At 43.9% G+C, this 72,089-nt stretch overlaps 1 protein-coding gene and 1 pseudogene across 4 annotated transcripts; one reads left to right on the top strand and one right to left on the bottom strand.

The window, feature by feature from the left end:
- Positions 1-15,096: 15,096 nt before the first annotated feature.
- Positions 15,097-54,470, bottom strand: LOC147440826 (protein CLP1 homolog). 4 transcript variants are annotated; one of them, XM_086482646.1, is made up of 10 exons: positions 54,261-54,470; positions 53,555-53,623; positions 17,519-17,599; positions 17,201-17,442; positions 16,985-17,123; positions 16,847-16,903; positions 16,387-16,521; positions 16,120-16,316; positions 15,896-15,940; positions 15,097-15,756 (listed from the first exon to the last, which is right to left on the bottom strand). In XM_086482646.1, exons 1-10 carry the CDS (start codon positions 54,420-54,422, stop codon positions 15,669-15,671), a joined length of 1,215 nt encoding a protein of 404 aa, XP_086338772.1. In that variant the 5' UTR covers positions 54,423-54,470; the 3' UTR covers positions 15,097-15,668. The 4 variants fall into 4 exon arrangements, 3 of the variants coding, with proteins under 3 accessions (XP_086338772.1, XP_086338774.1, XP_086338773.1); XM_086482648.1 differs by having other exon boundaries at positions 16,235-16,316; XM_086482647.1 differs by lacking the exon at positions 16,387-16,521.
- A 10,015-nt stretch (positions 54,471-64,485) lies between these two features.
- Positions 64,486-65,528, top strand: LOC147440825 (uncharacterized; annotated as a pseudogene).
- The last annotated feature ends 6,561 nt before the right edge of the window (positions 65,529-72,089 follow it).

Raw genomic sequence — 72,089 nt, 5'->3', positions numbered from 1 at the left:
TTAAGATCTCATCAATTACGCAACATATCTTGTCTGCCTATACTGCATTGACAACCCTTATCATACTCCTACAAAATAACTCCCTTTCTCGACTTTTGTGGAAGTTTATTTTGGTTGTGCATATATTTAAGGACACAAAGTCAAGCAGTTTGTAATAGGGACAATACCATTGGACAATTTGAAAGCAAAAGGATCTTTTACTTCTTTGTATTTTTTTAATGGCATATGAAATCAAGAATCCCTAAAGTTCTGGCTAGCTTGTGCTTGCACTGCATGTAATTTCTATTGAGAGGATTTGACACTAAGCTATACAGCTACTCATATGAGCTGTGGTGCTTTGAGTTAGTGAACAAAAGAACTTTTGTAAGTACTCTGCTACTCAACTATACTCCAACGTGGTGTCACACAGGTAGTAAATGTTTTGTCTTTTTATGTCTTGTCTAGTCTATTGGTCACATGCACACAGATCCACCGATTTAGGCAGTGTGTAAATGCTCACCTTGGTGTAGATTCGCCAATTTAGGCAACACCAGTTATCTATGCAGATTTGCCGATTGAGGCAGCCCACTGACAAATTGCAAATTCACAATGGTAAATGCAGATCCGCCGATATAGGCAGCATTAGTGCATATTTGCCGATCTAGGCAGCACGTCTTATTGGTGTAGATTCGCCGGTTGAGGTAGCACCAATCACAAAATCATGCTGCAGTGGCTGGTCACCACTGTAACTGGTATGATTTTGTTACCCGGGTACATAACAAAAGTATTTGGATTTGGACTTATATTGTGGAATTGGAATTGGATTGGGATTTGGTATTTGGTGATTATTATAGCAGTGTTTATGAGACTTGACATTATGAGATTGATGATGAGTGTGACCAATGATATCTTGATTCATCAGGGTATGACATATACTGCTTATTCTAGTGGTATGGGACACTAGAATAGGTAGAATGTGGATGACGGTAGGCATAAGCAACGTTGTCTAGTTTTATGGATTTTTTGCTATTTGATACAAATTTCTAGTCATTGTTTTTGACAAGTATTGTTTACAGATTTTTATCTTTGGAACTGAGGACAGTTCTTTCCAACGGAGAGGTATGTTATGGAATTGATATTTATCCATTTATTGCAGTTGACAGGTGGCAAAAGCATTAGCAGATAATGGATTATGCAGAAGGATATTATATTTTATGTATATTTGATTATTCAAGTGCTCTTTATGAGCTTTGGCCATTTATGACCGGCCGGCCAGTTTGTACTCACTTTGACCATTCAAGAATCTATAAATTACATACGTGCAAGAGGGAAATGGTCACTCTTGCACGGGGGGGGATTACACCCAGTGTCTGTGTATTCTTCTCTTCTCTCCTCTCTTCTCTCTCGCCGTGCCGGTGTAGCACTCCATTCTAGGAGGTGCGTCTGCAGGTGTCCTATTACTCTCTCTTGCACTCTGTCTTTCTTTGTTCGTGTATCTCACGATTATGCGTCTATGTGGTTGCCACGATGTCGATTAGTCTGTTTTATGGTTTGTAGTATGCTATTTCGGGTATTTTGCAGGGAACTCCATGCCTCCGGCTGTAGCACCCAAGGGATCCAATGATAATTTAGTTAGTTTAATCAATTTTTTATGCATTTATCAAGTGCTCTCTCTAAAAGGGGAAAGGGGGACACTTGTCCCAAGGCTACCATTGTTGCTTGATATGCACTAAGAATGTGATTGGCCAGGCTTGAGGAGTCCAATCAAATTCTAGCTAGTGCTAGAAGAGGGGGTCCACCAAAGCAAGGAGGGGGCTAGCTTGAGATATACTCTTTCTCTATCTCTCTCTCTCTCTCTCTCTCTCTCTCTCTCTCTCTCTCTCTCTCTCTCTCTCTCTCTCACACACACACTCATTGTCATTGTGTAAGTTGCAAGTGCAAGAGCTCCATCTCCTTCTCCAAGCTAGTAGAGAAGTTGAGAGCCTACACCAACACTCTTGGCTATGGAATGCAAATCCAACCAAGAGCTATGCTTCAATGCTTAAGATTGAAATCTTCTCCATCTTCATTAATGTGCTATTATGTATGCTAACAAGAAGAGTGATGATAAGTGAGGAACTAGTTCTTTCTCCTATGAATGTTTCTTCTTCATCTTCCCTACCCTCATTCCCCGCTATCCCTCTCCACCTTTGAAGGTGTTTGAGGCCTTGGGACTGAGGCTGGGGATGTTTAATTCTTTTTACAAATTTAATGTTATGCTCATGATGCATGAAGCTTTCCATCTTCATTGCATCACCTAGGTCACAAGGAATACAAAGATTGTATTGTACCAAGTCTCTCTTGATGGGAGAATCTATAATACAAGAGCCTATTGGAGGGAGAACCGGTTCCACATAAATCCGGTCCTCAACTGTTGTCAAGTTCTCTAAACTCTCTCTCTTGCAAAATTATTATTCATGCCAAGTTAATTAGGTATTATGATTAAGTTGCTACTACCGCTAGATATGTTCACCCTGTATGTTCTCAAAGTAGTCTCACAAAAATGCTCTCTTTAATTCTCCTAATTCCGCTATTCTCAAAATTCATAGGCCATTTCCATTACATTGATATCAGAGCTATTGGTTTCTCTTTTCTTGCTTAAGAAGAGAGGTCCTAATTCCTCTATTCTTAAAATTCATAGGCCATTTCCATTACATTGGTATCAGAGCTATTGGTTTCTCTTTTCTTTGTGCTTGCTTGCTAAACCTATCAACTATTGTCCATATTCGCGTATTCCCATGGATAGACTAGGGTAATCCAAAAAAAAAACCATGGATATACTCTCCCATGGTGAATTAGGAATTGGCAGTGGGCTGGAGTAATCCAGGTTGCTTCCCTCCATCATACTTAGTCTTTTGGCATACAACACATTTTGAAACATACTCTTGTATGTCCACTTTCATGGTAGGCCAATAAAAGTATGTCTCTACTCCTCGAAGAGTAGGTTGAATGCCTCTATGCCCCGCATAGGGAGGAGCATGGGATTTATACATGACTTTGTCACACGAAGGGAGTGGGTAACACATAGCATATTTCCATGGAGAAGATAATCATCTTGCAAGGTGAATGGTTCCTCTTTCTTTCCCAAAGCAAAGGCTGACATTATGTCTTTAAAGTCAGGGTTAATAGCATACTCATGTATGAAGATAGCTCATTGTGAGTAACTTTTGGTCGTCAAGAAAGTGCATCGGCCACTTGATTGTGCTGACCAGAAATGTGAGCAATATGAAAATAAAATTGCGAAAGAAAATTTTTCCACCTCATTTGTTTGTCGGAAAGCTTGGTTTGCATCATGAAGTACTTGAGACTTTGTTGGTCGGTTTACAAAATAAATGGATTCTCCAATAGATAGTGCTTTCATGTGTTTAGGGCAAGTAGAACAACTAAAAGATCTTTCTCATAAATGCCCAAGACCCGTTCATCCATATTGAGTCTTCGGCTCTCATATGCTATGGCATGTCCTTCTTGAAGTAAGACTGCTACATTTACCACAAGCATCACATTGGACCTCAAATGGCTTGAGAGATCTGGAAGCATAAGGAATGGTTGGGAGGTAAGCTTATCTTTGAGTTTGTCAAAAGCATTTTTCTCCTTAGTAGTCCATGATTACTTAACGTTCTTCTTTGTTAAGTCATGTAATGGTCCTGCTATTTGATATGAAGCATCTATAGTATGCACACATAGCAATAAAACTTCTTAGCTCATGTAGATTCCTTGGACTAGGCCATGCTTTTGTTACCTCCAACTTAGATAGATCCATACGAATACCATCTTGAGAGATAATATGACCTAAGTATTGAATCTCTTGAAGGAAAAAATCACTTTTCTTTTGATTTGATAAAAAGCTTGTTCTGGCTCAATGCTTGAAAAATACCTTGGAGATGTTGTTTGTGTTCCTCCAAGGTCTTGGAGTAGATGATGATATCATCAAAGAACACTACAGTGAATTTGCGATAGGGTCTAAATATTTTCTCCATTAAACGATTGAATGTGGCTGGTGCATTAGTCAAGAAAAAATGCATGACTAGATAATCATAAAGACCAAACGTTGTACGAAACACGGTCTTTAGGATATCTTCATCCACTATCCTTATTTGATGATTAGCCACTTTTAAGGTCAATCCTACTAAAGTATCTAGAGCCTTGTATCTTATCAAGAATAGATCTTTGACGAGAGGCACGTGAAATTTGTTTTTGATAGTGATATGGTTTAGTGCTTGATAGTCCACACACATGCAGTATGTACCATCTTTCTTTTTCACAAAAAGGACTAGAAAACAAAAGGGAGAGGAGCTAGGCCTCACTGTTCCTTTGTCTACCAATTCTTGTACTTGACTCGTGATCTCCTCTTGTTGAGCTTGGGAAACTCAATAAGGAGGTTTTTTAGGTGGTGAGCTTCCTGATAGGAGCTCAATTCAATGGTCATCATCCCCTCGTTTTGGAGGTAAGTCCATAGACATATCATCGATGACCACATTTTGGAGTACTTTTAAAAAATTAGACAAGTCTAACTCTTCTTGATTCCTATCATATACATTTGATGAAACATTAGGATCTTTTAGGGACTCTTTGACAAAAAACATGTACGCAAAAATTGTGCTTTTCATTGATTTATCAAAAGCAGGAGGATGTACAAGTGGTATAGTACGACCAGACTCACTCGCATCTATATACATGCTCTTTTTCCTGTAGGTGAAGTAGATTCTCCTTTCAGGGAACTTCTATTGGCAGCCATGTGGTTGAACCATGATGCCCCTAGGATAGCATCCTAGAGTTAGAGAGGAGAGATGAAAAATTCTTCTTTGTCGACATAGCTTTGGAACATGAAGCCTCAACTTCTCAATCAAGGGAGTAATGGAGGCTTGCTATCCCTTGAGAGTAGTATCGGCGGTTACAGTATCTCCCATATCTTGAAATCTTGAATGCTCAACTTGGTGGCCAACTCTATTGATATGAAGTTGTGAGTAGAGCCAGGGTCAAACAAGATGAAGGCATCATGCTCCCTTACCTTTCCCCAAGCATAGGAGAGAGGTGATTCTTTGCAATGAGCATCCTCTTTTGGAGCTTCAATAGTGGAAGCTCTAGGAGTCTCATTGCGGGCATTTCTCTTGGGGCAAGAATGATAGCCATGTCCTTGCTCCCCACACTTAAAACATTTGTGGTCCTTGTGAAAAGCTTCAAGCTCTTCAGGAGAGAGTTTATTTTTACCTTCGTAAACTCCCTTCTCCTTTTTACCTTTGTAAACTCCCTTCTCCTTGGACCGATTGTTGTTGGGTGGAATTGCCTTGGGAAGAAATTTGGGCATTGGTTTTCCCCTTTGCATCACTTTTGTCTTTGCTTTCCATGGGCTTGACATTCCTTCTAGCCCCTTTTTGGAAATTAATGCACGAAGCAACCATAGTGTGGTGTATTACTTCGATGATAGAACCAGGCCATTGGGAGTTGACATACTTGACAATCTCTTCAGGTAATCCCGCACATAATTGTTGCTTTTGCTTGGCAAAGTCTATCTTTTGAAAGACAGTAGCCTTGAAATATAAATCCCAAAACTTTTCCACGTATTTGTGGATAGATTCATGGGAGAGAAGCTTCAAAATCCGCCATTTGGTAAGCACCTTGTCCTTATCATTTCTTGCAAGGACTTCATGATGGAAACTCTTAGAGTTTTCCATGTCTTTGGGGCTTAGACATTGCCACAAAGGCTAGCCCACCATTCATGAGCCGATTTTTTACAGTGCATAGCTACATGGCATAGCTTGGAGGACTCCGTGAAGCCCTTGTCTCCAAAGGCCGCATCAAATTGCTGGATGAAGGCCAATACTTTGTTGGTAGCACCAAAGGTGCCATCATAGGTGATAAAAGAGATACTCTTTCCTCCCTCTTTAATTTTCTTGAGCTTTTGGGACCTTCACCATGCAGAGTAAATTTGCAATGTCCTCCCCTTTTGTATTCTCTAGGAGAATAACCATAGCTTTTGTAAGAAGAGGAGGAAGGTGAAGAACAAGGAGAAAAGGGTGACCTCTTTCTTGCCCTTTTCTTCCTTTGTCTCCTCTCTTCCCTTTTGGAGTGACAAGGAGGACTGTGGGTTGGCCGTTTCCTCTTGGGAGGAGTTGGAGACCGTCTAGACCGCCATCTTCATAGAGCCACATCTTCAAAGGAACTTAGGGATTCAATACTTTCTTGTTCTTTGGATTCCTCCTCTTGTATGGAAGAGAGTCTTCTTTTGGGGGTCTTATCAAGAGGCCTCCTAAGCTCTCTCTCCTCTTGGAGAGGAAGGGAAATCCCATAAGCACGAAGTTGTTGAGTAACTTCGGCAGCAGGGTTGCCCATAGCTTGCTGCAACCTAGTAACAAGATAATTGACAAACATGGGGGCATCATCATTAGCATAGATTACTTTGTGCTTTGGTACCCTCAAAAACCGTATTCGCTACTCTTCTTGACCTTTGAAAATTAGTTCTCAAGCAGCCACACCCATGGTTTAGACACTTGATTGCAAAGACTATTGGAGAGGTCCAAAATTGCTCGGTTGATTATGGTTCCTGTTGAGAGTGCTCGTAACTCAATAATGGTTAAGACAAAGGCAAGCCCCTAGAGGCTCCATTAGTTCCCAACGGTGTACCTCGAACTAAGTCCTTCTCAAAAAAGATAATAGATCCCTCTCCCACGTACCCTATTGCAATAAATAGGCCCAACCTTTCATGGAAAACCTAAGGACCTTTCTTCTTCCTATCAAAAAGACTATAAAGGCACACCAAATGGAAACCCTCTTCATATCCATATTTTCAAACATTATGGATTGCCAACATCGATGTCATAAAATCTAACATCTAACCAACCCAAATAATTTTCTCATATTAAGCTGATCATTTAATGTCGGAAAATAAATGGTAACAAGGGTTAGAATATAGACATGTGCTTACGGGTCTATCTCAACATGGGGCCAATAGTAAAGGGGTCCAAAGGAGAGATGTTATGTCAAAGAGCAAGGCTAGCTAATGGATCTTAAAGACCTTAGGGTTAGCTTCATTAAAGACCTCCACATGTTAGTTTAAACGTTCTTTGACCTTAGGCAAGCTAGGACTGTCCTTGAGGTGGGAACCCGATCCAAGCTTGAGGTGCATGTCATGCGTGCTAACTAAGATGCTTGTCATGCTTGCTGACTAAGGTGCTTGAGGTGCTTGTTGTGCTTGCTGACTAAGGTTCTTGAGGTGCTTGTCGTGCTTGTTGACTAAGGTGCTTGAGGTTCTTGAGGTGCTTAATGACTAAGGTACTAAGGTGCTCCATGACTAAGGTGCTTGAGGGACTAAGGCGTTCAAAAAGTCAACATGATTCCTAATCATGAGGGGGCGAGCCCTCTTTATAGAACATAGAGAGAAAACACACACACCCTCACACAAGGCAAGCTTGGTACAAAGAAAGCATCTAGGACACTTGTCAAGATCCTCCTCATGCTACCCTCATAGTGTGCCTAAAGCCTATTGGTTGGCCTCCCAAGGGGTCCAATGATAATTTAGTTAATTTAATTAATTGTTTATGTATTATCAAGTCCTCTCTCTCAAAGGGGAAAGGGGGACACTTGTCCCAAGGCTACCCTTGTTGCTTGATATGCACTAAGCATGTGATTGGCAAAGCTTGAGGAGGTTTAATCAAATGCCAGCTATTGCTAGAAGAGGGGGTCAACCAAAGAGCTAGCTTGAGATATACTCTCTCTCTCTCTCTCTCTCTCTCTCTCTCTCTCTCTCTCAATTTGTAAGTTGCAAGTGCAAGAGCTCCATCTCCTTCTCCAAGCTAGTAGAAAAGTTGAGAGCCTACACCAACACTCTTGGCTATGGAATGCAAATCCAACCAAGAGCTATGCTTCAATCCTTAAGCTTAGCATCTTCTCCATCTTCATTACTATGCTATTATATGTATGTTAACAAGAAGAGTGATGATAAGTGAGGAGTTCTTTCTTCTATGAATGTTTCTTCTTCCTCTTCACTACCCTCATTCCCCGTTATCTCTCCACATATAAAGGTGTTTGAGGCCTTGGGATTGAGGCTGGGGATGGTTAATGCTTTTCACAATTCTATGTATGCTTGTGATGCATGAAGCTTTCCATATTCATTGCATCACCTAGGTCACAAGGAGCACAAAGATTTTATTGTACCAAGTCTCTCTTGATGGGACAATCTATAATACAAGAGCCTATTGGAGAGGGGACTAGCTCCATATAAATCCGGTCCTCAACTATTGTCAAGTTCTCTAAACTCTCTCTCTTGAAAAAGTATTGTTCATGCCAAGTTAATTAAGTATTATGGTTAAGTTGCTACCGCTAAATAAGTTCACCCTCTATGTTCTCAAAGTAGCCTCACAAAATGCTCTCTTTAATTCTCTTAATTCCGCTATTCTCAAAATCCATAGGCCATTTACATTACACCACTAAAAGAAGGAGAGTAATGTTGTGTGCTAGTCTCCACTCAACCATGTTATCTTATAGCCTCTCCCTAGCGTGTACACACTCTCCGGTCGTGTGGGTGACCTTGGGGTCGTAGGGCCCGTGTCCTTACAATTATCCTGTTAGTATCCCTAAAATCTCAATCAAAAATTAGTGACTTTATTCAATCTAGGAAATTTGTGACAAAGGAGTGAAGTGGCTCCCCTCTTGTGCAGGCCGCCTTGCACGAGATTCAACCTACTGACTCATCAGTAACTTTTGGCATAGACACTACTAATAGCCCAAAAGCTTCAAGGTACAGCTCTTTCAAGGAGAATTTGCGAGGTTCTCCTCCTCCATCTACTTTGCATCGAGGGCCAAAGTGTACCCTTGACCAAATTATTTGGTGAACCTAACCTATCTTTCTGTTCTTTTCTTGTGTCATGTGACCTTTTGGTAGCCATGTTGGCCTCCCTGTCCTTGGCACCTCAATCTGAATCTGTGGAATTCTCTAATATATCGATTGATTCCCTTTACTTTCTTTTCTTGTATCATGGGACCTGTGGGTAGCCTCGCTGGCCTCCCCTATCCGCTGACACATCATTCTCTAGTGTGGGAACCCTAAGACGCACTATCCTCTGATTCTCTTTCTTCTTCAAAATAGTTTGATGGACTTGCATCCGATTCCCTTAGTTCTTTGGAAGCCTCGGATGTGCTATCATCTGATTTCCTTACTGCTACGGAATCCTGTGATGAGTTGGTATCTGGTTCCCTTGATTCATTCTCTAGACTAGAAGACTCATGCCTAGTTGAGTTGGATATTGTCTTGTCCATAGGATAAGTCAATGATCCGGCATGCATTCGAGATCTTTTCTTAGCATGTTCAATAAGTCTCTGAATAGAGTCAAACTTTTGTTTCTGTTCGCTCAATCTAGCCCTTCAAAGTGATCTTTTGAAATGAGGACACTAGCAAATAAGTATCCCAAAACCTTTAGTAGTAGTCATCTAACGTGTCTTTCTTAGTCATCCTCAGAGGATACCAAGCTATGATGACATCTTCTTCCTATTCTTCTGATATCCAAGTTGACGTGAAAAATCTTTTAAAGTTCTATCCACGTTGTAGGGGCTTCTCTTCACAACAACAAAGTAGACCACCATGTCTATGCATTTCCTTTCAAGTAAGATGTTGCCGGTCGCACCTTAAAACGTTCTTAAAACCGACCTCCTGAGAAGGTAACATCAACATGTTGTATAAACTCAAGGGCTCAATGGGTGTCACAGTAGCCTAATGGTATTCTGCTCATATGTTCAAGAGGCAATGAAAGTGAAGAGCTATTGCAGGCATAGTTTTAGGGTTATGCAATAGAGCCGGTCTCATATGACAGAGGCAAGGAAGGCTTCTCTCTCTCTCTCTCTCTCTCTCTCTCTCGGAGCCATTGATGGCACATGACCTGCTCTTCCTCGGCTTGCTATTGCAGAGGTTGCTCCGGTCTATCTCTCCCTTCTCTCTGGGCTTGCTATCACAAAGAATTCTCAGCTCTCTCTTGTGTGGGACCTGTGCAAGGGCTGCTTGTTGCGTGCTCCCAGACAAGATGGGGTAGCATGAGGTAGCGCAAGAAAACGAGGACGCATAGCTAGAGTGGGCAGGGTGTAGAGTAGGGTGTCCGAACATGCTAGGTGCATGCTATGAGTGAAGTACAGACCTGAGAGGAGGGCGGCTTGGTGTTCGATGTGCATGGCATAATAGAAGAGACAGAAAAGCGAGGGCAAAGGCATTGCATAGGAGGGGAGAATGTCCCGACGGGTTGTAGGTGGAGAAAGGAATATTCTGTAATGAATAAGAAAAATTCAAAAAAGCAAACAAGCAAGGTTTGTGAGTGGCAGGGGAGGCAGAGGTGCAGCCTGAAGGCTACTAGGGAAGGGTTGCACGCCAGTCGCGTGAAGAGGGAAGGGCTGCGAGCAGCACGTAGTTACAAAAAGGGTTGAGGGGGGAGGCTCGAGGGAGAATCGGGGATTTTTAAATTAATTATGATTTTCACGTAGTAGTTTTTGTACGAGTATGTTATTGTATATCATATATGTTTATGTCGTCCTTGTTTGTACAAATGTCATTTGCTTTTCTTGTCAAAGGTGCAGCGAAAAAGGGTGAATCAAGTGATGATCTTGTCTGCAACCGCAAGCAAACCTCCTCTTGGGACATGGTAGCCAATGGATCTCGGATCTATTGCGAAATAGATCTAGGGAATCATCCTCCTATCATGTACCCCCTACCAAAGGAGCATGGGTAGCCGATTTGCAAGTAGTGGAGAAGTGGAGCGCTAGAGAGAGTGATCGTAGGCAAAACATAGAGGAGTGAGAAAACGTTAGAGAGAGGTGGTTAGGCAATCACAACGCTAGTGAGAGAGTGTGACCCAAAACACTGGCAAGCTCTGCTACTCACTGATATGCATAAAAATACAAGGGGGGTCTCCCAAATGTAGAGAAAACCTGAAAATGCCCTACTCAGCCTAAAGACCCCAAGTCACTTAAGTGACATACTATTCACATTTTTTAAAGGAAAAGTAAGAACACTAGAGACTCTGACCCCGGGTAACCCTAGGTTCAGGGGTCTCACGCCATGTTAGCCTATCAAATGGGCACAACAATACTTGTGGTGGAGGTTTGGTGAAGATATCAGTAGGCTTGTCGGACGTAGGAACATATATCGGAGTTTCACTTGGTGGTGGCTCTAGTATCTCCTAGGAGCAAAGTAGGGAGTGTTGATGTGCCCACTGGTACTTGTGATAGATGTACTTTCTCGATGATGGTACATTCCATGGTGTTGCCAACTTGGCAGGTTGGTATGATTGGGGACCCCTGCTCCTAGGGTTTCCCAAAGTCAAGAGTCTCAAGTGTCTTGCATCTTTCTCTTACAAAATGTGGGCAATATGTCACTTCAGTGACACTCCTCGATGTACTAAGTGTTTGATTTGTGAGTTGTATGTTGTCACAAGTTTGTGACGTGGCATGCGTAACTAGAAGGATGGCTGAGGGGATAAGAGTTTAAAAACTCTAACCAAGAAAAACTAGGAAGATATGGCTGAGGGGTTCTTGGCACTAAGTAACACCTATATTTAATGCAGGGGAGAGTAATGGGATCGACGGTCGGGATTGGGAGGCAGGATCTCAAGGCGCACTAAACATGGAGCGAGAAAAATGAGGCACACCAGGCGTACCACCGCGATTGGAACCCGTGATCTCGGGGTCCATGTTTAGGGTCACATGGGCTAACCACCTCACCCACGCTCACATTGTGTATCCCAAACCGTTTTTACGATGTACTATTGTGAGTTGATATGCATTGCCCACGTTGTCCAGGTTTAGTGCGTGTCTAGGTTTAGTTTTTGAGCAGGCCAGGTTTAGTGCGTGTCCAGGTTTACTTTTTAAGCAGACATCTGCGGCTGTAATCTTTTCGATCTTTGTGCGTGAACTTCCCCTTCGTCGATCCCATTACTCTCCCCCGCATTGAATATACGTGTTACTTAGTGTTGAGGAGCTCCTGCTTGAGTTCACTGTGAATGGTTGGATGACCAAAACACATATGGGAATGTGGAATGGAGACCTAGAAATGGCGATTCCTTGTAACTATGATAGAAACAAGGTAAGTCGATGCATGTTGTAACTAAAAAACCTCTCGATTACGTTCTTCCCATCTAATGCTTCAACAGACAACTTTACGACGATTGGTTTGGAGAAACCAACGATCCCTTCAAAAAAGTGGACATATCACCAGGTCACATGCCCATCTTATTATTCAGATACTCTTCTTCATAAGATTGTAGAATATGACCATTCATTTGTTCCCCAACACAAAATACAAATTCTTTTCACTGTTGATAATTAAAACAGGGACCCTGACCAAATGTTGTTGTAAAGCAGTAGCAATAGACCAAGCATTATAAACAATGAAAAGGTAGAGGATGGTGAAGCAAGTACAAAGACAAACCCCTTCACTACCGGCAAGGCCACCCACCACCTAGTTTTTGTTCCTGACATGTCCTCTCACAAAAATGGGGGGCAAGGTTTTGCAATGGAATAACATGTTTCACTCTCCATGTCATTTGAGATTCATGTGGGCTCTCAAGCAGGAGCTCCTCTCATTTCTATAAATTGAATGGAGATTGAAAATGTCACTAAATATGCAAGCATGATTGTGATTGTGATCCATATAGCTATTTTGCATTGAAATTGTTCTTCTACTTGTACAAACTCTAAGTTCGTTCATTTTCTCCTTAAAATTAATCGTAGTGACTATATATATTTCATGAGCTAGTCATAAGAGTCCCTCATCACCATACCTAGCTATCAATGCCTCTCCTTTAGGCTTCAAATAGTGTTGTTATGCACATATGATTACAAGCACTCTATGAAGGATCCCGGCTATGGAGTGTGTAGGCGTGCAGAGATTGAACGAGAGAGAGAGAGAGAGAGAGAGAGAGAGAGAGAGAGAGAGAGAGAGAGGTCGACACTCAGAGAAAAACACACTATCTATTTGATTAAAAAGGAGTTACAATATAGAGTAAGAACCTTCCATGCAAACTAATTGTGCTAATTGCATGCCATAAAAGATGCTCCCAAGGGTTGCCACTTTCTAAAACAGACGTGGGATTGGAACCCAACAACCCCCCCCCCCCCCCCCCCCCCCCCCCCCCCCCCCTCTCCTTTGACAACAATATAGATGTGTGTGTGTACACTTCCCTCAAACAACTATCAGAGTGAGACAACAAGAACTCGACCAAACATAAATGGGCGATCTTACCACTGATGTGTGGCAATGTGTATAACCCGTACAATTTATTAATAATAACTGACATAAAAGGCAACATAGAAATAAACTGAAAACTACATGACATCGCTATCTACAATAAGCATCAGTGCTTCATCATCATCACCATCAACCATGCTGAGCTTTCGTTTGTTCTTAAAACACTTATCCAAAGGATGATTGATCTTTCCACAGTGGATGCAAGGATTTTTGTTGAAACAATCCTTAGTTTGATGATTACTACGGCCACAGATCGCACAAGGTCTAGTGCTGGTAGTAGGTTTGGTTGAAGTTGTAGTCAAAGTGCAACCACATGCTACATATGCAGTGGGAACTACGTCAGAACGGACACGTGATACTCGCGTCTCTTCTTGCAATGAATTAACAATACTGTCCAAAGAAGGCAGGTAGGCTATTAAGGAAAACAACTATAAGATCTTCATCTAGCACAAGGACTTCAACATAAATTAACCGAGTGCGGATGCTTTTCAATCTGCTAGCTAAAGCTGCCATGTTTTGTCATCACACATGGAAAGAGAATATAGTTCCATTTTAAGGCTCATTTTGGAATATTTGGCTTTGGGACCAAACACTTTCTCTAATTTCATCCATGCAACATTTAAAGATTGCACGTCATTCAAATAACAAATAAAGTCATCTTCGAAAGATGTCAAAATAATACCTAATGCTTGCTCGTCCTTATGTTGTTGCTCGACAAATGACGCTCTCGTACATGCAATGGATGTACCAGCTTCGTCAATTGATAGGGGCTTGACCACACTCCAAAGATTCTTTCGCATCAGGTATGAAAGGCGGGTCCATTAAATTTGTCCCATGCTCAATATACTTTGCAGATTGAAGAGGAGTGCTTTGATCGTCGTAGACAAAAGCTTGTAGTAGCTTTCTTTTGATATGCTAGCAAGAATTTACCCATTGGTAGCATATTTTCGGGCTTTGTGATATACCACCAAAAATCGTCAACCTTTTGAGATGTTTGGCAACCTTGCTGACCAACTTTGCTTTGTTGCACCTTTAACAAGCTTTGACAACGTTTTGGAACGTAGGAGAAGCATCACCTTGGACGTTTGAAGTAGGCGTTTTGATATACGTTTTAACACGCAGCGTATATCTTGCTCCTGCTTGTAGCGATTGCCGACAACGTCAAGCTCTTGGTCTCTGCATTGGGCAGTGTTCCAGAACGCTATGGTTGCACACGAGGGTCTGGCTACTCTGTCTTTGCCTACATTTTGTAGGCGTTTCAATATGTTGCCTAGGGAAATGACTTTTACTACGCCTGGGCTATTGCAACGCCTGGCTTTGATACCAATTGAAGGATCCCGACTATGGAGGGTGTATGCGAGTAGGAGCCATGGCAACGAGAAGCGTGGAGAGAGAGAGAGAGAGAGAGAGAGAGAGAGAGAGGGGAGTCGACACAGGAAGAAAACACGTTATCCACTTGATTAAAAAAGAGCTACATATATAGAGTAAGAACCTTCCATGCAAACTAACTGTGCTAACTGCATGCCATAAAAGCTGTTCCTACAGGTTGCCACTTTCTGAACCAGAGTGGGGCTTGGAACCCAACACTCTATTGGGCTGTGCTAGAAGAAAGAACTTTTGCATCTTTATCCTAGCACAGTGAACAAAAAGTTTCAATTGTGCCACATAAGAACCAAATTTTATTTCTCGTTGAGCATGTCATGCCACATCAAATTCGACTTAGCTACAACATTGTCTATTTCTAGGGTCCAATTGACCATATACAGTCTTGAAATCTATGACACCGAAGAAACATATGGCACCAAGAAAATACATTTTTTGTATCTTCCCTCATCAGCTCGTATTACTCCACTATGTCCGACTCAATAAGTTATTGACAAGAAACATGACAACCATCGGCGGTCCATTCCTTGTCTAATACATGACCACCCAAACAATAAGTCTTTTCACCCGTTACTCATAGAATGTTAAGAGCCCAATGAATAGCATATGTTACATATTACCCCTCCAATAACACACAATACAAAACGTACAAGTGCTGGCTGCTTGTTTTGGAAGAGTGATAAGAGGTCAGTGTCTCTCACCAAGTTGAATCTCACCATGGGAATGACTACCTACCATCCGATTATCAAAACTACTAACCATCAAATTAGGGCTTTGGCTACTTCAGAGTAGTTTGAGCTCTGAATGACAAGTGCTTGTAGGTGAGTAGGTGCAATGGGAAGCAAGATTTCAGCAATTGCAATGGAAATTTGAGTTATGGGCACGTGATAGATTTACGCTGACAACTGGAATGTTAAACCTCAAGCGCCCCTCAATTCTGTTAACAGATCTTCCTGGTAAGCTATATGGTATGCTCGTCTTTGGCTATTGAGTGATAAATGCAACACTCATGATTCGATCGTTCGTGTGAAGAGCATAGCAAACCTCATTGGTCCGACCAGAGAAGTGAGCCTTTTAACAGAAGGTTGTTTGGAAGGCGACCGGGGCAAGGTGCCACATACCACAGCCTTTTACTGCAACCAAAAACATTACTTTTAGTGTGCATATGCGTGAGCGGGATGAGTCGAGCATAATTATGTCACTTAAGCCGAATGAGCGCACATAAGAGTCAAACAAATGATCATATGAAGAATGGGCCTCGTATTTGCATACCTTGTGAAATCTACTTCAATTATGTAGATGAACCCTGCAAGAATGCTGCACAGCCAACAAACAAGAAAGGGTCAGAATACAACATAAAGCATGTATGTCAAGGTTTTCTAGGCACATTTAAAACAGGCATGCATAACTGATTCAAGAATTTTTGTAATCTCTCTTTGTGATATAACTCGACAGTACAACAACAACAATGCACGCATGCATCGTCAAAAGCCTGCCTTGATAATAATTGCCGAGGCTCTTTCGCATATGAGACTGCAAGTACAGAATAAACGAGATCCTGACTAATCTTAACAGGACTTAGATGCATGGGATCCACACCGACACACGAACCAAATTGAAATATATGTATGTCACTGAATCGAATGGAATTCTGTTGAGGCAGCAACGTGCTGGACACACCATAGAAATATTCCTGCAAAGGAATCAAAGAGGAGCAGTGAAACGTTAATCACAACTTGACAACAGAAACAAAAAGACATTACTTTCATTTTGGAGTTCCTCGTCCACTGCCTCAACTTCTGATCACGAGTAACAACTCCTTCAGATTTACAGATGTATATTATATCCATACTGAGCCTGCCTTCAAACTCGCTCAGTAAGTTCTTGTGAAGCTCCTTCTGAACAAAGCATTCCCAATGAGTGATGCTAAAAACGGGAGTCTATAACATAACAAATCTCAAGCATCGCTTTTGTAGAGCCAAAGCATCTTCCCCTCTTTGTGCCAGTTCCAGGTGGAGTGTATCCTAAAGCCTCAAAGAACGAACAATCACTCGAAGGGGCACACCTTGAACTAACCGTGCAGCCAGAATGGATCATACAGCTAGACACCCTAAACAGGTTTTGACATGATGTCTGAAATACACCTGGAACTGGCAAGCGGAAAACGTTTAATCTCCTACTACAAGCACTGCATACACTGATGCTTATCGATAGAGGCAATACCTGTCCCAAAACAAGAATAACATCTGCATTGAAACTATCAATTGCATCTAATAGCAGCTGAAAAGAAGCAACAGAACCACGTGAGAATTATGTTAGCAAAACATGAAGTTAATGGTGTGGTGAAGGACTTCATCTTACCTTGTAGCCAAGATCGTTGACCCAGCCCATCGTATTTATTATCATTCCTGCACTTTGTTTCTCTGGATGCCTTTTCAGTTGTGAGACTGATGAATGGGCAAGCTCTGTCATTAGAGATTTGTAAAGATCTGGATTCCCTCTGCAGGAACCCATTTTGCATTTAGTCAATTATTAGTGTCAACAACAAGTGATTGCCTATGATACTTAAGGCCTTACTTCGGACTGGTATGACCGTAAAAATAGACAAGGGGAGCTTCTAAAGGGAAGCCATTCACAGGATCGACAGGCTCATCAACAAATATTGCAGATATTGTGCCTGGAATGGTGAGTGCATTTTGTCCAAGATCCAAATCAACAAACAAGGGCTTCCGTCCTTGCTTTGAAGTCCATCCTAGGAGCATTTTTGAGAGACTGCTCTTTCCAGAATCTGTAGGGCCTACCACAATCACTCTTGGTCCCTGCATTTAAACCAATCAAGCACTCTCAATATTGGCAAAAATAAAACAACACACGATCTTTGAAGAAAATACTGACAAATGAAGATGCCCCTTTTGCAGCTTGGTCCCGCTTGTTCTCCAGAAGATGATGTACATCCAGATAGCTTTGCATTGGTGTCTACAAACCATAATAATCTCTCTCTCTCTCTCTCTCTCTCTCTCTCTCTCTCTCTCATTGACAGGATGAGGACCAGGAGAGCAGGCATTTATGATTTTATACATGCCAAAGATCTGCTTGCAGAGCTTCTAGCAGTGATGTTCAACCGTGCATGTGCGAGGGCCTACCTAATACTTGGAGTTTGTCTACTATCGTACCTATCTTCAAGTCAGGGGACCCTATGGAGCCTGGGAACTACCGCACTATCATGATTGGACACACATTGGCACGGTTGTACGCATCCATCCTTGAGCAGCAGTTGAGTAGACGGGCAGAGAGAGGGTGTACGGGCAGCAGGGCAAGCGGGTTTTAGGAGAGGTTTCTCTACTCGATCATATTTTGACACTCAAAGCCATTATTGAGGGGAGATCACATGGAAGACGGCTCTATTATTGCTTTGTGGATTTCCGCAAAGCCTTCGATACAGTGCCCAGAGCTAGATTGATGCGCAAACTACAAGAGATGGGAGTACCCACCACAGAGTTGCTTTGGGGAATCATGGCTCTATACATGTCAGTAGTAGGGCATGTACGCACTTCAGAGGGGATTTCTAATTCGGTTCACTCCACTATCGGGGTGAAACAGGGCTGCCCACTATCTCCTACACTATTTGGTATGTATGTGGATAAGGTTTCTAACTACTTTGAGAATGATGGTGATAAGAGGAGCACAATTGGCAGGGACATGGATCCCACGATTGTTATATGCTGATGATATTGTGTTGACTTCTGACTCCCCAGAGGGGATGCAGTGTCACTTCGATGCTTTGTAAACATTTGCTCATGATAGTGGATTGTCTGTTAACCTGGGGAAAACCAAGATTATGGTGTTTAACACCACACCACAGTGGGTCAGGAGGTCAGCACCCACATTTACATATGGCCAGGAGACGGTGGAGTATACACATCTATAGATCTATCTTGGGATAGTCTTCAGTGGACCGGTGTTTTCATTGAGGAGAGCAGCAGAGACTAGACTGATGAGAGCTTATGCAGCCTTGGGAGGATTGGAGAGGATGTGTTCGCAAGTTTAGTTTCAGGAACCTCAAACAAAGCTCTAGCTTTTTGGCTTCAACTGTGCTTTACCATGGCAGATCTGGTAACACTGATGGATGAAGATGTATGGAGAGGCCTTTAGTCTCTACGATCTCTCGCATGATTCCGGCTAAGGCGTCAATGCCACATGTGATTATTCAAGCCAAGCTAGCTGCCTATCCTCTCGTAGTCAAAGCACTTACTAGATCAATATCCTTCATGCATAGTTTATGGACCTCCCTAGAGACAGATATGTTCGCCTAGCCCTTTTTGATGGCAATTCTATAAGCCCATAATGCACAAAGCAACTCTGAATCCCAAGTCTTCTCATGTGTTTAGGTCATCTTTGTCAAGATTTTCACCAACTCTCCATTGAACCTTTCATTGGGACCATTGCATTGTGGATAATAAGGAGAATTGTACCTGTGTTGTATATTGAGCTTTTCGCATAGGAAATCAAACAGCTCTCCTCTAAATCCTGGTCCTCTATCTGAAAGTAGTTCTAGTGACACACCAAATTTGCAGAATATATGCTCATATACAAACTTTCCCATTTCTTTACTAGTAATTTGTTTGACAGCTTTGGCTTCTGCCCAACGTGACAAATAATCCACAGGTGTCAAAATGTAAGCATTTCTTTTGCTAGTCATGGGCAAGGGTCCAACAACATCAAGACCCCATTTTTCAAACACATCAAAAGCTAGAATTGTCTTTCGTAATTCAGGCTTCAAAATTCTCTTCCCCATTTTTTGGCAAGACAAACAAAACTTGTACCAATGGTTAACATCTCGCTGAATACTCGGCCATACATAACCTTCTTGCAAAATCGTATGCAACATGATTTTCATGGCAAAATGACCTCCACAAGATCCCTCATGATTTTCTTCCAGAATCTTGTAGATTTCCTCTTTCCAGGGCACACGACGCAATACTAAATCACTTTCTTTCATGTAAAGCACATCATCAAGCATTTTGTACTTTCTAGCTTTTCTTATAAAAGCATACTTTTTGGAGAAATATAGACCTTCAGATAAAACACCTGTCATTCAACAGAAAATCCACCTCCTTTCATAACACTTCCCTTTCATGATCTAAAGAGGCATTAGCTCTCAACACAAACACACAAGTGATCATTTCTTGGGCAGCGTCATGAGCTTCCTCATTTTGAGACCTTTCAATATGCGGCAAACTCCATGCTTCCACCTTTTTGAGTAATAATTTCACCTTGAGGCATAAATTTTTCAATTTAGGATTCTTATTCTTCCATACTCCCAATACTTGCTTCTGAAGCAACAAGACATCTCCTTTGATTTGTAGGCGTCTAATTCCCAACTGTAAACAGATGTGCAAGCCATCTTCAAGAGCCATGTACTCTGCTTCATTGTTACTTTTTGCATCAAGTTTCAGCCCTTGTTTCCTTACAAGTTTTCCTTGTGCATCATAGATGACAATGCCTCCCAAAGCAGCATCATGACTTCTTCTATAAGAGCCATCAAAATATAACAGTGAAGCATCAGATATGGCATGAGTCTCGAATTCCTTCTTTTGCACCACCTCTTCCTTAACCAAAACAAGAGTTTCTTTATAAGAGAGTAAATCCGCCAAGGTAGCCCGAGTACTCTCTTCTACCAAAAAAGTGAACTGAAACTCTTGAAGTTCAATAACCCATTTCATCATTGTTTTTGATATATTCGAATTATTAAACAATTAAGGAAGCAATGTATAACTGGTGAGAAAAGTGACCGACTTTTGCAACAAGTAATGTCTGAATCATCTGGAAGCATAAACCATATTGATCATCACCAATTCAATTTCTAATAATCTCTTTCATGAGGAATCTTCACTCTCCTAGCATAATGAACAAGCTTCATATATTGAGATTCCTTCCCCTTTTGCAATAACATGGCCCCAATGGCATCATCTCCCACTGATGGGTTAACATACAAACTCCATTTCCCTGTTAGGAGCTTGCATAATAGGTAGTGTACTCAAAACTTCTTTGACTCCGTCAAAAACATCTTCACAATCACGTGTCACAAAGTGATGGCATGGCTACCGACAGCAAAAACCCTAATTTCTGCAAGAAACCCTAAAAATCCTACAAACCCTAATTTCTGTAAGAAATCCTAGTTTTAAAAAACCCGAATTACTCGAAACCCTAACCCTAACTGTTGGCTGGAAACCCTAATCAAGCGAAAATGCCACGTGGCAGCAAGTACAGATTTTCGAGATTTACGAAGGAGAAAAGCATCAGCATGGGAGACGCTATTGCTGCTTTTTCTCTACGCAAATGGCCAAGGGGAGAGAGAAAAGATGATCTGCTTTATTTTGCTCTCATTGAAAGAGAGAGAGAGAGAGAGAGAGAGAGAGAGAGAGAGAGACTGCTTTTGATTTTTAAGCTTTTGGGGCTCTGCTTTTCGGCATCCCTTGTAATCTTTATATTCGCGTTGAGGGCCTCACTTCTCAGAGCATCTGGACGCAGAGTCTGAGAGTGAAACCCTAACCGCTCTTTGTACTTTGACATTGATTTAATACATAAAGAAATACCGACAGGGGCGCCAGTCTTTGGGGCCAATATCTCTAGGCACGGAACTCCGCCGAGCCAATGCAAATCTATTGTTATCTGTGAATTGTTTTTAAGTGGTTATTTGGTGCTATCGTGATTGATTCTTGACTTGGAGTGTCCAAGTCTGTTACAGTGGTATCAGAGCACGGCCGATTTCACTTCTACGGGAAATCCGATCCCCTACTTTTTTTTCCGCGGCACCTATGGCTTCACGCAAGGATCAGTCGACTCCCTTTGTATCTGGAGATGCAGCCAGGGATCACAACGAAGATTCCGGCAGAGAGTATGGCCCGCCTCGGCCTACTCAAGCGGAGCAAAGAGAGATGAAGCATCGTCAATTGACAAGCGATGCAACAAAGATGATGCAAAGAGAGATGAAGCGTCGTCAATTGATAGGCGACGCAACAAAGATGATGCTCAGTTTTGCGAAGGATCCGAAATAGGCAAAATATATGAGCGAGAATTCTTTTCAGGAAGTGCATGCGCAGTGAAAGAAAACCACTACACCACCCCGGAAACCCGCTCTCAAGAAACCTTCTGATCACAAACAGTATACAGAGAAAGAACTAGAAGAGGTGGTTGATGCACGGATTGCTCAGCTTTTTGACGCGCAAAAGAAAGCCAAAAAGCACGACAAAAAGCAGAAGAAAAGCATTGACTTCCCGGGATAATTGGGTCCAGTTCTTCTTCTTCTTCTTCTTCTTCTTCTTCTTCTGATTGTTCTTCTAGCTCTTCATATTCGAGCGAAGAAGACACAAAAGGTAAAAAGCGAAGCAAGAAACAAAGCTTCGGAAAGGGCAAGAAAAAGGCAAAGAAGGCTAAATCTCGCCCAAAGACTGACAGTTCCACTGAGGACTCGTCTACAGACAACTCAGATTCTGATGACGGAAACTTTTATGCGAACAAGAAGAATTTTTACAAAGCCAACCAGTATGACTTTCTCGAAGATAAAAGCAGGAAATTCCGAGAGTTTAAGGAAGGTGGCCACTCGATCAAGTTTGATACTTTTTCAGGATACTCAGATACTTCGAAGGCTTTGTCTTTTATACAGCAGTTTGACATCGCTTTCGCGGGAGGACGCTACTCAGAGCACTCCTCCATTCGGAGAGCTGCCTCTTACTTTAAGGGGAACGCTCGCACTTGGTGGTCCATGCTTCTTTTAAACAAGACTGCGCCAATTAAATGGCTGAAATTTAAGAAGCTTTTTATTTCTTCTTGGTTGACGCAAGAATATGAATGAGATGTACAAGCTGCTTGGAACCATCTTCGGATGACCAAGAAAGATACCATAAATGCTTACTGTGAGAAATTCTGGAGCTCTTTTCTACCCGCTTCTTCATTCAAGAAGATCTCGTTCAGAGAACAGATTGAGCGGTTTACCTTGGGTCTACCTACAGAGATCCAAGATCACTGCTTGGAACAGAAGTCAGCTTCTATTCAGGAGTTGATGAGTAATGCGAAGCGGGGCTTTGTCATTCACTCTGGCAGTCTGACCTTCCTCACAGATGAGGCCATGACACAACGAGCCGAACAGACTTTTGGGAATGAAAGTAGAAAGAAAAAAGGGCAATCCATAGAAAAACGATGCACGACCCAAGCTTCATCCTGAGGAGAGAGCTCGCTTCATCAGATAGGGGAAGTGCTTTGGATGCGGGGAACATGGACATTTCTCCGCGAAGTGCCCTTAAAAGGCACAGAAAGAACAGAATGCTAAAGACGACGATAGGCCTGAGAGTTCGAGAGCGGCTGAGGAACGTGGCAGAAAAGGCAGATAGAAAAGCAGAACTCGTACCACATGGCGTGGGACCTGCACCGAATCTAATGAATGAAAGTACAAACTTTGCCGCTTTTGGAGCAAAGTGAAGGATCAGGAAGCTATTTTGAAGAAGCCAAGGCCTACTTCTTTTCACTTGGAATTGGCGGCTCGATTTGGAATTACGCCCGACAAACTGACGCCACAGGCGGAGGTAGTTCGACTAGCACCCGGATGGGATATTGCCATTACACCGAGCATTGGCAAAATTCGTTTGCAATGACAGGGGTGTTGAGGGCACGCGAGTGACGTTCTACTCAGGAATCCCTTGGTACCATGAGAACTACGCCGTGGTTGACTATCGGGCCGCGAAAGCGACTTTGACAAATGAAGGGCTCAGAGATTGTACTTGATGACCTTCAATTTCTTTACTCATTCTTTTGGGAGAGAATTGAACGATGGATAAAGGTTGAATATGTTTTGACCTGATCAAAAGAATGCCAAGATTTTTCTCCACACTCATGCCGATTGCTTTTTAGAGGGCCTGAAGATCATACCATTGACCTGATACCTGGAAGCACGTCACCGAACCGGCCGCCTTACCGTGTGAGCCGAGTACAGACTGAAAAGATTATGAACCAAGTGAAAGACCTCTTCGAAAAGGGTCTTGTCCAGCCTAGTACTTCACCGTATTGCTCTCCATTGTTGTTGGATTTGAAGAAAGACGGATCTTGGACAATGTGCATCGATTATAGAGCTCTCAACAAAATCACCATCAAGAACAGATTTCCGATTCCTGAATCGATGATATACTCGACAGGTTACAGGGATCCTCGTGCTTTAGCCGGATTGATATGAAGAGTAGATATCATCAGATCCGAATCGCGATGGGAGACGTCTACAAGACAGCCTTCCGGACTACTTTTTGGATTATTTGAGTTTTTGGTGATGCCTTTTGGCTTAACCAATGCTCCTGCGACATTTAACCGGATGATGGACGGGATTTTTCAAGAGTACAAGCTATTTGCTGGCACTTTCTTTGATGATATCAATGTTTTCTCCAAGAATGAGGCAGAACACAGAGATCATCTGCTTCAAAGATACACTTTTTGGGACACTTTGTCTTAGCAACAGGAGTGCAAATGGATTCGGCCAAGATAGAGATTATATGTGATTGGCCCGATTTGAAGAATGTCCATGAAGTTGGAAGCTTCTTGGGACTGTGTTCGTACTACATGCGGTTCATACGAAAGGTTGCAGAGGTTGCTTCCCCTTTGCATATGTTGATACAGAAAGGAGTCCCTTTCTCGTGGGGATCCACAGAGGTGACTACCTTTCAGACATTGAACAAGAAATTGACTACAGGACCAGATTTGACTTTGTCGGACTTGCAGAAATCATTTGAAGTATATTGTGATGCTTGTGGTCGTAGTCTGGGTGCGGTCTTGATGCAAGAAGGCCATGTCATTGCTTACGACAGGCGATTGTTCTCTAGGCCGGAGATGACAACACAGATATATGAGAAAGACCTTTTCGCGGTTATCCATGCTCTTACTCAGTGGCGGCATTACCTACTCGGAGCGGATTTTACTGATAGCGGATTTATCTCTAATCAGAAGACTCAATGGGAAAAGTACTTACCTTTGGTGGAATTTGCCTACAACACGATACACTCTTCGACAGGGAAGGCGCCATTTGAGATTGTTGAAGGTGCTCCGAAGGTTCCATCCTTCTTAAGCACGAAAGATAAGATCTTTGAAGCGGATGAATATACGCGAGATTTGGATACGGCTTTTGCCACGGTCCGCGAGACTTTGCAGAAGTCTCAAGAATGACAAAACAAGACAGTGGATCGCCATCGTCCGACTTGAAACTGAAGGAGGATGATTGGGTGCTCTTACGTTTTGAGAAGGCACACCTGCGAAAGAAAAAGGGAAAGGAGAGGCTTTTTCCAAAGCTTAGTATGCGATACTACCGACCTTTCCAGATCACTGAAAAGATAAATGATGTCTCCTTCTGATTGAAACTGCTAGATACTTGGAGGATTCACATGCAATGCAGATACTTGGAGGATTCACAATGCATTGCATGTGAGTCTCTTTTAAGGGTGATGTGTCTAATGATGGGGAGCCTGATGAGCAACCCGAAGTGGAAGAAAACGAGGAGACCCTTGTTCCTGAACAGATTTTGGCACATAAGGATACGAAGAAAGGTAAAGTCCGAAGGTGGTTCTTGGTTAAGTTCAAGAACTATCCTGCATTTGATACGAAGTGGATAGAGGAGGAGGACCTAGCAGATACTCCTCGGATTGTGAAACTTTACCTCGATGCTTTTGGTTTAGCATAGTCTACTCCAAATGAAACCCAGAATTCAGATTGGTCAGAGATCTGGTGCAGGGGGATGCACAAGAGGGGAGTCACTACGCTCCTTTGTCAACAGATGCCTTGATTTAGATACTAGAGTCACTGATGTCTGTTTGAGCTTCAGGGATACTGAAAGCTGACAATATTCTGCTGTATGACTTTAATGAAATGCAATTCCTGATTATGATACTGATTTGTTCTTGACTTCTTTTAAGTGCACGAACTGATTGACGAAATGATTGCAGCATTTTGGTCTGATTGATCTCGAATAGACATGGTTGCAATAGGGGTTAGTCAATCGGACATCGATGAGGTCCCGATTGGACCTAGATGTGATTGCTAGCTACATTGCCGATAAATCATGGTCTAAGATCCGAATGAATGTTGAATGTCATGTGATGTCCTGTGATGTCTAGTGATGTCCTGTGATGTTGTGAGATGTGACTGTCGATTTGGTACATGTGCTAGATGTGTGTTCCTAGTACGTAGGTACTAACAGTCAGTGTTTGCTAAGACGGTTTATGGCTTTGGTCAGTTTTACAGGCATAATCACAGTCGATTACAATGCTTTCAAGAGGGGGGTATGTCATAAAGTGATGACGTGGCTATCAACAGCAGAAACCCTAATTTCTGCCAGAAACCCTAAAAATCCTGCAAACCCTAATTTCTGCCAAAAACCCTAATTTCTGGAAACCCTAACCCTAACCCTAACTGCTGGCTGGAAACCCTAATCAAGCGAAAATGCCACGTGGTAGCAGGTACGAATTTCCGGGATTTGCGGAGGAGAAAAGCATCAGCATGGGCGACGCTATTGCTGCTTTTTCTCTACGCAAATGGCCAAGGAGAGAGAGAAAAGATGATCTGCTTTATTTTGCTCTCATTGAGAGAGAGAGAGAGAGAGAGAGAGAGAGAGAGAGAGAGAGAGAGAGAGAGAGAGAAACTGCTTTTGATTTTTAAGCTTTTGGGGCTCTGCTTTTGGGCATCCCTTGTAACCTTTATATTGGTGGTTTAGGGCTAACTTCTCAGAGCATCTAGACGTAGAGTCTGAGAGTGAAACCCTAACCGCTCTCTTGTACTTCGATGATTGATTAATACATAAAGAAATACCGAGAGGGGCGCCAACCTCTGGGGCCAATATCTCTAAGCACGGAACTCCGTCGGGCCAGTGCAAACCTACTGTGATCTGTGAATTGTTTTGAAGTGGTTATTTGGTGCTGTCGCGATTGATTCTTGACTTGGAGTGTCCAAGTCTGTTACATCACGTGTCCACTCCAATGGATCATTCTTAACCGCTTGCTGCAATGGATACAATAACTGTGATGCCAAAGGTATGAATTGAGACAGATATTTAACCTTCTGTATAAAAGTGGCCAATTGTCTTGTATCGTTTGGAGACGACAGCAACAACAAAGCTTCCACTTTCTTTGAATCTGCTTCAATTCCATTTTCTGAAATCACATGTCCAAGAAGCTTCACCCTTGGCTGCGCCAAATGACACTTCTTAGGGTTCAATTGACCCCCGCATTCATCATACCTTGCAAAAGTCATTTCAAGCTTCTGAACGTACTCTTTCCTTGAACTGTATATATAGAAATCATCTATGAATCCTTTGACAAACTTCCCAAGAAACGGGGTAAGGACCCAATCCACTTTTCTTTCAAAAGCTCCAGGCCCATTTGTTAACCCAAAAGGAAGGCAGCAAAAGCAGAAACAACCCCACGGAGTGATAAAAGTAGTCTTTTTCCGATCTTCAGGAGCAAGGATAAGCTACAAACATCCTGAATAACCATCACAGACACTGTATCTTTCAAAGCCAGCCAATGCATCTAAAAGTTTATCAATGAAAGGTAAAGGATAAGGATCTTTCTTGGTCGTTTCTTAGTCGCTGCATTTAATGGCTTATAATCAACGCAAATTCTCCAACGCCCATCTTTCTTTGGAGTGACCACTACAGGGCTCACCCATTCAACATTATCAACTAGCACAATGAACCCTGCATCCAAAAGTTTATCCACTTCTTCCTTTGAAGCATTCATTTGCTCCTTACCCATCCTTCTTAATTTCTGTCTTATTGGCTTTGCCTCTTCAACTAGTTCAATCATCACAAGATCTCCAACAAAACCCCTTATTTCTTGATATGAAGTGATGAAAAGATTTCGAAACCTGTCCAACATTGTTAAGTACTCCCTTCTTTCTCCTTGTGTCAAATCAGTACTCAGCATATTTTGAATTAACTCCTTCACTGGCAATTTCTGTTTACGCTGCATCAACTCCTCAAGTTGCTCTAAACGGCTCGAAGCATTTATATCCCCTGACGCTTGCAATACTTCACCAATTTTTCTCTTCTCCTCGTCCAACAACAAGAATAACACTTCACCCTCATCACTGGAACTAGAAGCAGTGCTACTTTCTGAATCTTCAGAACTGTCTTCACTGGTAACTTCAAATTCCATTTTCACTCACGTCTTCTAGTGCCAAAGGTTGCTTGGTAGTCATATGAAACACCCTCTTTTCACCCTTCTTGCCATACACACAGATTGTGCCCTTGTCCCAATCTTGTGCAACACCAACAACTCTCAACCAAGGTCGTCCTAGGCCAACTGGCATAACATGAAAGTTTACTATAACCTTCACGTTAAAGACTTCAACTTCCAAATTCTTAATCAGCCCCAAACACTTCACTTTGGCATGGTTTGCTGGTCGAATCCTAAACCTAGAGCTTCCACATGTAATGAGACCCAGTCTCTCGACACATGACTGTGTGATCACACAAACTTGAGCACCTCCATCAATGTAGGCCTCTCCCATGCCCACACCTTTGTGCCAAGCGTTCACCACATGACAAATGTCGGGTAACTCTCTCACAGCCAACACTCTGACTTGTCTAGTTGTTTGACCTTCTCCCAAAGGTAAACCTACTATTCCAAACCGTCTACGAGGTCTTCTCTTCCTCTTGACTTTCGCATCTTTCTCTTTCCCTTTCTTCTTACTGGGACCTGGAGCGACAGCCTTTCCTCTCTCTTTTGCCTACGGACATCATATCTTCTTCTTTCTTTTCAACCCGCACAATACCTACATGACCATTAGAGGTTGAGGCCTGATTTTCTTGTTCAGTACCTTGATCTCCCCTATATCCAATGCATAATCATTAGCCCTGTTAGGAATGTGCTTAGGAAGTGGGAACATATTACCTCCCATTCTTGTTGGCTTTGGACAATAAGTGCTGATATGACCAAGTTCACCACAATTATAACAGGTAGGGGTGAACCTCCTTTGCAGCTCAAAAACACCTTGTCCATGACCCGCATTAGCATTAGGCTGAGCTTCACACGGCTGGGCCATTCCTCGACCACGACCACCTCCACCTCGAAGAACACTAAGCCGCAATCCATGCATCATGGCCATCGTGTCTTGCATATTTCGCTTAACCGTTCAGTGTTCGCAACCCTTTGAGCAGATTGGGCTCCAGCCTCTGCTTGATTTCCTTCATTTTGGCCACCATTACATTGCACATGGACCGCTTTCCCGTACTCATTGAATCTTTGAGCTTTCCATTCTTTCTCCCTGGCGATAGCGACTGCTTCGTTGAAGATAGGAGGCCTTTTCAGCTCAACTTTGAACTTCAGACTTTCCTTTAAGTTTGCCACAAAACGGTCCTTCTTTAACATGGCTGGAGGGATTTCATTTCCCAAAGATCGTCCCCATTTATCCCATAAACGGGTGGACTGCATGACAAAATCATCAACACTTTGATTAACCTTCTGAGTGTATCCCAAAATTTCATGCCAAAGTTCATCAGCCACTTCGATGCTCCTGTATTGTGCCAGAGAAGCCTACTTCACACGATTATAGTCCAAAACCACCCCTGGAGTTTGTGCATGCACCAACTCTTCATGATTTTGTAACCAAACGTTTACCTCATCCTGTAAACTGTATTGCAGCAACCACAACAATATAGCTTGATATAGTATATTTCGCAGTAAGCAATTGACTTCCAATTTCTCAATAAAAGTCCGTGCATTCTCATTAGGCAATCCATGAAACTACGAAAACTCATATGCCATGTTATGGAACTCGTCTGCCATGTTCGATTGCCACAACACTTACGTGTGACGTCGAAAGTTCAAGGGATGTCGATGGATCGCTCCAGTACCTAATCCACCTCACACTGGGTAACCCGGCCCCTAGTGCTTGGCTTCACAAAACCTCACGACCCTCCAAAGGCTGCAATCCAATTACACCACCGCCTTAAGTGTTGTCCACAATTTGCACATACATAGGCGGTTGTCCATAAGGGCCCACATCCCCTTTACATTCTCTGGCTGTAGAATATACATATTTCACAAAAATTGGAGCACAAGAGCACTTGCTCCTCCGTGGGGGTACCAAAGCGATGTTAGCGTGCAAACGACAAGGAGAACGAGTGCCTCTATAGCCTTTGCACGAGTCACACCGTCGGAAGGAAGAACTATTGCACTGCTGAAACCACCTGTGATAAGCACCTGTAAAGATTTAAGAAGAACCCTTCTAGCATGAAACACACTTGGAATTAGGAGAAACCAACGACATCTTGACGTAGCTCGTCTCGAGTAGATGTCCGTAGAGTATCCATAGACTAAAAACAGAGGAAAAATGAGAGAGATATGCCATCCGAAGTTGGGGGTGCACTTTCTCTTGCTCAAAAATGAGCTCTCTGGAAAGTTTGCACGTGTTGCAGAGAATTGCAGCTAAAATAATGGGGGCCTTTCTTATCTTTTATCCCCAAAGATTTTCTCTCAACCGACAAGGCTCTCTTTGCAAGCTCCTTTCAATTGGTCCATTTTTTGGCCTTTTTTGGGTAGGAAATGAGGTGTCGATGACCTTTGACCCAAGCTGGGTGCACACATTTTTAGCCATTATGGGCTTTTATGTTTTTTGCACCAGTTACACATTTTCGCCCTATCTCAACCTAAGATTCTATAAATAGAATGCTTAGGGTCTTGTAGTCATTCAAATTGAGATTGTGTATTGAGAGCATCATTTGCAGAGCACTTGTGTTTTCTCTCTCTCTCTCTCCCCCCCTCCAACGTTTTCAGCGCGCACGGCTCACACTGTTTCCACTGCTCACTCACAATGTTGACGTGGCACAAAGTACGCATTTCCGCGTTTTACGTTGATGACGTGGCAACCATACGGATCTTCGCAAGACGCATTGGCTGCTTTTGAGGCCAAATGCTTTTAGAACTTGAAGCTTTTCACGTAGGCCAAGGGCCTTTGAATATGTGCAGAGGGCTCATACTTTGGCACTCTTCCTGGTGAAGGTGCACAGCGCGAGTACCGGCATTGTAGTGAGTTCAAGCAATATAAAGAAATATCCAAAGGGGCGTCAAGGTTTGGGGCCAGTGCTCTCTTGGGGTGGAACTCCGCCACTCCCCGTCTTGTGTGTCGTGCCTCTCTTTCAATTCAGTTGTTATTTGAAGTGCTTAAAGTTGTTCAATCTATTCTTTTCCGTTGGCACGTGGTGCCCGTTCCCGTGATAGCTACAAGGGGATATAGCATGCTGGTATGGGCAAATGGTTTCGGCATGGATAGATTGCCTTTGTTCTGGTACTCCTTGGATGCACCCTCCCTCTCACACGAACAGAGATCGGTAGATTTATATGTCAGGATCTGATTCAGCTTGATAGCAGGAGCACATGGATACAGCCGACACAAGAGTTGGGCACGAAGATGGATTTCTATAGAGAGCATCTTCTCCAACTAACAGAGGATGGATATATGATCACACCGACCTATATGGACACTCATTTATCCCATGGGATACAATGTGCTATTGCTCAGATGAGCACATCATCGCATCAGTTAGAGATTGAGACTGACAAATTTAGGAGAGTACCAACAGAGGCCAAGATTTGCCAGTTGTGTCATATAGAGCCAAAGACAGAGTTACATCACACATCATTGTCCGGTATACTATGAGATACAAGTCCCTACTCCCTTCTTCCTCTCTCTTTTCCTGTCACTCTATAACCCCTCTCTCTCTCTCTCTCTCTCTCTCTCTCTCTCTCTCTCTCTCTCTCTCTCTCTCTCTCTCTCTCTCTCTCTCTCTCCACCATGCCCTTCCACTAGTGATTTTGGGAGGGTCTAGTTTTTTAAAAAAAATTGTCCCCTTCTCTTCCTCTTCGTCTCTCCCTCTCACAATTTTTGTTGCCCCCTTTTCTCTCTGCCTCTCTCTCTCTCTCCCCCCCGTTGGCCCCTCCCTTTCCTCTCTCTCTCTCTCTCTCTCTCTCTCTCTCTCTCTCTCTCTCTCTCTCTCTCTCTCTCTCTCTCTCTCTCTCTCTCTCTCTCTCTCTCTCTCTCTCTCTCTCTCTCTCTCTCTCTCTCTCTCTCTCTCTCTCTCTCCTCTCTCTCTCTCTCTCTCTCTCTCTCTCTCTCTCTCTCTCTCTCTCTCTCTCTCTCTCTCTCTCTCCTTCATTGTCTATTCAAAGAGGGCTTTGGACCACTGGCTAGGGTCATGAGATATCACAATCAGAGATGCCTCGGGTTGCTTTTGTTGCAGCTGAGCAAACACAAGGAGAGTCTATTGAGGAGATCACGTAGTGGGAGACATTCACAGACGGAGACCATTGACTTCTGTAGACCAGAGACTCGGCAGTCAGATGAGCAAGCTTCACAGTAAAATTCAGAGCCTACTATACCAGAGGTATACTAGTACCAGGGCGACCACGACATCGACGAAGGCTCCATCAAAGGATCAAGACTATTCTAGCATGACATGGGAGACGTCCATTACGACTATTTACAAAGGCGGACATTGACGATGCTCTTCAACCACGGATGCAATACTTTCTCAGATTACGCCTGATGGGCATCCTCATGCATTGATGATGATGATGATTTTAGTTTTTCACTTTACTTCATTTTTAATTTGTATCCAGACGTTGTATTAGATCCACCAAGATTGTATCACTTTAGTCTCATAGGTCATTTTGGCCTTTTGAAGTGGCCTTTTGAAGACGTTTGATATAACATTTCATCTCTCTCTCTCTCTCTCTCTCTCTCTCTCTCTCTCTCTCTCTCTCTCTCTCTCTCTCTCTCTCTCTCTCTCTCTCTCTCTCTCTCTCTCTCTCTCTCACACACACACACACACACACACACACACACACACACACACACACACAACAAGTCTTGAGTTCAACTCTCCTCGTCGGATAGATCTTCAAGGTCTCTTGGGATAGTTTCCCACGATGTTAAAATACTCTTCTTCTTCTTCTCTCTCTCTCTCTCTCTCTCTCTCTCTCTCTCTCTCTCTCTCTCTCTCTCTCTCTCTCTCTCTCTCTCTCTCTCTCTCTCTCTCTCTCTCTCTCTCTCTCTCTGTGTGTGGCTAGGCTATATGCATCAATTCTTGAGCATGAGCTGAGTGCATGGGTAGAGAGAGAGGGCATACGGGCAGCAGGATAGGCAGGGTTCAAGAGAGGTTCCTCCACTCTTGACCAGATTTTGACACTCAGAGCCATTATTGAGGAGGATAGACACCATGGCAAGAGGATATATTGTAGCTTTGTGGATTTCTGCAAAACCTTTGATACAGTGCCACGAGGCAGACTCATATGCAGATTGCAAGACATGGGGGTGCCCACAGAGCTGATATGGGGAATCTTAGCTTTATAAAGGACAGTGGTAGGACACGTATGCACTACTTAGGGCATTGCGGTGAAGCAGATTGACATTTTTTGTTTTGTTTTCGGAGTCGGGTAGGGCATGCCCAGCCGCTCTCCTCATACACCAGAAAAGTGCACAAGAAGAACAACCAAGACTATGCACCCAGAATCCGAAGGCAGACGCTTTTGTCACTAGTTTCCTCTGGACTACAAGAGGCCAGAATTATCTACACTCTTAGGGCCATGACTATTCCCTTGAGAGACCCATTTCGCCAACTTGATTTGGGTGTGACAACGACCAAGTACCTCTGTTCAGAGGCCCAAGTACTACGGGACTTGCTTCGGTCTTCCCTTTGGAGTTGCCTCCTCCAGGTAACTTATCGCTCACCTCACTAAACTGCCTTTGTAACCCGACGGTTTTCCCCTAGGAAATGCCATACTCGCTTGGAAGGGCGTCGGCTCACAGGTGGCGTCCGCTGAGGTTGGTGGTGTCTCCCTTTTGCACCTCCCAACCCCTTTTAGGTGAAGTTGACCCCCCCCCCAAGGGGGAATGGCACTTGGGCGCTCTTGTAGCTCATCTGGCTTCGCTTGGGGAGAATTACGTCATTTCCCCCGGAAGGGATCGGATTCAAAATAACAGCATAGGAAGGGAGCATTATCTCCCCATCCGCCTATGCAGAGCACCCAAGTACCGAGGTACAACTTCATCGAGGAACTTCGCCACAGGCACGTGCCCTGCGGTTCCGTCCCTCGAGTGCGGATCACGACGTACCCAGAAAGGCATCCGCTTCCCGCGAGCCTCCCCACCAAGGAGGATAACGGTCCTTTCTTCAGGGTCCAACGAAGGGTCGATTGCGTTGAAGGTGGAGTTGAATCGATTATAGTCATCTCCACCTAGAGTCATCAACCACCGAACAGTTCATCAACAAATGCGAAAGCGAACGACCCTCTAATTGGGAGCACAGCGTGCAAATGCTGTGTCCGCGCATGTAACTATCAGCCAGTTTGAGCCCACCTACTCTCGCGAGAGCCAGCATTCTCTCCTCCCTCCTATTCACTATAGTGCTCCTATTGACTTGCAACAGGTATCCACAAGTTTGTTCATAGCCGGCCGTCTTATAGGGATCCAACGCCAGGCACGAATGCCTCTCGTCCCACTTGTCCCATGCGTGGTAGCGAACTGAGGCAAAGTCACCCGCTGGGATATACTTATTCATCCAGTTCTGGGTTCTTGTCGTCCAAGTCCACTAGAAAACGGTTGGTTCTTAGGCGTCTTGTTTACCAAGGAGCCTATCCAGGTAGATGAAACCGAGTGGTACTTGTCAAAAGCCCTTGCTCGTTGTCCCCCACAAAAGGAAGGTACGGGTGGGATGTTAAACTCGTGATGGAGAGTTGCAGTCCCTACAGAGGTTGACCTTGCTCCCTTTCTGAGTAACATTCGCATCCCGGTGGCGACAAGGCATTGCAGAGAGTGGACACGCTGATCGTGGGAACCCATAATTTCCGCGCCATAACCGGACAGCGGCCTTCGCACGAAGTGCTATTGCCTTGTACTCCCTAGCTGCTTGCTGGCCAGCTCTAGTGTTCGCAGCTTTGTTCCTCACCTTATTCCAAGCTTTCTGGCGCGCATTAATGAGTCTCCGAGGCCGAGGTTCGAGTCGACAACCTGACCTTGGCCTCGGCGGGGGCTTCGTGGTAAGAGCTCCAGCCTCCTTGGCAATTGATGTAGCAACGGAAACAAACTTGTCATAGCATTGTTGGGTCGCACGCCTGTCCTCATGCTCGAGGTGCAACAGAGTATTCCATGTATTCCATCGATTGTCATCGAGGAACAACCTGCAATTCACATCCATCTTACATGCATACAACTCGGGTACGGATGGCATAGTAGCTTTGGTTGCTACTCCCGAATCCACAGAATGTAGGTGGCACACTAGCGGCCAATGGTCTGACAAGTCTATCCCCCTCTCTCCTGTATTGTTGAGAAGTTGTCTCGCGGCGGACTCGTCCACGATAAAGTGATCGATGTCTGACTTTCCCTTCCCCCACCTGGACTGGTACGTGAGGTTCGAGCCTCGAACCTTTAAGCTCTCGAATCCTCTTCCACATCTCAGTAGCCACTTCTTTAGTGCCCCCGTCTTCATGTTGAAGTCACCTCCAACAATTACCGGTAGGTTTTTGTTCGAGATGGACCCCAAACGTTCGGGCGAGGGTCTTCAAAGCAACTGTCCTGGCTTCGCCCAACTGGCGTTGCGGAATGTACACATTTCCATGAATCCAAGCCCCTGCACCTTTGGGAAAAAATTGTATGAAAATCTGATTCGGGGAAGAGAAGTTGAGCTCAAAGGGCCTGAGCTCAATTGCGACTAGAGACACCATTCCACGTTCTCCTGGTTTTGCAATGCCTAGGGCATTAAAGACCACGTGGCCGGGGAGTCTAAGAGGCCAACATCCTTGGAACATTCGGGTTTCTTGCACCTCGACAATGTTCCATTTTCCGGTTCCCATCAACGATCCAAGCTCGCTCCTTTTGTGTCTGAGTCCGTTAACGTTGAAGGTGGTTACCTTAATGTGGTTGACGGACTGCTCCCCAGGGCGGAGGTGGAACTTGGTCTACCGGCCCGACCGGTCTCGGTACGGTCTCGACAGTCTGCATCTCCATCTGCTGAAGCGTTTGTTCTGCACCTAGCTTACCTACAAGCGCTTCAGCTACGCTAAGAGAGTGGGTATAGAGATCAAAGCGTACGCTCCTACACTGCAAGCTGATAACTTTTCTAACTTTGATCACGCTAGCTCCCACTCTCGCAATCTCCAACTGCCTCCAAAAGCTGCGGACGCTATGATTGTCTGCTCCCCAAACACATGCTAAGCCGAATTCACCAAAGGCTACTCTACGTTTCAACATTGCCAGTGTCAGACGTGTCATGCACACTCTTTCTATCCGTCTGATGTCACTGGCTCGGGCCTCGCGGGGTTGACTCTCTTTGAGATATATGTAGATGTAAGGTGCAGCGGAAGTGAATTTGAACTTTGCTCAAGATGAGTGCTCTGAATTTTGCTCAAGGTTCCTTTTACTTACGGAAGGGAGAGCCTTCCGTTCCTTTAGTGAGAGAGTGCAAATGATCACAAACAACTGGTAAACATTGTGAATTAAGGTGCTGAGACTCGGAGATAGAGAGAGAAGAATACGACACCAGAATGTTGTCAAACCCTCCTCCGAAGGCCTCACTCCCTATGGTGAGAGCGGTCTATTGTTATTGATTGCACAAATCTCTACAATGCTTGGACTTGCCGACGATGTCAACGACCATGAGGACGACAGCGAGATTGGCTGAAATCTAAAAAAGCTAATGGCTGAAATCTGCAAATCTTTATCTGTTGAATTCTGACTCTGTATCGGTGACGACGGCAATGATGACGATGCGATGAGGACGCGCTGAAAACGCAGATGCTGAAATCTGCGTTTTCCGGGCTGAATCTGCAAACTTCGGTGGATCTGACCGTGCGGCGAGGATCTGCTGCAGGAGGGTGAGATCTGCGAGGTTTGGGACTTGCTGTGCGGTTGCTAACTGTTGAAAACTGAAAACGCTAATGCATATGCTGAATCCGTCAAGGAGGAACTACTAAACGCTAGGTTGCCTGCTGCTCCAAAAACGCTAGGGCTGATCTGATGCTTGATGCAAAAACGCTAGGCTGAATGCTAGAATCTGCTACCGCCAGGGCTGATCTGCAAACTGCAAAACGCCAGGTTTTCTTCATGAAAAATGCTAGGCTTGATCTGAAGTCTACTGCAACAAACGTTAGGTAAACTGCTTTTGGGGGGGGGGGGGGGGAGTCTTGCTGAGAAGGTGCACTGTCGGATGTCTGGTCCCTCTTGCCTCTTTTGCCAGAAAGTGCTAGTGCTAGGGTTTCTTATATACTGGCTGAGTCAAATTGCCCTACACAGTTTCCCAACAAAAGTCACTTAACAATAATAAGTGAAAAGTGGCTAAAATAGGGAAAATAGGTCTATGCACTGTAAAAATGCTCCTGATGGGTTCTGACTGTAATCTGATGATCATGTTGTGTGCAACTAGAGGATATGCATCTACTCCAAGTGCCTGGACATGCACGGTCTGCAAACAAACTCACAAAAGTGCCAAAACACTTCCTAAGCTAGCTGAACTGAATTGAACTGAAACCATGTCACGAAGTAGCTTGTCCACGTAAACATAGGGTTAGATGTGCACGTGACATCCCCTCCTTTTCAAAGTGAGGTATTGGTACGAAACTGTATGGCGTCGAGGGAGATCGCCAGCAGGGTCTAGAATCCTAGAAAGGACTCTTCGCCGGCCCACTCTGATGCGTGGGGCATGCGATACTTGAACTTCATAAATGTCTGCAACACTTGCTTCTTTGGAGCGCGCCGGAGGCGATACATATTACAAATTCATATGTGGCTCCTTCAATGCTTCAACTTCGTCTATAGTCAAACGTCTACCTTCTTCAAGAATCTCCGAGGATGAAAATTCATGAGACCCCTTCCAACACAAAAACATGAACATACCCATTCGATGTAAAGCGACTGAAAATTTTCTAGTCTTCTTTAAAGACTGTTTAAAGACTATGCATGCAATGTAGATGAACAAAGTGACGGAGTGCCAAACCGTCCGTCAAACACACGCAAACAATGAAATCGAATCTTGACTTTCTGATCTACATCAATCAACTGTGGCAATGCACAATGGAAATGCCAATGCTTGATGCTCAATCCTTCATGCTCTTTTGGATACTGTGTCATGCCAAGGAAGAGACATGGAATGTGAATTCCTTGAATGCAAACATTTCATCTTTTCATGAGTAATCCGCATACATCCGTGCTCATTCATGAGTGAATCGTGTTCATCGTACAATATGGCATGCCTATGAAAAGGGATCACATAAGGACGGTCACTAAAATACTGGAAAGCATCACAAATGAAACACTCAAACCATGCGTGCTGACTAATCATTCGTACACATAATACTTTCAATGGGGGTTCTTTGGACCTCGACTCGAGAGCCAAGATCGGTTCGTCGTGATTGATCAAATCTGCAAGGAGGTTAGCTTCACTAGACAAAGTATCAACGAAACCATCATCCTTGTGAACAATCACATCTTTATCCTGCAAAGCATCATGCTCGTGAATAATCACATCTTGATCATGCAAATCATCATGCCTATCATCTCTCTTATCATTATCATGCAAATCATGTGTGTCGTGCTTTGGAAAAGAAGAGACAGAGAGAGTCTCCTTCTCCTTATTCTTTTCAATCTTCGCCTACACATTAAAAATGAGAGATGAAGAATGAACAACTTGCTCTCCACGAATGACAATGGGAGAGTCTCTTTTGGCATTAAAAGTGAACGTATTTTCCGCCCAATCAATGAGAGGGTTATGCTCACGAAACCATCGAATGCCCAAAAGTATATCACATAGACAAAACCTTAAGCTCGTCTTGGAAGTCGGCCCAATTGAAAGAAAGGGGTGCGCCTTCCTCCGCTTCCTCTAGGTGCCGCGGTCAACTGTGCCTCTTGCCATGCGTGGTACCAATTAATGGCATCACCGACAAGGTACATAGCTACCGTCAAAACCTTGCTATTTCCTGTTTTCTTAGTTGTCACAAAATAAGCGTTAAATTGATGCAACCAAGAATGAATAACACTAGCATTCATCTTACCGTCATACTTACTGAAAGTCAACTTCTCAGTGACGGGGTTGTTGGAGTCCGAATCTCGGCTTGCGCCACTTGATGAACCACCAACATCTTTGGCCGGCTCGGGTTTCGAGGTGAGAACCTGTCGGACCAACTCTTGCATGTGTAGGTCTGACTGCGCCTCACGCTCTGCCTCCAAGGCCGCTCCTCTCTCTTCGGCCGCCTCCTTTCTTGCTTCGGCCGCCAAGAACGCTTTCTCACGCTCACGCTCAATAGCTGCCTGCCTTTCTTCGGCCGCCAAGCACGCTTGCTCATGCTCGTGCTCAATAGCTACCTATCTTTCTTCGGCCACCAAGCGCGCTTGCTCACGCTCACGCTCCATAGCTGCCTTTCTTTCTGCTTTTGTTCCTCGGCCACCAAGCGCACTTCGCGATCCAAAGTAACGTGTTGCGCTTCTTGGTGTAACATCATGTCCATCATCAACTTGACCAAAGCCTCCATAGGATTTGGTGCAATCCTTGGCATAGATGGGGAAGGGAGAGGGTCATAAAATTCTTCTTCGCCACTGCCATGCTCGTCACCTCCATGTGAAGTATCCATTCCGCTTCAGGTAATGACCATACACTGAAGTCTTGGGTTCTTAAGGTCACGAGAAACTTGGGTTCTTGTAAACTTGTGGGTCTTGGGTTCTTGTAGACTTGTGGGTCTTGGGTTCTTGGGTTCTTGGGGTCTTGAGATTCTTGAAGTTCTGGAGTCTTGAGGTTCTTGAGGTTCTTCTTTCGCTTGCAATCTGTGTTAGAGAAGGATCTTCTCTTACCCGAGCTCTACTTCTTTCCGCGGGCGCACCCCTTGGCGACCTTGCGCTGACACCAAGGTTGCTTTTCCCTCCTCACGTCGATTGGCCGGCCGCTAAGTGCACGGTCTGCTCTCAATGAGTGAAAAGAGGCACAAGGGGAGGCTGGACAAGCCCTTCTTTCTTGGGTTTCCTGTCACTCTTCAAAAACACGATTAGGAATCGACACACCCAAGAGGACTTGGGTTACATGCGACCGCAACAAGCAAAAAAAATTCTTGTGGTTCTTTCCTTGAGTGATACAGAACACTACCAAAGCTCTGATACCAATATAAGGTGCAACGGAAGTGAATGTTGAACTTTGCTCAAGATGAGTGCTCCGAACTGTGCTCAAGATTCCTTTTACTTACGGAAGGGAGAGCCTTCCGTTCCTTTAGTGAGAGAGTGCAAATGATCACAAACAAGTGGTAAACATTGTGAATGAAGGTGCTGAGACTCGGAGATAGAGAGAGAAGAATACGACACCAGAATGTTGTCAAACCCTCCTCCGAAGGCCCCACTCCCTATGGCGAGAGCGGTCTATAGCCATTGATTGCACAAATCTCTACAATGCTTGGACTTGCCGACGATGGAGACGACGACGAGACGGGGGCTGAAATCTGAAAATGCTAATGGCTGAAATCTGCAAATCTTTATCTATTGAATTCTGACTCTAGAGCTAGCGCTAGCGTTTCTTATATACTGGCTGAGTCAAATTGCCCTACCCAGTTTCCCAACAAAAGTCACTTAAAACTAATAAGTGAAAATTGGCTAAAATAGGGAAAATAGGTCTATGCACTATAAAAATGTTCCTGATGGGCTCTGATTGTAATCATAATCATGTTGTGTGCAACTAGAGGATATGCATCTACTCTAAGTGCCTGGACATGCACGGTCTGCGAACAGACTCACAAAAGTGCCAGAACACTTCCTAAGCTAGCTGAATTGAATTGAACTAAACCCATGTCATGAAGTAGCTTGTCCACGTACACATAGGGTTAGATGAGCACATGATAGTAGATAAGTTTTCAGATTATGTACATACAAAGGGTGATAGAGGTGCTCAGCTTGCAAGGACATGGATTCTGTTGCTATTATATGTTGATGATATTGTGCTGATCTCCGATTCTCCAGAGGGGATGCAGCGTCATTTGGATGCATTGCATGTATTTGCACGAGATAGTGGATTGTCTATGTCACAAAGTGATGACGTGGTGGACAGCACAAACCCTAATTTCTGCAAGAAACCCTAAAATTCCTACAAACCCTAATTTCTGCCAAAAACCATAATTTCCGGAAATCGCGGAGGCTGAAAAAAAAAATGAAAAATGATGAGCAACGCGACTCTCTAAGAGAGAGAGAGAGAGAGAGAACTGATGCTTTTTATTTTAAAAGCTTTTGGAGCTCTGCTTTTGGGCATCTCTTGTAATCTTTAAATTAGTGATGAGGGCCTCACTTCTCAGGGCATCTCGACGCAGAGTCTGAGAGTGAAACCCTGACCGCCCTCTTGTACTTTGATGATTGATTAAAACAAAAAGAAATACCGAAAGGAGCGCCAGTCTTTGGGGCCAATATCTCTAGGCACGGAACTCCGCTGGGCCAGTGTACATCTATTGTGATCTGTGACTTGTTTTGAAGTGGTTATTTGGTGCTGTCGCGGTTGATTCTTGACTTGGAGTGTCCAAGTCTGTTACAGTGGTATCAGAGCACGGCCGATTTCTCCTCTACGGGAAATCTGATCCCCAAAAAGAAAAATTCCGCAGCACCTATGGCTTCACGCAAGGATCAGTCGACTCCCTCTGCATCTGGAGATGCGGGCTGGGATCACAACGAAGATTCAGACAGAGAGTATGGCCCGCCTCGGCCTACTCAGGCGGAGCAGCGAGAGATGACGCGTCGTCAATTGATCGGCGATGCAACAAAGATGATGCTCAATTTTGCCAAGGACCCGAAGATGGCAAAATATATGAACCAGACCTCTTCGGAAGAGGTACAAACGGAGTGGCAGAGAACCACAACACCACTCCCGAAACCCGATCTCAAGAAACCTTCTGCTCATAAGAAATATTCAGAGAAGGAATTAGAGGAGGTGGCTGATACACGGATTGCTCAGCTTTTTGACGCGCAAAAAAAAGCCAAAAGCACGGCAAAAAGCAAAAGAAAAGCACTGACTTCCCGGGATATTTGGGTCGTCAGTCGACTTTTGACAAGGCAAAGAAACGGAAAAAGCGTGTTTGATTTGAAGGAGTACCCAGTTCTTCTTCTTCTTCTTCATCTGACAGTTCTTCTAGCTCTTCAGATTCGAGCGAAGAAGACAGAAAAGATAAAAAGCGAAGCAAGAAAAAAAGCTTCCGAAAAGGCAAAGAAGGCTACATCTCGCCCAGAGACTGACAGTTCTACTGAGGACTCGTCTACAGACAGCTCAGATTCCGATGACGGAAACTTTTATGCGAACAAGAAGAATTTTGCAGACTAAGGACAAGATATTTGAGGCAGACAAGTATGTGCAAGATATGGATGAAACATACCGGAAGATAAAGATTGCTCTTGAGAAGACTCAGGCTAAGCAAAAGAAAGCTGCTGATCGTCACCGTCGTGAACTTGTATTTTCACTTGGTGATTGGGTACTTTTGCGCTTTGAAAAGGCCAGGTTAAGGAAAAGGAAAGGCAAGGAACGCTTGTTTCCTAAGCTCAGTATGCGATATTATGGTCCTTTTCAGATTTCAGAAAAGATCAACGATGTAGCTTACAGGTTAAAGCTACCAGAAGGCTGGAAAATACATAATGCTTTTCATGTCAACCTTCTAAGGCCCTTTGTTGGTGATGTGCCAGAGAATATGCTTGATGAGGAACAACCCGAAGTGGAAGAATTGGATGAAATCCTTGTTCCTGAACAGATATTGGCACATAAAGAAAGAAAGGTTAGAGGAAAAGTTGCAAGACGCTATTTGGTGAAGTTCAAGAACTATCCATCATTAGATGCCAAATGGATGGAAGAGTCTGAATTGCTTGATTCACCTCAGCTATTGCAATTGTATCTTGAAGCCTTTCAAATGGAACCCACAGTGACTTGATGCAACCTTTTTGGAGCAAGGCAAGAGCATGGTTCATGATGCTCAAGAGAGTAGTTAAGCAATTGTATCTACTCTTTCCATACAGAATTTAGCTAGAGAAGTTTGTGCTCAAGAGTACACTAGAAGACTTCTATGCTTGATATATGTGTCGTAGCCCGGTTGGTGGGATTGTTTAATCGTCCAACGCTACATTTCCGGAAGCATGTATATCTTGGATTCCCATCATAGAATATATGTGATATCAAGAGATATCTGCATGTATTATTGGCATGCAAGCGAGGTCGCTTGCAATATTTCAAGGGTGGGGTGTGTCACCAGGAGGTGTATTTTTCCTGTTGCCTTCCGTAAATAAGTATTAGATATATTTATTTTATTTTTACTTGTTTGTCCCAAAACCCTTGAAAAGGTGCAAGTGGACATTGCATTGCCAGTGTGAAACGGCTGCAACCAAATGGGTTTCTCACATCGGGGATCTAGGTCGGTCAGACAAGGACTGCCCGGGCCGGTTAGCACTGAATTCTGATGAGTATGGAAGCTCGTGTGCGCCAAACTGGAATTTGGGCCACTCGTCAAGTCACTGCAACTTTATAAGTTGAAAGGGGCCAGTAAATTAACCCACATTGTAGATGGTGGTCAAATGGTAGTCTTCAATGATGGTCAGGAGACCGATAGGGACGCCATGGAAGCATCTCCTAAAATTTAGGAAACTGCTATTTTTGACCAGAAAATGTGTTCGCGTCATTAGCTCTGGAATGACAAGGGGAACATTTTATTGCTGTGCTGCCAAGTCAACTGACGCACCAGTTGAGATATTTTTAGCAGGGAAAGCCCAAACTCGGAAACTGGGCGACGTGTCAACCTGTGAGCGATTCTGCCACTCTGGGAGGCAAAAACGAGCTGCATATCAACAAAGGGGGCGCCATTTTCAGCCTCAGGTGGATTGTAGCAGGTACAGAAGCTATGGAATGCTTACCTTGCCCTCTATGCACAGTATGGTGACGGGAGTGATGCCCCGCACGCTACATACTGCTCTCTTTCTCCCCTACGTACACTATGTTATGCCCCACTAGTGGGCTTCTCATTTGACCTATGTACAGTTTTGGGGGTTTATGCGCGTTTGCCAAGGCAAGAGCCTTCTGAACAGGAACCGGATTAGCGTCAGACCCTTCCATTACCTAATACTTATCCTGGTTATTTTGGAGGTGGTTCAGTGTTTCAAGCTATGTCTGGGCCTTCCACAGGTTATATGCCAGGGAATGTGTTCGGGACAATGCAAACAGGCATGGGTAACCCTATGTACGCGAACATGGGTGTCCAACCAAGTTTTCAGGGTGCCTATGGCCAGTTTCGAGTGCCTGGAACACAATTTGGTATGGCTGGTTTTTCGCAGCCATACGTACAAAATGCAGATATGACAGGGAAAACAGTTGATGTGAGTGCTGGAATGAACACTCATGGAGCACCACTGCTACAGGCACCTATTTATGATAATGTGGCTCCTTTGAGTCAGCCTAAGGATTACAAGGAAGGTGGGCAGCGAGTGAAGTTTGAAACTTTCAAAGGAACTGAGGACCAATTAAAGGCTTTGACCTTCATACAGCAGTTCGATGCAGCTTATGCTGGAGGCAACTTCACGGAATCTTCAAAGATACGCAAGGCTGCCACTTTCTTGAAAGGGAATGCGCTTCAATGGTGGACCGCATTGTTGAACCAAGGTCAAGCCCCCACAACGTGGGTCCAATTCAAACAACTTTTTGCGCCTCCATGGTTGACAAACACTTTTGAAGTGGATGTAATGACGGAATGGCACGAGTTGAATGCTAAACACTGTGCGGATCTGGAAGAGTACAATAAACGGTTTTGGGCCGCACCTGAGGGTTTTGTAGTTCCTGATAGAAAGGAACTTGTATGCAAACTAAGAAGGGCACTGTATGGTTTGAGGCAGTCATCACGTCAATGGTACAAAAAGTTTGATACTTTTATGCTGTCTCAAGGCTTTAAACACAGCCATTCAGACCATTGTTTGTATACAAAGAAGGATAATGATGGAAGTCCTATAATCCTTGTGCTATATGTAGATGATATGTTGATTGCTGGGAAGCATAAGTCTACCATTAATGCTCTTAAACGTCAGCTGAATTCAGCTTTTGCAATGAAGGATTTAGGTGATGCTGAGCACATCTTGGGCATGAGAATCAAGAGAGATAGAAAGCTGAAATTGCTCTTCTTATCTCAAGAAAAGTACAATGCTAAAGTACTTGACAGGTTTAACATGGCTGAAGCTAAGTCACTTGGAGTACCTTTATCTCCAGACACAAAACTTAGCAAAGCCGATTGCCCAAAGGATGACGTGGCAATGAATGCTATGAAGGGAATCCCTTATGCATCAGCTTGTGGTTCTCTTATGTATGCTATGGTTGCCACTCCTCCTGACATTGCCCATGCGGTGCGAGTTGTTAGTAGATACATGTCCAATCCCGGCAAAGCACATTGGGAAGCTGTGAAATGCATTCTGAGATACTTGTCAAGTACACAATCTAGGTGTATATGCTATGGCAAAAGTGACTTGAGGTTGCAGGGCTATTGTGATGCAGATATGGCAGGTGACTTGGATAACAAGAAGTCCAATAGTGGCTATGTGTTTGCTGTTGCTGGTGGTGCTGTCTCTAGGTGTTCACGACTGCAGAAAATTGTGGCATTGAGTACTACTGAGGCTGAATATATTTCAGCTACTGAGGCTTCTAAAGAGGCCATATGGTTGGGCAGACTTGTCAAAGAGCTTGGTATGCCTGCTAGTACTCCTGTCTTGGGATGTGATAGCCAAAGTGCTGTCTATTTGGCCAAGAATGCCATGTTTCATGCACGGACAAAGCACATTGATGTGCGATACCACTTCATACGACAGGTATTGGAGGATGGTCTAGTCACCTTTACTAAGATTCACACACACGATAACCCTGCAGATGTTCTCACCAAGAGTCTTGCTAAGGCTCAACATGAGCATTGCATACAGCTGGTGGGAGTTGGTTAACTTAAAGGCGTCATTTATGCCTTTAAGTGGGAGGTTGTTGGGTGTTAAAGGCCTAAATAACCCCTTTTTGTACATTTTTATACTTTGTGGACACATTTTTTAAAGGTCACTTATAATAAAAGTGGGAAAACCCAAAACTCACTTATTGAGTTTTCCCCAAAAACATGAGCTCTCTCTCTCTCCCTCTTCGTTCTGTTAGCGCTTCCTCTTCTGCTAGCTTTCGCCACCCCTCTCTGCACACACACTGCACTTCCTAACGTGCTCTTTCACTTGCACACACCGCCGCACGCTCATCACCTTTGCTTTTAGTTTTAGGCTTTTATTTTTAAGATTTTGGGGCTCTGCTTTTGGGCAACCCTTGTAAATAAATATGTGGTTTTGGCTCCCACTCTGCAGAGCATCTGGCGCAGAGTCTGAGAGTGAGACCCAACCACTCTTGTACATTGAACTCTGATTAATATAAAAAGAAATACGGAAAGGGGCGCCATTCTTTGGGGCCAATATCTCTAGGCACGGAACTCTGCCGGGCCAGTGCAAATCTATTGTGAACTGTGAACTGTTTTGAAGTGGTTATTTAGTGCTGTCGCGGTAGATTCTTGACTTGGAGTGTCCAAGTCTGTTACATGTGCCTCTTGCCATGCGTGCTACCAATTAATGGCATTACCGACAAGGTACATGGCTGCCGTCAAAACCTTGCTATTCCCCATCTTCTTAGTTATATAAGCATTAAATTGATGCAACCAAGAATGAATAACACTAGCATCCATCTTACCGTCATACTTATTGAACGTGATCTTCTCTGTGACGGGGTTGTTGGAGTTCGAGTCACTGCTACTTGATGAACTACCAACATCTTTGACCGCTCGGGTTTCGAGGTGAGTACCTGTAGCACCAACTCTTGCATGCGTTGGTCTCTCTGCGCTTCACACTCTAACTCCAAGGCCGCTCGTCTATCTTCGGCCGCCAAGCGCGCTTGCTCACGCTCATGCTCCAAGGCTATCCTTCTGTCTGCGGCCGCCAAGCGCGCTCACGCTCCAAGTCAACCTTTCTTTCTTTGCGCTCGCGATCCAATTCTGCATTTCTTTCTGCGCACTCGCGATCAAATTCTGCTTGGCCGCCAAGTGTGCTTGCTCGCGCTCACGCTCTAAGGTTGCCATTCTTTCTTCGCGTTCACGCTCCAAGGCGGCGCGTTGCGCTTCTTGTCGTATCATCATGTCCATCATCGTCTTGACCAAAGCCTCCATAGGATTTGGTGCAATCCTTGGCGTAGATGGGGAAGGGGGAGGGTCGAAAAAACCTCCTGGTGGAGAAAATTCTTCTTCGCCACTTTCATGCTCATCACCTCCATACGAAGTATCCATTCCACTTTGAGCTTCAGGGATACTGACAGCTGACAGTATTCTACTCTATGACTTTATGAAATGGAATTCCTGAATATGATACTGATTTGTTCTTGACTTCGTTTTAAGTGCAAGAACTGATCGAAATGACTGTAGCATTTTGGTCTCCTTGATCTCGAATAGACATCGTTGCAGGGGTTAGTCAATCGGACATCGATGAGGTCCCGACTCGATCTAGATGCGATTGCTAGCTACATTGCTGATAAATCATGATCTGAGATCCAAATGAATGTTGAATGTCATGTGATATCCTGTGATGTCGTGTGATGTCGTGTGATGTGACTGTCGATTCGTACATGTGCTAGATGTGTGTTCCTAGTGCGTAGGTACTAACAGTCAGTGTCTGCTAAGACGGTTTATGGTCTCTGTCTGTTTTATGGTCTCTGTCTGTTTTGCAGGCGTAATCGAGGGCGTTTACAATGCTTTCAAGAAAGGGGTATGTCACAAAGTGATGACGTGGCTACCTGTCTGCAAAAACCCTAAAAACTTGCAAACCCTAATTCTGGAAACCCTAACACTAAAACCTGCAAACCCTAATTCTGCTGCCAAAAACCCTAAAACTGCAAAAACCCTAACCCTAACCCTAAAGGCAACAAGGAGATCTTGGAAAATGCGCAGACATGATGACATGGCATCGTATGGCAAATCCCGGATTTTGCGGCGCTTTTCACGCTGGATTGTACGGCAGCTGCGATGGGAAAAAGCTACGCAAGATTTTGACTGCTTTTGTTCTACGCCAAGGATCGGGGAGAGAATCCTTTGCTTTAATTTGATAAGCTCAAGAGAGAGCTTGTGAGAGAAAGAGCCTTTGCTTTTATTTTTAGGCTTTTATTTTTAGGCTTTTGGGGCTCTGCTTTTGGGCAACCCTTGTAAATAAATATGTGGTTGGCTCTCACTCTGCAGAGCATTTGGCGCAGAGTCTGAGAGTGAGACCCAACCACTCTTGTACATTGAACTCTGATTAATATAAAAAGAAATACGGAAAGGGGCACCATTCTTTGGGGCCAATATCTCTAGGCACGGAACTCTGCCGGGCCAGTGCAAATCTATTGTGAACTGTGAACTGTTTTGAAGTGGTTATTTAGTGCTGTCGCGGTAGATTCTTGACTTGGAGTGTCCAAGTCTGTTACATGTGCCTCTTGCCATGCGTGCTACCAATTAATGGCATTACCGACAAGGTACATGGCTGCCGTCAAAACCTTGCTATTCCCCATCTTCTTAGTTATATAAGCATTAAATTGATGCAACCAAGAATGAATAACACTAGCATCCATCTTACCGTCATACTTATTGAACGTGATCTTCTCTGTGACGGGGTTGTTGGAGTTCGAGTCACTGCTACTTGATGAACTACCAACATCTTTGACCGGCTCGGGTTTCGAGGTGAGTACCTGTAGCACCAACTCTTGCATGAGTTGGTCTCTTTGCACTTCACGCTCTGACTCCAAGGCCGCTCGTCTATCTTCGGCCACCAAGCGCGCTTGCTCACGCTCATGCTCCAAGGCTATCCTTCTGTCTGCGGCCGCCAAGCACGCTCACGATCCATGTCAGCCTTTCTTTCTTTGCGCTCGCGATCCAATTTTGCTTTTCTTTCTGCGCACTCGCGATCAAATTCTGCTTGGCAGCCAAGCGTCCTTTCTCGCGCTCACGCTCTAAGACTGCCATTCTTTCTTCGCGTTCAAGCTCCAAGGCGGCACGTTGCGCTTCTTGTCGTATCATCAAGTCCATCATCGTCTTGACCAAAAACTCCATAAGATTTGGTGCAATCCTTGGCGTAGATGGGGAAGGGGGAGGGTCGAAAAAACCTCCTCGTGGAGAAAATTCTTCTTCGCCACTTCCATGCTCATCACCTCCATGCGAAGTATCCATTCCACTTCGGGTGATGACCATACACTGAAGTCTTGGGTTCTTAAGTTCACGAGAAACTTGGGTTCTTGTGGTTCTTGGTTTCTTGAGGTTCTTGAGGTTCTGGAGTCTTCACGTTCTTGAGGTTCTTCTTTAGCTTTCAATGTTTCTTCTCTTTTCCGCGGGCGCACCCCTTGGCGGCCTTGAGCTCACACCAAGGTTGCTTTTTCGCACCTCACGTCGATTGGCCAGCGGGTTAGTGCATGGTCCGCTCTCAATGAGTGAAAAGAGAAACAAGGGGAGGCTGGACAAGCCCTTCTTTCTTGGGTTTCATGTCACTCTTCAAAAACACGATTTGGAATCGACACACCCAAGAGGACTTGGGTTACGTGCGACCGCAACAAGCAAAAAAAATTCTTGTGGTTCTTTCTATGAGTGATACAGAACACTGCCAAAGCTTTGATACCAATGGAAGGTGCAGCGGAAGTGAATGTTGAACTTTGCTCAAGATGAGTGCTCTGAACTGTGCTCAAGGGTTCCTTTTACTTACGGAAGGGAGAGCCTTCCGTTCCTTTAGTGAGAGAGTGCAAATGATCACAAACAAAGTGGGTAAACACTGTGCATGAAGGTGCTGAGACTGAGAGAAAAGAGAGAGAAGAATACGACACCAGAATGTTGTCAATCTCTTCCAAGGGCCCCACTCTCTATGGCGAGAGAGGTCTATGCTATTGATTGCACAATCCTCGTACAATGGTCTAAATGCAATGGACTTGCCGACGATGTCGACGACGATGATGACGACGAAGAGATGGGCTGAAAACTGAAAACGCCAAGGGCTGAAATTTGCAAATCTTGTATCTGCTCAATTCTGACTATGTGTCGCGGTGACGACGGCGATGATGACGACGCGACGACGATGTGCTGAAAACGCAAATGCTGAAATCTGCGAGTAGCGGGCTGAATCTGCAAACGCTGCCTGATCTGACCGTGCGGCGAGGATCTACTGCGGGAAGGTGAGATCTGCAAGGTTTGGGGGCTGCGGTGCGCAGTCTGACTGCTGAAAACTGAAAACGCTGATGCAAATGATGGTTCTATCGCCAAGAAACTGCAAACGCTAGGGATAATCTGTTGTTCCAAAAACGCTAGGGCTGATGTGGTATCTGCTGCAAAAAAGCTAGGCAATCTGCTACAGAAAACGCTAGGGGCTGATCTACTGCAAAAACGCCAGAGGTCTTGATGGCTGGAAAACGCTAGGTTCTCCAACCGGTCTTGCTGAGAAGGTGCACTGCCAGAACTTAGTTCCCTGCTACCTCTTCTGCCAAAAAGTGCTAGTGCTAGCTTTTCTTATACAGTCACTTGCAAGATTTCCCTGCCCAGTTTCCCAAACAAAGTCACTTAAGTGAAAAATGGCTAAAATAGGAAAAATAGGTTCTGTGCACTGTAAAATGCTCCTCATGGATACTGACTGCTGTAATCTGATGATCATGCTGTGTGCAACCAGAGGATATGCAACTACTCTAAGTGCCTGGACATGCACGGCCTGCGAAGAGACTCACAAAGGTGCCAAAACACTTCCTAAGCTAACTGAACCCTTGTTATGAAGTAGCTTGTCCACATGCACATAGGGTTAGATGTGCACGTGACATTGCAAATCAGCCCCCTCTTCAATTTTGGGTGCCCCATCTTGAGATGAGCTTCTGGAGTGTGTGTGTTTGTGTGTGTGTTGGCCTGCAGGTTACTCTTCTACTGCCATGTGTCCACTTTGCCCCTTTTGGTTTAATTCCTAGTACCAACCAGCTTATAAAGTCCTGTCGAGGGCTAGTCGGATTCCAGTGTCGATCAACCCCACCATCTCATGGCGACCAGGCCTTCACTACTGTGGGTGAAACTCTCAACCATCGGACATTTCACATTGTCCATAGAATGTCCCGTCATTTGTGACTTCAAAAAGAGGGTCCCAAAAAATTTTATAAAAAAATCAAGGGAAGGAAACCAACAAATAAAGTTAGTGTTTGTTGAGCCGCTTTACCTGGGTATATTTTCTACAGCACAAGTCCGAGGCACGTGGCCTCTACAAGAATTAGCATGCTCTTGTGGAGAAGGAAGTAATAAAGTGTTGAAGACTATTCGATCGGACAAAGGTAGGGAGTTTACCTCCAAAGCATTCATTCAGTTTTGTGCGGACAATGACATCAAGCGAGAGCTTGCGAATACCAGATCGCCTTCCGAGTATGGAATTGTGGAGAGGAAGAATAGGACAGTGGTTGAGATGGTGCGGACTATGCTTCAGCATCGAGACTTGCCAAAGTCAAATGGGCGAAGGCAGTTGCGACAACAGTTCATAACATAAACCGATCTCCAACCTCTTCAGTTCCAAGACTCTGTTCGAGGCTTACTTTGGTAGAAAGCCCGATGTCTCTCATTTTTGGATACTTGGGAGGGATGCATGTGTTCATGTACCGAAAGAACAGAGGAGGAAGTTTGATCCCCAAGTCCAATTTATGTCGGCTACAATTCTCTTTCCGAAGGATATCGACTTTATGATCCAGAGAATAAGGATGACCACATAACTTTGTTGACCTGTTGCTCTACCACACTGTCGAACTCGTCCTGCGAGTATAGTTTTCTCTTATCTGCACTCGGCTTGGATTTATGTTTCATTGCAGACTTGAGAGGGCCTCAACCATCCTGAATGGATCTCATCAAATGGGTGATTCTTCAAAAAAATTTCATAATGCGGATCCTTGGTGTATTTGAGCATTTGGTTGGCACATATGTCAACATGTAGCTGACGTTGGGCTTCCATCCTATCAAGGTCAAATGGCAAAAGAGGGCCCTACTCAACTTCCGAATCTTTAGAAACGGATCGACTCCCGCTAGAACATTTGTTGGTAGAACAGTTTCCTTCTTGCTAGATTCACTGTCGGAATCCATGTGTGTTGCAAAAAAGGGACCGGATCTTTCGTAGAAGAAGAATCATCTGAGCTCTGATACCATTGTAGTAGGCTTGGACACTCCAAGCCAAAGATCTACAGCAACACACGTGAGAGAACTACAACAATTGAACAGAACTTGAAGAGAGAGAGAGAGAGAGAGAGAGAGAGAGAGAGAGGAGAGGAGAGCCGAGACGTAGTTCCACACCCAGACGCACTAGCCCCAAAGATTGGCGCCCCTTCTCGGTATTTCTTTAGCTGTCAAGCAAAGAGTCCTCCAAGTAAGTGGTAAGGAGGCAGCTATGCTACCCAAGACTGCCAAGCAACCGGGAAGAAACTGACCTGGTAGGCACTGGTAGACACCTAAGAGAGCCGCTGCCATACCAAAATCATAAGGATACTCCAGTTTGAAGAAGCAGCAGAAGCACCCTGCGACGTCGAGCGAGCCCAACAACATGCAACACCGCAGGCAACCGCACACACATCCAAACCTATGCACACACCAACAACCATGCCTGACACACACAGAAACACCTACCCACAAGCAAACAAACAGAGACGCCAACTTGCACACAAAACCCTCACTAAAAACCAAACCAAAAAACAGGTGCACATACACATTCACGCACACGCAGTCTCCAACCCACACACACAAAAGAAATACACTCACAAACCGGAACCCTTACACCCACAGCAGCAAGGAGCAAGGCAACACCGAAGGGCAGCAAGTCAGGTGCGAAGCGCCAAGCTGAGAGCAGGGGAAGGGAGTTGAGGCAAGGATCTGGTAGGAACAGCACGCAACAACAGAGGCAAGGGTAACTGCAGTAGGGCAGCAGGCAGGTACATGCTGCAGGGCCACACAACCAACCCCCCCTCGAGTGCTCGAGTACACACTAGGTGTACGTAATCCTAAGATCTCATACCATGTCAATGACCTTGAGGCTCTAATACCATGTCAAAAGTGGCAACAGCAGAAGGGTGGGAATGACTAACAACAATGGCATTACAGCATTGTACGCGTACACTTCTCTGCAATGAAGAGCTGGTACACCTCCGCAAACCAACACGATCGACATCCTGGAAATTGTGGGCAACTGATATAATGCTGGCAGATGAAAGCCTCTATGTATACAGTCCCTAGCCTCAAGAGAAGTCGTCTAAATAGGGAAAGAGAGAGGATATGCCAGATCCTGTACAGAGCTGCAATGTATCCACCACCCCCCACCTAGAATGGATCCACACAGGATCTGGACCTAGGCTGGTCCAAGTTTTCCACAAAGTGGAAACACCCTCCACTTAAAGAGAAGTGCTGGCTATATGGTTGGTACGCAAAAGATCAGGTAGTGCGCAAGAATGTGAAAGGTCATCAGGTCCAAACTTGACACCCTCCTAAACTAGGCCAAATCTATTTGCAATACAGGCCGGGCATACATGGGAAAGCATGACCAATATGAGATAAACTACCTCATATAGGCCAGTCACAGCCACAAAACAAACCTTACTCCCTAAGATCTGCCCCTAGGAGAGAGCAAGGCACTAGCAGCTACATTAACAGAGTTGATAAACCCTAACACGATAGTGTTCATAGTATTTGCATAATAACAACTGATCTTATACAAACTTTGTAAATAAATGTGCTCTACACCATGTTTACTCTTGTTTGAGATCCCCTTTCCCCCTGAATCATCAACATAACCTGGTTACAACAAGTCCTTAAAATAGCTCTCCACTAAAATACAGTGCTATCATCAACAAAAGATAGTCGCTACCTCATTTTCCGTGTATATAGAATCAGTTGACCCATCCACCTCGATAGTTGCTCCAGTCCAGGAGAAGACCTGGCAACAAAACAAGTCCATACCACCAAACATTCAACGAAATGGACAAAAAAGAGCACCAGAACAAACCTAACTCTATTAAAAAAAGTTTCAAATTAATTGTATAGCAAGAAAGAAAGCTTTTTCCAAACAGTGCTTCAGAGCAATCGAATGTGTGAGGCTGTATGCTTCGGAATACATCCGCTTAAAACTACAACTTCCATAAATATCACTTTGTTTCAAAGAAAATGATGTACATATAGACTCATAAACTACTATCACAAGAGGACAGCCAAGGCCAACGTTCTGAGTTTCTCCTAGTTCATCTTCAGAATCAACTGCTCTTTGGCATTTTCATGCACGTTATGCTGTTTTTCCTATGTGCGCTTCTATGTTTTACCAAGTTACTTCGAGTTGCTATGAAGCCCCTATGCGGTCATTAAAAGGGAGACAAGAGACGCAAGGTCCTCATCGGGGTCCTTTTGAAGCAATCTTGGAGGCTGCTGCTTATGAACTTGAGGCTTGCAGGGCTGAGAGTGAAGATGTACGTTCACTTGAGCAAACATGCAGCATGCGTGCATCTGTGTAGTGAAGGTGTACGAAACAAGGTTGTGTGCTTGGTATTGTGCATGAACGAAAACAAATTGCAGAGACTTGCCGCAAATTTGTGAGCAGGAGGGAAGACGAGCCAGCGAGCAGGAGGGAGATCGTAGCCGAAAATTTCAGCAGCACCGCTGACGAGCTGTAGACGCAGTTCAGAGTCCCATGGCACTTCAATCCTCAGCTCTGTCTGTTGCTCTAGTGCCCATCGAGTTGTCATGGCGCTTCCTGGAATTTGAATTCACAAGGACTGACGATAAACGAGGCAGTCGACAAATGATTTGAGAGGATTCTCTAAAGGGGTTTAAATTATGGGAAAATTACCAAAATACCCCTCTAATTTGAGGAAATTCCCAAAATACCCCTAAAATTTCAAAAATTCCCAAAGTACCCCCATAATTTGTCATAAATTCCCAAAATGCCCTTCAAATTTTCCAAAATTCCCAAAATACCCCTGATTGTGAGAGTAAATTTCTTGAAAAACAAAAAAACTTGTAGCTTTTCATAAGAAGAGTGATTGTCTACCATACAGGATGCTAAAACTAAATTTTGAGCTGGTTATGTAGGCTTTGGAGACATTATTTTAGACATAATTGCCTTTTTTTTTGGGAGGTAATTTGCAAAAAATTACATGCTAAGCACTCAAAAACTTGTCTCAATTGTCAAACAAGAATAAAGATTAGAAAATCTTGAAGATCCAACAAAAATAGATACAAGGGTATTTTGGGAATTTTTTAAATTTGAGGGGTATATTGGGAATTTCCACAAATTAGAGGGGTATTTTGGTAATTTTCCCTTAAATTATTTTGAAGGTCCGAGGGGGTACCATCTCGGAGGAAATCCAAAAGAAGGGAATTTCGTAAGATTCTTTTCCGTTGAAGCATTAGTGAGTGTTGCGAACTCGAAGTCGTGCGACACATGAAACTCGTTGCACGCGAAACTCACAGAACTCATACGACTTGTGTGAAAGGCTCACCAAAAGCTCTCCACGGTTTCCACATTAAACCTATGTGTGCAACAGACAAGTGCAGTCCAAGGGAAGGCCTTTCTCCACATGCCTTCACCTATGTGTTAATCTTGAAGGCATGTGGCCTCATGTAGGACGTCGACATGGTGACATAAGAGAGAATTTGTGAGGATTAGCAGATCAAGGGCTCCTGTGGATAGTGGGAGGCATAGAGCCGCATGAGGAATACGTAGCACGAAAGGAGGGAGGATGGAGCCGGGAGAGAGCGCAAAGGGCAGGAAGTGAAGAGGGGCTTAGGCGACGGATACAGAAGTGGGAATCTTTCAACTATCTAATGATTATATTAAAAGTGTTGTGAATAGGTAGGTAGGAAGCCAATAAAATTAAATTAAGAGATAGTAGAGAACTGTCTTAATCTTTTTTAAAGGAAGCTTCAAACTAATTAAAACCCCTTATTTCCTCTAGACATTCGTCCCAAATCATTTATAGACTGCAAGGTAGTGATCGAGGAGGTCGCCACAAAGAAGGCATCAAGAGGGGGGAGTGAGATAGAGACAAAGTCAGCATGACAAAGGAAACCGGGGAAAGAGAGATTGAGCGACGTACATTTTCTTGTGCACACACCTTCACGCATGAATGCCACTCACGATGCAAGCAGCGACAGATTCTATCACAAAATTCAACTTCTGGTCTCATTAAATGACTTTTTCTCACTAGAGTTGTCATTATAGTAATAGAAAATAAGATAGAGCAGAAAGGCCAAGGTTAAGCTTATGGAAGAAAGGTAAAGGTACACCATATTCTCTCTACCTGCTTTTGGGTATCCTTATAGTTTTCGGCTTGATTCATAATGCATAATGTATGCTTTTCTTTGAGTCTAAGTCTAGTTGATGTGTATTAATCATCTAGTCGATGTGTACCAATCATACTAACATAATGCGCCTCAAATTTTGCAATTCTCTCCTCTCTCTCTCTCTCTCTCTCTCTCTCTCTCTCACACACACACATGGACCATTGGACTCTAACTCATAGAGCAGGTCTATAACTCTTGTTCCAACCTGCCTAGTGCCCACCACGCCTAGTAGGTTGGAAAAGCAAACACACCCAATCAACGGCATGGGAGAACTTTTCATGTGTAAATGGAATGCATTGGAGGAACCTCCCTCTGATGGGTGGAAAAGTATATGTTGTTGATGGGGTTTCGTTGCACTTTTCCTGTGTAAATGGAATGCGCTGGCTCCCGCTGTTTGTTGATGGGGTTCCCTTGCACAATTCAAACATATCATTAGTAAATTAGGCCCTTTAAACACACGGATGCTTCAACCCCCCCCCCCCCCCCCCCCCCCCCCCCCCCCAAACACATTACTTTAAACAAGTTGTTACGAGTTTCTTCAACCACGGTAGCCAATATCCTCAGTGCTCAAGAGAAAGTACCCTCCATCGTTGCAGAGTTAATGAAATTTGGACACGATTGTGCTAGTCGAGGGAGTTGCTTCAACTTTTTGGTAGCAAGATTCACTCTTCAACCGCCACCCAAACTTGGACATGTGAATTTCATTGGTTGCAGACTTTTTGATTGGGGGAGGCTTGGGGAACAGCTAGGAGAAACCAAGCAAACCATCTTATAGAAAAATAGTGTAATACCCCGTTGTTCTAAGGTATTAACAGAATTATATTAGGGGTTCTGTAATTTAGGAGAAATTTTTGAATCCACTATTCTGCCTCTTCCCACTACCCCCACTCACACAAGGTGCAACTCAACTCGAAGGTGCCCTTCGATATGCCCCATACCATTAATGAATGTAGAGGTGGATGTCTGTAGGAAAATCAAAGGTTATCATTGCTTTTTTTTGTTGGGGTGCATCATCGACCCTCCCGAAAAATTGATATTTTTCCCTTGTCCAATGATGGTTATATTTTGGCCAACTATCATGGGACTATGAAGGAGTAAAATTATCCTAACTTAGAAGCCAAAATGATGTACCTATTCATTTCAAATCTTAACTTAGCTTCTATGATTCTAAGAGGGCTCCCCCATAGGCCCTCTAAGGGGTCTTGCAAATGGGGGGCCAGTTATCGATTGGAGAACCCTATATTTTTAGAGTGCCCACCCCATAGACGTGCAACTACCCAATCAAAACATTGGCAGCATGCGACATTGATCTCACCTCATCATAGTCTATGTTTTGCGCTCCATCCACCATCAGGCTACTTACATTCTGTCCATTAGCAGGTTGTGTCATCTTGTGCTCTGTTCACCAATAGGCTGCACCCAGGGCATGGACATAGATAGCCAAGACTTGGACTTGAGCTACCATGCATAGTTGAGGAGGGAGTGTTAGAAGACCCGGGCATGGAAAAAGAAGCAATTGATGACATGCTATAGTCAGTGCTAAGGATGTTTCGAAATGTGGAGGGTACCCACCAACTAAAATGAAGCGGTTATCGTCTTTTTCCCAAATGGAAAAAATATTGCATGTATGGGGCACTCCACACATCGTTAAAGGGCCCCCCAATGGTTTCTTTAAAGGGCCTATGGGGGAGGCCTCTAACTTCTCACTACCATGTCACTTTGTGTGCCTCACTACTCTGATACTGCGATAGAATTTGATCTATATCTTTTATGGTCAACAGAGAATTTTCTAAAGGCACGCTTGAATTAGGTGTGAAGAAAGGAATAATCAAGCTCATCCCCAAGCAACTTTCTTGCTCGCAACTCAAACATTGGAGGCCAATCACAATAGTAGTAAACAAGGTGTTGGCTAAACTCATTATGGAAAGAATGGCCCCTCTGTTAGCTGAAGTCATCTCTCTCCACCAACATGGATTTATCAAAGGAAGATCGATTTCTGATAACATCTTGGTGGTCATGATTGGTATGGAATATGGCAAATTCAGGCAACAAGAATGTATCCTTCTGCAACCTTGATAAAGCCTATGATAGGATAAGTTGCTCATTGGTGCAAGAAACATTGCAGACTTTGGGGTTCAATCCACGAATTTGTCAAGTAGTAAGTACTCTTGGGGAAGGGAGATCCTCTGAATTGCTCTTCAATTCAAGAATTAATTGGTTGTTTTGATGTCAAGAGGTCCATTCGTCAAGGATTCCCCCTAGCACCGCTTTGGTTTGCCGCACCCACCCTCTGATTGCTAGGTTGGAACTTTTGGTGGCAAGAGGGGAGATTAAAGGGATTCAAATCCAAAATGATAAGCAAATGCTTATTAAGATGTTCACTGATGACTCTTTACTCTTCCTTCAAGCATAAGGTGACAATGTGAGAAAAGCCTTGGAGATTGACCAAATGTTCGCCACTGCATCAGGGCCTCAATGCAAGATAGAAAAGTCAAGACTTATCTCCTTGTCATAGGAAGATAATTTTGATTCTCTCAGGGTGGACTGGAGAGGTTGATAAGAGAAAAGAAGTATTTCTTGAAACGATTCAAAACTTTTGTGTAATTCCCCTTAACTTCCTCAGGCAAAGAGTCAAACCAAGTGCTAGCATCTTTCCTAAGGACCACCTCAAACATTTCTACACGTTCTTGATCAGTTACTATCCTCTTGATACGACAAGACATCTTGAAATTTGCTAAAAATAATTCTGCATCCTCCCCAGGCTCTCCAAAGAACAAGGGGTAACCACTCATTTGCCTAGTTGTATCCATGTTGCTGGTTTTACTCAAAAATTTCTTTCTCTTTTTTTATTTTTTGTTTTGCAAAATCAAATTTCAAAGTAGAATGAAAATATAAACATCAAAGCTTAGATCATAGCGAATCAATGGCAAAATGAACGGATTGACTGAGGCATTGATAGCCGCTACTTGCCTAGGTTCAAACATACGACGGAAAACACGTTGAAATTGTAACTTTGTGCCAACTATTACATGCACGTCTTGTCTAGCCAAAGGAATGAATGTACGATACAAGTCCTCGTGATTCATCAACCTAGCTAAAACAAGATAAACACATGTACATCAAAAGAGACATTATAGTCTACAAGTGGGAGTATAATAGGATTTGGACATTGTAGAATATCTCTTAATGCTTCAGCACCAAAGAGGAATACAATACATTGTTGAAAAAATATTTTTCTATCAATACGAACATTTATCCTAATCCCTTGCACCCAATGAAACTGATGAAATTGAATTGCATGAGCAGGATTAGGAGGTGGTGGATTGTTCATGTAAACACAACTAGTTTTTGAAGACTTACCTTGTGTATGCTAATACAACCGCTCGTCCTCATGCGGGGCACCAATTTGAGGCGGTCCGGGGAGGGCAACAAGAAGAGCGGCCTCTAAACACCCTTCGAGGCTCCCGTGCTGCTCAATTGGGGCTGGGGCAAGCAAAATCAGAAACAACAACAACCCACAGCCAGAAACCAAACAAGAAAAGGGGCACCACCTAGTTGTAGATGCGAACTAGGACGCACGTGATATCTCCTTGTACTCAAACGAACAAAGAGAGGGGAACGCAAGATAACCACACACACCAAACACAAACATTCACCACGCCAGAGAGAGGTAAAGCGCACAAATCAACTTGAGCAACTCAGTCTTAGCCTTAAGGACTAGATGCACACAAAGCTTGATGAGAAATAGAGAGACAACACAAAACTTGACCTTGTTGCCAATACACAAATTGTCTTAGGGTCACGGGAGCCCTCTCACCGAGCACCCTCTTACAATTGACCTTGTAGGAAAACAATTCAACAAGCCCTCAAACCACCAAGCATGAAATGGCACAACAAACTTCAAGGACAATATACCTTCAACCACCTGATTAGCCAACGTATCAAGTCAATTTGGAGAGAAGAGTCGTAGTTGCAGCATACAATTGCACCCAAAACTATGAATCTTATTTATGGACGAGTAGGCTACAAGTGTGATTGCAGAGTATAGTATCACTCCACTCCTCTAGATGGCATAACTAACTTCAAGCTTCTCCATGCACCTATGTGTAGTGATGGAATAGAGCACTCACAATGCACACACTCTACACAACTAGGCTTGAAGAATGGTGTGTTATGTGTTGAGAATGGTGTGGTGTAGTGTGATCATGTGATGATTTACAAGGGAGAGAAGGGCTCTATTTATAGGTTTTAGAAGCCCCGATTTGGATTAGGCCTAATCAAGTTTATTTGAAGGAATAAAAGATTATGCATATTTTTATTTATTTTTAATGAGGGTGGGTCTTTCTTGTCCTTTGAGTCACATGGATGTGGGCTCAAGGGAAGAGAATTATTGAGGATGAAAGGAGAGAGGATTGAGTGAATAATTTGGGAGTGCCTACTCTAGTAGAGGGTGCATTTTACAATAAGGTTAGTGGTTAGTAGTTAGTAATTATCACTACAAAATATTTACAAAATCATTCACCAAATGGTGAGATATATGATGAGAAAAGTTAGAGAAGGGATAAGCTTGTAAAGCAAGGTTGAAGCTTGGAGAAGTTGACATTCACCTCTTTACAGCACCGGAAGAAGAAGCGGTCAGCATGGCGAAGTAGCGCGTGTCGATGAAGCTATGTTATCTTCAAACCTTGGAAAATTTATGATAAAAGCCTTCATTTGCAGAGGTTATCTTTGGATTTTTGCTGATTTTTTGAAGTTCTTTACAAAGTTGAAGAGAGTATGGTAATATGGACATATATGTAGAGAGAAAGGGGGACACATAGGGTGTAGAAATGGAGGATGAAGGCTATGGAGGTGTGAGAGATGTGGCAATGGTGAAGAGGGTGAATTAGGACATGGGAGTTGCAGGTTTGGGAGTGGGAAGGAGAGGGAGGAGTGTGTGTGAAAGAGGAAAATGATAAAGTGGAAGAGGGAGTGTGGCTGCATAGCATGGGGAAACTGGGGTCCACCAATAAAATCATAGCTCACAGTTCGTAGCTCAAAAAAATATGAAAAACTTTGAGGTGAAAGTTCAGCTCACGAGTTACAATTTTTGTTTGTATCACCTTTTCAAATTCAGGGAGCATGTGATCTTTAAAAATTCAGCAAAACCGACTGTTTTTTCCACTGCACAAGGTCCTTGTGAGGTCCTTCTTTGGATGATTCTTTTGAATACCTCCAAGAGTGAGCTCCCCATGGTGCATGCATGCATTCTACATACCCTTGACCTTATTTGGTAGGTCTATAATTGAAGATATTGTTGAGATCATGATATAAATGAATAGTACAACTAAAAAAATCAAATATTGAGGGGTCTAAAAATATGTACATGTCAAATATAAATAATATAGGTGGAAAAAATATAAAGGGGTCAAAATAAATCTCTCTCATTATAAGTCTACCATAAAAAGATGAATATTTTTGGTGGTCTAATTTTTGAGAGTAATAGAGAATAGATGTAGAAAGAAAAAAATCACAATAGTGAAAAAATATACACATAAATAGAACTAGTTTTTTTGGATTTTTGTTTGGATGGAGTTACACCAAAAATAAGAGACGCTTGCATGAAATTATTTTTATATGGAATAAAGAGTATGCAAAATGGTAAGAAAAAATATGGTAATGGTGAGTCAATGTACATAGCATAAATAACACACACCTAAGTATAAATATTTAAATAAATACCAAAATAATTATGAAAAATCCTTACATTTAGGCCATATATACAATGCAATATTTACACACAAATGGGCCATAATATATTTTATTTTTTTGACTCAACTAGCCCAGTGACTAGCTAGCTGAGGATTTTAAGAAGATATAGGAAAAGCCCCCTAACCCACACACGCCTATTTACAGTGAAATGGTAGGGATAGCCATAGCGTTTGGGTGAATTTGGTAGGGTGGGATAAATCACTATGGCAATTACGGAGAGCCAAAAAACGGCTATCAACAGCCTAGGCAGGGTTCGAGGATAGGTGCTCGAGGAGAATCTTGTCCAGAATGTCATCACTTGTAGTGCATTGAAAGAGGGGTATGCTGATGGATCCATGCTTGACACTATCGGGGTCGAGATGTATACATTTGATAATGCTTTGATTGAACAAATATACGAAATAATGGATATTGGAGAAATATATTGTGCCGAGAAACTCACTTGCGTGTTTCTTTTGTGAGCTCACTTAAAGACTGTGCTAAGAACAAGTGGGTTACTTGAAAATGACACATATTCAGTCGATGCTTTACTTAGTATATATGCCCAAATGTGGTGCCCTTACGAGGGAAGCCGGCCGCTAAAGGGCCACCCAACTTAACCAAGTGGCAAGGCTGCCCGGAATCTAAGGGGGCTATGACTGCCCAATGGAGAAGCTTGGCAAGCTTTGGCCGATGAGTATGCCTAATATGGCTTACAAAGCCATAAGGCCGCCCAATTAAGGGGCATGGCCAATGGCCACCCTATTTTAAAAGGGTAGTGTGAACAAAATAGGGGAGAGCCCATGGCGTAGAGAGGGGCGACGAGCAGGCAGTGTGAGGGAGGAAGAGAGATGCGCAGGCTGCGGGGGTGCTCCAATGAGCGCGCTGGAGAGAGGAGAGTTTCTCAGCTAGCATGGGTGATGTCGTTTGGAGCTACTCGCAGCGCATTTCGCGTAGGTCAAATGTCGCCATTGGCACGTCATAGAGGCCGCTCCTGTGCCACGTCAGTAGCGGCGGCGCTACTGCTAAGGGGGGGGGGGGGGGGGGGAAAGCTATTAATAGCGCTTTTTGCATGCGGAGTTGCATGGAGAGTTAACGAGGAAAAGCAAGGCGAGGAGAGGAGGGTAAGCAAGGGGAGCTTTCTCTCTCTCGATCTCCAATCAAAGCAAGGGGTTCTCTTTCTCTCTCGACCTTGGCTACCAAAGCAAGGAACGAAGGCTAAAGCCACTCTCTCTCTCTCTCGCTCTCGAGCTTAGGACGAGGCCGAAGGAGCTTGGACGAGGAAGCTTGTCGAAGCAAGCAAAGCAAAGAAGAAAGAGCGTGAACTTTGGTCGAAGGAGCAAGAAGCCCGTAGGAACTTAAGCAAGAGAGCTTGAGCAAAATGCTTGTTAAGGCTTAAGCAAGCTGAGGGCGCAAGAAGACATTGCAAGCGAGGCTAGAGCAAGCCAAAGAGGAGAAGGCAGATCAAGGTCCAGGCTTGAGCAGGCAAAGGCGAGAAGGAGATTTACAAGCAAACGGGGAAATTAGCAAGGGCATACAGAGTCTGATGGTAATCAAAATCAAGTTGATTGGAGAAGGAAGTTGAAGCTTGTGAGCGGCAATTAAGACATGACAAAACACACAAAGCAGGGAGTTGCAGCACAGTTGGTAATAATTGATGCATGATGATCGACAGAATGAACTTACATGAGGTTTGCAAAATCTTGAAAGTAGAAGAAGCAGTTAAAGTGGCAGAAGAGAACTTTCATCACCGTCATTAGCTAATGTTTGATTAATCATTCTATTAAGCCTGGTGTCGTTAACGGCCCGGTTAATACTGTAAAGCGGGAGCTTAAACTCTTGGTTAGCAGATGATCCAAGTGAAGGCATTGTTAACAACCCTCCTTGGCTAAGGATAAATTGTACTCAAAGTAATATTCAATTAATTGATGATTGCGATGATTGGCAGAGCTGTCATTGTCTCTTGTTCTCTCTCTTTCACACCTCCCACAGCTAGAGGCCCGGCGCTTACCCGACTCACGTAGCGAACACATATCCCCCGACATCTTTGGTGAACCCGACGTGAAACGAGCCGGGGTGGGAGATGCAGATGGAGATTCCAGCGGAGATGAAGAAATTATTTGAAGAATTTATCACACATGTTTCTAATGGAAAATCAGGAGTTCCAGATTTTTCCAAGATGATGCAAGTGATGCAAGGATCATTGCATGAAGTAGAAGCCGTGAAGACAAAGAAGCAGATAGAAGAAGCTTTAAATGCAGCATTGGATGCAGTATGCAATGAAAGACGAATGTTTGATGGTGAATATGATCCAAAAGGCTACCTAGAGTGTTATGAGCAAGAAATGAACCGTGAAAGAGTGCCAAAAGTTCAGATGATTGCAGAGTTTGAACAGCTTGTGTGTGACAATATTAAGGAGCAAGTTCAAGTTATTGCAAGAACATATGCAGATAATTGGGATGCTTTTCAGAAGCAATTTTACAGGGGATCTCAGTGAATAAAGACCTGGAGCTTCAAAAAATTGAAAGCAGACAAGATGAGGAGCCATTTTTCTTAATGCAAAAAGCATATCATACAGGTGATCAATATTCTATCCGAGCTAAGTTAGAATCTATTATTGATGCATGTCTTCTGGAAGACGAGACATTATTACATGCAGATGATGATTTCATAGCAGATACTGTTTATGCTCGATTGGGATTGTCTTCTTTATTCCAAAGCAGATATGACTCTATGGATGCTAAGCATGCAATCATATCCTCTCAAAGTGACATAAATGAGGAAGCAGGTTTCTCAGAGCCAATACATGGTTTGCATACAAGCATAGTTGCTAGCAGTGATCAAGAAACATGTTTGTCAGAGTCAATATGTGATGTGGATGCCCATTTGGAGTGCTCTTTGGGTGTAGAACATGAAGAGAATGCTTATGCAGCATTACATGCAAAAGCAATTGTTTTGGATGATGCTATAGAAGAGGGTTTCATGTCTATGGCTGCATTTCAGGACACTGGTGATGATGTAGATGTATTTGATGCTCAACCATATGTATTTGATGTGAACCAAGACAAAGATTATGATTATGGAGATGCATATTCAGAGGGGGTGATGGATGATAATCAGTCTATGACTTCTACAGGTTACAGGGTTTGCTATGATGATGCTATGGAAAAAGAAATTGATGCTATCTTTGTAATGCATGCTGAGACTTGTGCTATTGAAGTGGAAAGATATTTGAATGGGAGTGTGAGGCTGCCAGAACAATTCGTGACTATGTATGAAACAAGAGATGAGGTTTCCTGTGATAAGACTCAGAAACTAGGTGGTTCTTCCAAGGAGGAAGATATGGAGCTTATGGATCTGCTTGATGATGCGCTAGATGTCTTTCTGCTTGTGACAAGAGTAGTGAAGAACATCCTGCAACATATGATGAAGAGCTTATGTTTCTTCTGGATGAGGCTCTAGAGGATTTTGTTCCTACTAGAGAAGGCAGCCATGCAGCGTTTGTGGTATCAAATGAAGTGATGGCATTCAATGACTCACAAATGAAGATTGATATTTTGGAAACCATAGTGATTGAATCCATTTTGCCTCTGGGTTCTGCTATGATGGGAATTTGGGACTTTTTGTTCCTATGCTATGAGAAAGTTTGTGGAGATGCAATATACTTGAAATATGATCATCCACTACCTTATGACCCAGGAGGTTATCATGCTAGCTATCATTGCTGTCAGTTACTTTATATTCCCTATGATCCTGGAGGATGGTGCAAATTTTAAAAAAAAGGAATGCTCACAATGGGACGAATGATTGAGTTCCCGTTTGATCCCGGGGGCTACTGAAGTGCAAGTTCCAGATTTGAAAAATACCAGCTATCTGTTGTAGCAGGTTGCATGGTACAAGGTTTTGTTTCCTAGATTTATGCTAAGTCAGAAGAGTTTTTTTTTTGTTATGCGCTCAATAAGCTTACATGGTTGGCTTCCAGTTGACTTCTTTGGACAATTGATGAAGTATCTTCACATCTTTTGAGTTGGTTCTACTACCAGAACTTGAGGTAAAGAACTTGATGGCCATTCCATGTGCAGACAGAGTAACGCATACTTGAGCTTGACAAGGTTCCTTAAAGAGAGCTTAATGGTCAAGCCGTGTGCATCATTAACTGGAGTACTTGAGTTTGGCGGGGTTCACTAAACAGATTTTTCATAATTAAATGCTTTGAAGTTACGGCAGATACATTTCAGAGATTTTTGATGGACAACTATCTAACGATTAAGCTAGAACATTGATGATAGGGTATAAGCCTTATGTAATTTTTCATATGTTTACCAGTTATGTGAGTCTGATGATGGAAAAGAGCTTAAGATACCTCTAGCAGATGCAGATTGAAGTGTTATTGGCACAGACCGGAGGCTGTGCAGGTTCAGAGGAGGTGGATGTCGTGCAGCTCCGCTCCCATGCTAAGAAATATGCCAAGAAGATGCAGATCAAGCTTATTGAAAGCCTACTTGATTAATGGTTAGTGTGATGAGGGCTTGTTAATAGGCCGAGCTTAATGATTAATGTATGCTAGATGCGGCTTAAAAGGGCCAACGGATGCCTGAATGATGCCAAATATGAGTATGCTTGAAGTGAGCACAAGTGGGAGATTATGACCTAGAACTGTAGTGCTTAATGTGCTCTACTGGCCTGTCTTTACGGCTCGTCGATTGGAGCTACGGTGAAGAAGTTATGGCAGTTTGAAGTTTGAGTTAATGCAGATCCGTACCGGATTGGGCAACTACAGCTGAGCTGACAGAATTGAAATGAATGCGCGGGCTTGAAGAGCTCACTTTGTGGAGCGCGTCAGTCTTTTCAGATCAGCAACAATCGGAGTTCCGGTTGCCAAGATATTAGCCGTTAAAGATTTATTGGGGGCCGGCTCCGTACCAGTTCGGTCCACTCGGTCGGAGTACCATCTGGGAATTTTATAGCCTTGGCAGGGTTCGAGGATAGGTGCTCGAGGCTAATCTTGTCCAGAATGTCATCACTTGTAGTGCATTGAGAGAGGGGTATGCTGATGGATCCATGCTCGACACTATCGGGGTCGAGATGTATACATTTGATAATGCTTTGATTGAACAAATATACAAAATAATGGATATTGGAGAAATATATTGTGCCGAGAAACTCACTTGTGTGTTTCTTTTGTGAGCTCACTTAAAGACTGTGCTAAGAACAAGTGGGTTACTTGAAAATGACACATATTCAGTCGATGCTTTACTCAGTATGTATGCCCAAATGTGGTGCCCTTACGAGGGAAGCCGGCCGCTAAAGGGCCACCCAACTTAACCAAGTGGCAAGGCTGCCCGGAAGCCAAGGGGGCTATGGCTGCCCGATGGAGAAGCGTGGCAAGCTTTGGCCGATGAGTATGCCTAATATGGCTTACAAAGCCATAAGGCCGCCCAATTAAGGGGCATGGCCAATGGCCACCCTATTTTAAAAGGGTAGTGTGAACAAAATAGGGGAGAGCCCATGGCGTAGAGAGGGGCGACGAGCAGGCAGCGTGAGGGAGGAAGAGAGATGCACAGGCTGCGGGGGTGCTCCAATGAGCGCACTGGAGAGACGAGAATTTCTCAGCTAGCATGGGCGATGCCGTTTGGAGCCACTCGCGGCGCATTTCACGCAGGTCAAATGTCGCCATTGCCACGTCATAGCGGCCGCTCCTGTGCCACGTCAGTAGCGGCGGCGCTACTGCTAGGGGGGGGGGGGGGGGGGGGGGAGCTATTAATAGCGGATTTTTGCATGCGGAGTTGCATGGAGAGTTAACGAGGAAAAGCAAGGCGAGGAGAGGAGGGTAAGCAAGGCGAGCTTTCTCTCTCTCGATCTCCAATCAAAGCAAGGAGTTCTCTTTCTCTCTCGACCTTGGCTACCAAAGCGCGGAACGAAGGCTAAAGCCACTCTCTCTCTCTCTCTCTCTCTCTCTCTCTCTCTCTCTCTCTCTCTCTCTCTCTCTCTCTCTCTCGGGACGAGGCCGAAGGATCTTGGACGAGGAAGCTTGTCGAAGCAAGCAAAGCAAAGAAGAAAGAGCGTGAACTTTGGTCGAAGGAGCAAGAAGCCCGTAGGAACTTAAGCAAGAGAGCTTGAGCAAAATGCTTGTTAAGGCTTAAGCAAGCTGAGGCAAGAAGACATTCCAAGCGAAGCTAGAGCAATCCAAAGAGGAGAAGGCAGATCAAGGTCCAGGCTTGAGCAGGCAAAGGCGAGAAGGAGATTTACAAGCAAACGGGGAAATTAGCAAGGGCATACAGAGTCTGATGGAAATCAAAATCAAGTTGATTGGAGACGGAAGTTGAAGCTTGTGAGCGGCAATTAAGACATGACAAACCACACAAAGCAGGGAGTTGCAGCATAGTTGGTAATAATTGATGCATGATGATCGAGAGAATGAACTTACATGAGGTTTGCAAAATCTTGAAAGTAGAAGAAGCAGTTAAAGTGGCAGAAGAGAACTTTCATCACCGTCATAAGCTAATGTTTGATTAATCATTCTATGAAGCCCGGTGTCGTTAATGGCCCGATTAATACTATAAAGCGGGAGCTTAAACTCCTTGTTAGCAGATGATCCAAGTGATGGCGTTGTTAACAGCCCGCCTTGGCTAAGGATAAATTGTACTCAAAGTAATATTCAATTAATTGATGATTGCGGTGATTGGCAGAGCTGTCATTGTCTCTTGTTCTCTCTCTTTCACACCTCCCACAGCCAAAGGCCCGGCGCCTGCCCGGCTCATGTAGCGAACACATATCCCCCGACATCTTGGTGGGGATATGTGTTCGCTACGTGAGCCGGGCAGTCGCCGGGCCTCTGGCTGTGGGAGGTGTGAAAGAGAGAGAACAAGAACAGTAGATGCAACTGAATCTGGAAATCACCATAATCATCAATTATTTGATTAACGCTTGAGTACAACTTAACCTTTCGCCAAGGCGGGCTGTTAACAACACCGTCACTTGGATCATCTGCTAACTAGGATGTAGGGGATTTTTAGCTAGCTTTTGACCCAGGAGGTGATAGATATATGCATGATCTTGGGCCATTGACTTATATGCCATATGATCCAGGCGGTTTGAATGAAGATTTGTGGGTTAATTTGTGTTTATGCTCTACAGATTGGAAACTCTTGTATTATCCCTATCCTGGAGGATGGTACAAATTTTTTAAAGGAATGCTCACAATGGGGCAAATGATAAGTTTCCCGTTTGATCCCGGGGGCTACTAAAGTGCCAATTGTTGCAGATTTGAAGAGTACCAGTTACCTGTTGTAGCAGGTTGCATGGTACAAAGTTTTGTTTTCTAGATTTATGTTGAGTCAGAATAGTTTTGGTTATGCATTCAATAAGATTACATGGCTGGATTCCAGTTGACTTCTTTGGACAGTTGATGAAGTATCTTCACATCTTTTGAGTTGGTTCTGCTAACAGAACTTGAAGTAAAGGACTTGACGGCCATTTCGTGTGCAGACAGAGTAAGGCATACTTGAGCTTGACAGGGTTCCTTAAAGAGAGCTTAATGGTCAAGCCGTGTGCATCATTAACTGGAGCACTTGAGTCTGGCGGGGTTCACTAAACATGTTATCCATAATTGAATGCTTTGAAGATACGACAGATGTGGTTCAGAGATTTTTGAGGGACAGCTACCTAATGATTAAGCTAGAACATTGATGATAGGGTATAAACCTTATTTTATTTTTCATATGTTTACCAGTTACGTGAGTTTGATGATGGGTAAGGAGCTTAAGGTACCTGTAGCAGATGCATATTGAAGTGCTGTTTGTTACCATATACATGTGGTAGTGATGTGTGTGAACACACTAGGACCGCCGGGGCATTTTTTCCCTCTTTAGGAGGTTTTTTCCCTCGTGCATTGTATATACGCCCATCACTCTAGGGCTATCTATCTTTCCATTGCACACCAAGTAATACACTCTCTATTGTGTGCCTTGAGCTTCCTTCGTCTTCTCCAAGCTGTGTGCGTTTCTTTGCAACCCTAATTCCAACAATTGGTATCAGAGCAGGTCACGTCCTCTCGGGCTTAGTCGCCAGCTGCTCCAGCACACGCCTTCTCACTTTCTCCGATTTCAGTGAGCTTTGGCGAGCGTTCGCAGGTCGACAAAAAATTTGGGAGAGCTTGAAGAGCTTGGTCTGCTCAGAATTTTGATTCGGGCTCATTTCGGCCTCCATTTCCACTACAGGAAGTACTGCAGAGGCTATTTCGTCATTTTGTGCAGAATTTCTGTCAGTGCCGTTTTCTGCATAACAGGTGCCTTATAGTCTTCTACGGTTTGTGCTATATAGCACAGGTTGTTCCCGCTCCGTTTCTCCTATTTTCAGGCAGTTTTCACATCAGGTGCAACATTTGCCATGGCTGACAACAACAACACAGATGTGTTCAAGATGTTTGCTGCTGAGGACAGGTTGGATGGGGACAACTACCCTATGTGGGCTTATATGATGCAACATGTTCTTGTGTCAAAGGGTGTCTGGAACATTGTGCAGGGCATTGATGTACGTCCTGGTTCTGAGGATGTAGGCGATGTTGAAGATGTTGCAGGTCTTGCTACAAGGATTGCAGCTGTTAGAGTTGTTTTGCCTACTGCAGAACAAGCTCGTTGGGATGTTAAGGATGCGCAGGCTCATGCATTGATTGCGTTGTCTGTGAAGCGCACCATTGTTCCTCACATCCGTTCAACAAAATCAGCAAAACAGGCTTGGGATATTTTAGCAGGTCTTTATGCAAGCCGCAATGAGGCTAAAATTGCTTTGCTGCGTAAAGAGCTGGAGTCGAAGATTATGCATGAGGAAGATGATATGGACACTTTCCTTGCTAGTGTCAATGATATCAATGAGCAGCTTATTTCTGCAGGTGAAGTCATTTCAGACAGTTCCCTTGTGCGGACTATTCTTGATGCCTTACCAGATTCCTACCAGACTTTTGCTAGTACTTGGAGACTGATGACCCAAGGAAATCCAGAAGTTGTCAAGTTTGATGTATTATGCACATTGCTATTGCAAGAGTCACTGTCTAGAAAAAACAGGACTAGACAACGTGCAGTTGAACAGGCTTTTATTGCTTCTCAAAGAAAGGGTGGTAATAGCAATGCAGCCACTTCTTATGGTTCTGCTGCGAGTGGCAAAAATTCTGTTCCTAATGCTTCTGCTGGCAGTACTTCGTCTGGCAATTCTGGTGATAAGGGAAAAAAGAAGATGCGTTGCCATTATTGTAAAGCCAATGATCACTTGATCAAGTCGTGTCCTAAGTTGAAGGCCAAAGAGGCTAAGAAGAAAGAGGGTGGTTCCAATGCAAATTCTGGTTCCACTACATATGCAGCCATTGTTGAGTCTTCTGTGAAAGGAGACTATGTTGCTGATGTTGATGCAGAATGGGCTTTTAGCGCAGAGTGCACTTACAATCCTGCTGTCCATGATGCATGCTTGTCAGTTGCTGCAGATTCACATGTGTGGTATTTCGACAGTGGTGCTACAAAGCACATTACCTCACATCGTGAATTGTTTACCTCTCTCAAGTCTGTCCGTCATGGAAATTCAGTCACTTGTGCCAACAACGCCTCTTATCCAGTTCAGGGAGTTGGAAAGATTGTGCTCACTGCTGCTAATGGCAGTTCCTTCACACTTGTTGATGCACTTTATGTACCTGGGATCAAGAAGAATCTCTTGTCTGTATCCGCACTTGCTAGACTTGGACTTGTAGTCAAATTTGTGGATGACAGATGTACAGTTCATGATCTCAGTTTTGGTGATGAAATTGTTGTATCTGGGCTTTTGTGCCGTGGGCTGTATAAACTCACTTTGTATGACAAGTGTGGACAAAATTTTGCAAATGCTGTTGCAGATTCAAGGGCTATTTCAGATGCAAAACTTTGGCATGCACGTTTTGGTCATCTGAATTTTGCCAAATTGCTGCGTTTGCAGAAATCTAATATGGTTGCTTCTTTGCCGCCTCTTGAAGCACCTGTCAAACATGTTTGTGAAGGCTGTATTTTGGGTAAGATGCAGCGTTCTAAATTTCCAAAGGATGCTTCAGTCCCGGCCACATGCAGGTTGCAGCTTGTGCATAGTGATGTTTGTGGGCCCATGCAAACTCCGTCCTTGGGCAATTACCTGTACTTCGTGACTCTCATTGATGATTACTCCAGGCATGCATGGGTATTTCCGCTTAAAGCGAAGTCCAAAGTTTTTATGTGCTTCAAATAATTTCTGGCTATGGCTGAAAATGTCTCGAAATGTACTATGGGCACCCTCCGTTCCGATCGAGGGGGGGAGTATATGTCTCATGAATTTAATGCATTTTT

The sequence above is a fragment of the Adiantum capillus-veneris genome, chromosome 15, assembly GCF_014529385.1.
Source record: "Adiantum capillus-veneris isolate H3 chromosome 15, ASM1452938v2, whole genome shotgun sequence".
Taxonomy (NCBI): domain Eukaryota; kingdom Viridiplantae; phylum Streptophyta; class Polypodiopsida; order Polypodiales; family Pteridaceae; genus Adiantum; species Adiantum capillus-veneris.
This window is presented reverse-complemented; position numbering and strand designations above follow the sequence as displayed.

Bases quoted from the DNA above. Each gene is read 5' to 3' on its own strand.
- LOC147440826 (XM_086482646.1), bottom strand. From the start codon at position 54,422: ATGACAACTCGATGGGCACTAGAGCAACAGACAGAGCTGAGGATTGAA. The intron at 53,624-54,260 runs GCAAGTCTCTGC...TTTTGTTGCCAG, and splicing joins CTCCTGCTCACAAATTTGCG to GTCTTCTCCTGGACTGGAGC. The intron at 16,317-16,386 runs GTAATGTCTTTT...ATTCCTTTGCAG, and splicing joins CGAGGAACTCCAAAATGAAA to GAATATTTCTATGGTGTGTC.